This window comes from Callionymus lyra, chromosome 14, assembly GCF_982586985.1.
Source record: "Callionymus lyra chromosome 14, fCalLyr1.hap1.1, whole genome shotgun sequence".
Lineage (NCBI taxonomy): Eukaryota > Metazoa > Chordata > Actinopteri > Syngnathiformes > Callionymidae > Callionymus > Callionymus lyra.
In genome coordinates, this window is record NC_141831.1 from 19,985,486 (window position 1) to 20,057,574 (window position 72,089).

A 72,089-nucleotide genomic window follows, 5' to 3' on the forward strand; every position below is an offset into this window, starting at 1 on the left:
CACTCCCTGGTGTTTCCGTTCTCTATTCTCTCTCTGATGATTCCATTTTTTTTTGTTCTTAGTATTTTTGTTCTCTTTGGGCTTGAGCCTACTTTTGGTCGTTTTTTTCCTATTACAGTTCGCTTGTTTTTTCAGTATCATTAAGTTTTGTTCTCCACCCGACTTGTGGTGGCTTTGTGTTCTTTGGACTGTTATATGGACACTTGAACTTTTTGTTTTTATATAAACTACGGTGTTTAAGCCCTTTTTAATTATTTCCTTTTTGTCTGTTGTTTACATCCAGCTCTAGTCTAAACCCCACATAGAAGACATAACTAATTTGTTTTAGTAATGCCAAGACCAAAACCTGAATATGAAGTAAGAACGGGTCAGCTTCTCAAAAAAAAACATCCACATATGACTCAATATGTCGTATGAGAATCATATGAAATTTATTTTATTCTCGACATCGTCCACTGAGCCCAGTGCATGTTTTGTTTGCTGTAGTTTGACAAAATACATAACAATAGAAAATATCTACATGTGCTGTTTAGTCGTTTGTGGGTCCCAAAACAAATAATAATAAAAAAAAACAACTAACTAAATCAGCGTGGAATAAAAAAGGCCATGTGAGTACAGTCTGTGGCCGGAGGAAATGAAAATGATTCCTAATTGGTTGAAACGTCCCTGTTTGCAACACAAACATTACATCTCCATGCACACGACTGGCGCTCCGGCGCCTCTACAATCCTTGTTTACATTTACAACAGAGAAAGTTGTGAAACAAAGCGAAGGAAAAGAGTTAAAACACAAAGTTCAGTGGAACTGCTAACACACAAGACATGCCGGATCAATTGCGAACAAAACACACGGAGCATTGTTATGGTATTAAAAGAGCTGTCGATTAAAAAAAAACATGTTTCAGTTGAACAAACGCAGTGCAGTGATGTTAGAAGAAAATACAGAGAATACAGGAGAGAATGACTATCTAGGAGACCACATGGTCAAGTACAAGGTTTGTTTAGCTTAGCAAGTTGAACAGTTGGATGAAAAAAAGAAGGGGTACAGAAGCATTTGTTCAGGGTCCTCACTGTGGTCGTCTTACACTGCCTCCACCAACAGGACAAACCCTACACCTAACCTAGTGTCTCGAAAAACACATCGTAACGGCAACCGCTAAGTCGTACGCAGTTTTTTTTTGGGGGGGGGGGATGTCGGGAACTATTTAGCAGCCGTGTTTGGGGAAAATATACAGCTTCACGAAGCTTCATCACGAAGCTTCAACCGCCCCCACAATCTGGTGACGAAGCTTCATGAAGCAGTGTCTGAATTGCAAGAAATCAAAAGATGGCACTTTCATTTAAAAAAATTAAAAATTATCCACCAAAAGATCCTCCCACTTCCATAACCAAACGGTTAGTTATTGGCTCTTATTTATATGCAATTTCAAATACGCGGTCGCCTCTAAGGAAACTCAAAACTGATTTAAAGTGCACGAAAACTAGCTCACGTCCAGCGCATGTCATTTTTACTAAGTAAATGTCAGCTCGGTTGAACTAGAATTTTTGTGGAGAAGAAGCACATTTTATACTTCCGACCTAATCGTACAGACGAGTTTTGCTAATTATTTCCTTTAATCATATATATAAATATTTTTAATAATACTTCGGTTCTGAGCGTGACGACTTCTTTGATATTTTCGATACATTTGCTCGAAATTGTCGGTAGTTTGACCCCCCGGTTTAAACAACAACGAGCCTCGAATATCACTTCATAGATAAACTTTAAAAATACTTGATCTAATATCTTTAATCTAAACCTAAAGTTGTCTTATTTAGTCTGTCGTTTTTGGCACTTCCACACTTTTTAATATCAGCTACTCAACACTGGATGGATAAGGGGGAGAAGGGATAGAAGAAGCGATTCGTTTTTGTCTCGTCAGAAGTAACAAAAATTTGATCAATGTAAAAGTTAAATTAAAAAAAAGTTCTTCATCTCCTCCGGGAACTTCTTTATGCATTTTTAATAGATTTTTTTTTTTTAAAGACCCCCTGAACACATTAAGAAGCTGCACGACAGATATATTTTTGTTCTCTTTTTGTCACGAGTTGAACGTACAAAACAGTCGGACGGGTCTGTCGTGAAAACACGTCGATCACAACATAAAGACAACAGGATAAATAAGCTTCTCTGATTTTTTTTTAAGTTTTTTATACATTTAAAGCAACATAAAATACATTTCCCCCCATTAAAATAAATAAATAAATACCATCTATGAATAAATAAATAACCCTGAAGTAGTCTACAAGTCAGCATAATACAATAAAGTGTTTAATATAGTTTGTTTATATATGATGATGCAGAAGATAGAAAATATATTTATATATACCCTTTTACAAAACCCCAGGGGGTTTGACGATATTTGATCCTTTCGTGATTATTTTATGTACATAAAGTCAATTTACAGCGAGCGATGACTTCTGAAGCACTGTTTTTAGTTTGTTTTTTTATCATGTGCGGTTTATATATTACATAACATTTGTACAAGACATTTACAATTCATATGTGTAGTAACACTTTTAAGAGTGAGATGAGAGCGCCAGCAAGATACTTGATGTTGATGCGGAAACTGATGTGGGTTTATTTAGACTTGTCAACCGGTTGAACGTCCGAGAGAAAAACTATGTTTGGTGAATTAGCTACATTAGCAATTGAGCTAACCTGAAACTTGATACTTTTATTTTAATTATAGGCAAAAAAAGGAAGGTTTTAAGGACTTTAAAGCATCATTTATAAGTCAAGCGTCCCGATGTTAACAGTGTATTTGTTTTCTCTCAGCAATGAGATTGTTAAATGTTTACTAACCAAGGTCTTGACCAGGTTTAGTTAAAGTTAAACAACTTTTGTTAAATAAACAGCACAAAAATATAAAGTGCCGATTTAAAGGTAATACACTTTATATAAACTATTATTTTGATTAAGGTTAAAACCAAATTGACTACATTATTTATAGGTATACATTTAAATATTGAAGTTAATAGTATTACAATAGAAATATTTTTTTTTAGGATAATCAAAATTAATTTTTAATTAATATTATTTATAATTTAAATATTTATGTATGTGTTCTCTTAATACAACATTTGCTTGTAATAATTTAAAAGCGGGAGATTCCGGTTTGAGGTTAACATTACAAAATTTAATAGAAAACATTGTTGTGAGAAGGAACCATTTTTTTGCCACAGTGTACTGCATTGCGAAAGCCATGCTATGTATTTCATCAAGTCAATAGTAAATACTTGATTCCTCCTCATAGTCAATTTCTTCATATCAAGGGCTAAATATATACGTCATGTAGTTCGACTTTACGCCTGCAGAGACAGATCGCAACAGTATAACGTGTATTTTCGGACTGTTAGCGAACTGAAGCATAGTTCATGAATGTGGGATTTTGCCGTTAAATCTTTTTTTTTTTATCTGTTATATCGGATTATAGATTTATAAATGATGCTGAATGGAATTTTGAACAGTTTTAGCTTTTGACGTTCTAATAAAGGTTGAATAAATGGGGTTTAATCAGGTAACAGATGTTTAAACTGTATCTAATTTGGTTTAAAATAACAAAGAAGGAGAGATTGTTATATCTAAAATTGTTGATGGTTGTAAAGTTTGATCCCGAATAAAAAAACGATATAAAGCCATAAAACCTTTAGATTTGTGGCCTGGCGGGTGCATGCAGTAAATGTAACAGTTAAATATTTACAGTATAACAGCTCTCCTTCGACCACACATGAATCGACGAGACGTTCAATTGTGCTGGAACATGAGTCACGTCGGGTAAAGTGCTTCAGATCGTGTCTAAATTAAATAACTTGCTGTCATTTCCTTTTTTTTTTTTAGGTTTGCTTGCGAACGAAGCTTTCGAAGCGACAACGAAAAGTCTGTACGATGCTACGGTTAACACATAAGACGTCGGAGGGGAACGAGCAAAGTGGATGGCGGGGCGGAGTCTTTCCGTAGTGGAGAATGTACTGGTGGTCTAGAGATAGAGATAAGAGACCCAGTAGACCAGGTTGAAGAGGCCGAACGCGGTCGGGAAAAAGATGCGTGCGTACGAGTCTATCTTGGCGATGCGGATGTGCAACCTCCCGTGCCGCCACGCCCCGGAGCGGCAGTCCTCGAAGCAGCAGAAGAAGCTGGTGCAGTCCTTCCCGTCCAGGCACTCGTAGCCGTACTCCTCGTCGCGCTCCTGCATGTGCGTGGCGTTGTTCATCTGGATGGCCGTGGCGGAGCGAGGGCGGATGTCTACGGTGGGCGTCTGCTTTTGAAGAGAAGGACACAGTTAGAGGAACCCCCACTGATGCCCGGCTAACTGAGAAGCCAACTTGTGATTTATGGCTATTTTTTAGTCTTAACGATAAAAAACCCATCAAGTGAATCAACCTTTTTTTTTTAGAGCGAAGACGATTAAAAACGAAGAAGCAAATGAACACAATGTGAAATATATTCACAACCGATTATTTCATGATCCAAGTCATATAAAAAAATAAAAAAATCATTGGAATAAAATAACAAAATTTAAAATTGAAGAAAAAAAAATATCAATTGATGTTCATTAATTGACATTTATTTCCTCTGTAATACATTTTTGGGCTATTTTTAAAAAATATATATAAGCAAACTTTTTGTCAACGGTATCGTTCCCAAAAATCCCTGCAAAATTACTTAAAAAATACATTTAAATGGCAAAAAATAAATAAAAAATAGACCAAGCAAAGTTGAGATTATAGGAGAAGTTTGTCATCTGGATAAGTTGTAAATGAAAAAAAAGTACTTTTAACTTAAAAGCTAACATAAAACAATAAAGGTTTGCTTCGAAAATAATAGTTTGAATATCAAGTAGAAAGTTTAAAAAACGTATTAGATATTTTATATATTCCTAGAATTATTGATATAGAAGATTTATGAGAAAGAATAACAGAATAAGCTAAATATTACATTTAAAAAAGTAAATGCATATGTTTATTACCTCACTGGGGTAAATACAGTTTAAAATTTCAGTAAGGATAATTACTATTTAGGTTTTACCTGATACCGATAGCAAAGTATTACTTTTTTTAAATCTTAAATGATCATCCTAATATTTTAAATTATTTATAATTAAAATCTTTAAGTGGACAAAGTCTGGTTTAAGGCAGCGTGACATTATTGGCCCAGAAATTTCGTAAACAATTTCAAGTATCGGGCACGTTCTCACTCCCTAGGTAGAGGGACCATCGCGGATGCGAAGGTGGGTCGCAGGAGCCTGAAGCCTCAACGTAACCAGAGAGCGAGAGGAGTTGAGACGAAGGCGGACTAATGATGGACGACAGCGTCTCAACTGATCAAACATCTCAGCGTGTATTCAAATTGAGCGGCAAAGGTGGACGAGGAAAAAGTTTGCTGCGATAAATCACCTTTCGGTAAATCAAGCAAGTCAGCGCTATAGTAGGCGAGGATGTCGCCGCTACCGGAGAAGCTAGCTGACGGCGTCAGATCGGTTCAGTCGGTACCAACGTGATGAGATTTGATTTAATATTCCTCAAGGTTTAGTTTAGAAAAATGACAAACAACCTAGAAAAATGGTCACAAGTTACAAGAAAAAGTTGCATCTTTTTTTTCTTTCCGATTGAATGTTGATAAAACGAAGTTTTAAGAATTCTGTGAAATCGCTCTCGTCCAATCCTGAGAGAGAGTTATTGTTAGAAAGAACCTGTCGGTTTGGATTCTGTGATTCAAAAGGTCACAGCCACGACCTTCTTTTCAATCTCGCGCTCGTCACTGGAGGCCTTCCTTTTGACGAGTCTTCCTAGAATAGCATCAGCGTCGCCGTCACTCCGCAGATAGGCTCATTCAGAGGGACGATTTCTCAGCTTTTTATCTCCAAATGTCAATGTGGGAAAAATCGTCTTTTCAGATGTTTTTTCGGCAGCGTCGGAGAAGGAAGTGCGGATCCTCGACCTCGCCGATCATCGGAGAAAAGTCTATTTATCAGTTTTATGATGAGTAATGTTCCGGCTACTATTCAGCCGGTTTATAAATAACTTTCTTTTCTGTCGAGAGGATTCAAGAGTGGCTTTGTGAGAGTTGAATTGAAGATTTATTCTTTAAGTAACGACGGAAACCAAGAGTGAAGCAGCAACTTATCTCTCTATGGTTCTAGCTACGGCTAGCATGCTCCTTCATACTACAGGTGTTAGCATGCCACTTCAAACAATCCCTTTGAAAACCTCACATGACCGTCCACAAGTTCAACGTCTTGTCCTGCTTTTTTTTTTTTTGGCTTTTTTTTCGGACGGACAGCATGTCGAGTCCGGATGGGAGCTAGCAGGTTTATGACTCAGTTCTCAAAGGGGATCAGAGGGGGTCAGTTAGAGGCGGGAAAAACAAAAAGTATATATATATAAAAAAAAAAGCTGAAGCAGAAGGAGCGTGAACGGCTTCCTGCAGCGTGGCTCACTCAAGCCAAGGGTTTGTGTCGGTGTGAACAAAAAAAAAAAGAAATGAAAAAACAGACACAGTGACAACTTTAACTGGCTGAAAGTAGACAACCTCTCAGAGACGACACAGTCGGGACTTATGGTGGTTCATGTGTGCCTGCTGGAGGTGCTGGAGTCTTCACTGAACCGGTGCTGGGTGTTTTTTTTTTTAGACTTTTCAACATTTAGGCAACATTTATTTATGACCACATGGTTCCGCCAGATATTAAACTATGCTTATCTTAAATAATGGCATCTTTATAAGTCATCATATCAACATGACTTGAAAAACTATTTGGCGGGCCACATTACGTGACTTGGTCGGCCAGATTTGGCCCTCGGTCCTTGTGTTTGAAGAGTATAAGACGAGCGAGACATCTTTTGCCAAATTAGAATGATGTCGAGATTATAGTGAAATCTAATTGTGTTTCTTTAGACCCTGAAAAAACATTTAATGTGATAATAAATAATATTATTTTAATGGACCAAGCCTTTGCATTTTCCCACAGTGCTGATAACATAAATAACTATTTATTTAATTTTTATTTGAAATATATAAAAAATATATATTTATATGAACTAACAAAAGAAAAGTTATAGTTAGTATTGCAATTGATATGAATAAATAAACTTAATTCAAAATACATTGTGAATTATATACATATATTATATACACCTTGTATAAAAACACCAAAATAATATATTTACGTTAAATCAAGAACTTTATAATTTAGTAAATTAATATTTAATATATAAGTTGTCTGATGTAAAGAAATAATAAAAAAATGTATTTTATTTGTATATTATCACATTATAAGACATAATTGTTTGATTTTGACTATTTTGTGTGTAAAAAGTGAAAGATCTACACTTTTATGAACTGAGTAACAAATATAGTATAATTAGATGTGAATCTAAAAACAATACAACTTTTATGAGTATAATAACATTATAAACGCCTCTTAATTTAAGCGTCTTAGTTTTTTATTCAATAACTGCATATAAAACAAATAATAATAATTAAAGCCACAGTTTAATGGGAAAAAACAAAACCCTTTTTTGATCAATCAATGTGCAATTATTACTTTAAAAATCACTGGGAGCTCAATGACGCTCACATCAGTTTCCACGGTAACGACAACGCCATAACATTAGACCCTTCAATCATACCGCCCCAGCACCATCTCTCCCTAAATGTTGTCGCTGACGTTTTCTTAGTTAGAAGATGTTGTCCGGACCGTGTGTGTATATGTGTGTGTGTGTGTGTTAAATTTAGACCCTCGCCTGCAAGCCTCCCACCCTGGAAGCTTTTTCTGTCCGTTTAAAGATTATCGTGTGTTAATCTTCTGATTATCCAACTGGAATTAGACTTAGCTCAGCGCCAGGGTTGTCTGTTTCAGTCTGTTAAGGCTCTGCTGACGCCGGAGGAAGCGTCAGGTTGAGAAGCCCAACAAACACACAGGACTGGCAGGATAGAGAAAAAAAAACTGAAAAAAAAGAGAAAAAAAAAAAACGAGGGAGGTATAGCGACAGCGGCTACTGGTTTCACTGCGGTGACGACAAGAAGGCGGAACAGGACAGAGGGAGCCAGAGTGAGTCCACGCTGGGCTGGTTTGTTTTTGAGTTCCAACATTCCTCTGGACGTGTTGACGAGATGCTTATATGAATTTTCAAAGAAAAGTCATATAAGCATGACCGGCTGGCTGCCTCCGACTGTGCACAACAGAGCCCACTAGAATGTCCACTCTTGCTCAGAGGGGTGGGGGGGGGGTGATGAGTAGAGATATAGGGGGGGACTGAGAAGGCCCATAAAACAGACAGAGAAGCAGTGAGGTGCTGAGGACGAGGGGAGGGCTCACAGAGCCAAAATGCAGCAGACACATGCAGTCAGACACAGGCAATATACCTTTGAGGAAAAGAGCCGGAGGAGCTTTTGTCCAGACAGGAGACAAAGAATATAATTGAATGACGGAAAAAGAAGTGAACGAATAAAAAACGCACAGAGAACTTGTTTCCAAATGACCTGACTGAGAACGGAGAGAGAGGACAAACATGTTATGGAGGAACACGGAGGAGGGAACGCGGGACAGGAACTTACACCTCTTGGATAAATAAAGGATCAGATCATCATGAACGAGGAGCTCAGCAACATCACATCATCAACACATTTCAATGAGATTTGTCATCTGTCACGCCCACTTACCTGTTGCAGACCCTAAAAATGCACTTCCACGCAACAGAATAATACTTTGATCTTAAGGAACAGGAATGTAGATTTGAGTAGAATTAGAGGAGTATGAGTGAATGTGATGGTAATCCATATGAGAAAATATATGAAAGAAAGAATATTACATGTGGAAACAAAATGCACAATAAATGAACGAAAATGAGATAATAATAGGTGAAAATCAATATAACATTAATTTATACAATTATATGTTAATATATAAGAAGCAAATATGTATTATAGGCAGACAACTACAATTAAAATCAATTAAAAAGGATAAAAAAGATTATATTAACAGATATTGAAAGGGAAATAGATATTTAAATTGTGAAAATAAAAGCATGAATTAAATAAAAATAATAATTTAAAGGAACTCAAGCTAGAATGTGTGTAAGAATGATGTATGTATATATATATATATATAAATACACACAATAAAAACACACAATTCAAAAGAAACAAAAACTAAAAATCTACATAGATTTACAAAAAGTAATTCATATTGATTTATTTTCTGTACTTTTTTCTAATTTTAATTAATAAAAATTATACGTAGATATATTACAAATAATACTTGAAGACTAGTGAAAAGAGTGTGAAAAAATGGCAATTAAGAAATACTTTAACTTTGACAAAGTAAAAATTGATAATAATTGAAAGATAATAAGGCACGCGTGTTGGTGGTGATCGTGACAGAAAGAGAAAAAAATAAATCACAAAAAGAGATTATGAGAAAGACATTTACATAGAAAACAAATAAACACATTAAATGTGCATATATTTAAAAAACTAAATCAGAGAAAGACCATAAAAAAAAACATAACAATGTTTATAAAAACGGGAATAATGATTGATGTCAATCATGGAAACTACAGTGAAAAGCTTTCTGGTCGATTATATATTGTTTAATTTTGTTGGTTTTAAAAGAGTAAATGGTGCAGATTATTGGTTCTAACTAAAGAATTAACGCTTCCTTCAATCAACAGATATAGGAGTAAATGTTTGGCAAACTAGTGATGCTGAGGGAAAACAACGTCAACAACATCTCGTTGGGGATTGAAGGCTCAAGTGAGTTAAAGTCCCGGGTCATCTGACATGAGACTAAATTACAACTGGAGCAGATGTGGGCCGGATTAGGAGCCAGGCGGAGTGGAAAGGCGTGTTCATTGAGTAATTTCAGGCGTCTATCCTGGGAAGTTGCTCCCTTAGCGATGCTTAGCAGAGTTTAGCTTCTCTGTGAGCGCGAGTATTACACCAAGCGTGGGAGGAGGGGTCGAACCTTTAACCTACTAAACAATCCCTCTGTATGCTATTCCGATCAAACTGCGAGGGAGGAACGTCATCTGAGTTTTCTCGGATTCTCACCAGGTTTTTCTTCTTCTTGTCCTTTTTGGCACTGGGCTTCCTGTTGCTGACGAAGTAGTGCAGCGTGCCGTACTCTATCAACGCGGCGAAGACGAATATGAAGCAGACGGACACAAACAGGTCCATGGCCGTCACGTACGACACTTTGGGAAGCGATTTCCTGGCGATGGTACTCAGCGTGGTCATGGTCAGCACAGTGGTGATGCCTGGGAACACAAACCCCAGAGATTCATTCTGAACATCATGTCGAAAGAAGTCCTTGACCAACGAGACAAAATATGTCGTCCCTAACTGTTGTGTCGCCATTAGTGATGGTTTGTGCTAATGAAGCTTCATGAAGAAGTGTCATTTTATAGCTCAGTAGGGGGCGCCCTCTGTCAAAAGAATAGCTGTTCAAAGTAGTACATTTTAGTGCCAACTAGTGGGCTCCAAAAATAATTATTATTTTTCTATGAAGCTTCATTGAACCAGCACTGCTTGTAGTGGAAAAACTACTATATTTTCTTGTTAAAATTATGAAATTCAAATCTTATTTAAGTTTTTTTTGGGGAAGAATACAAAGTGATTTTCAAATGTTGCTCCTGAGTTCATTGTATTTGCTTCTGAAAATAAATTGAGACGCATAATTGCAATTTTATGCTATTTTTAGTTGCCATGGTTGATGTTTGAAATGAAAAAAACAGAAATTCACCAACAAAAATACATATTTAAATGTATTTAAAAAAACAATACAGTCAAAAAACATTGATCTTATTATTGGAAATTACATTTCAAGAAAAAAAAGATATGAATTATTATTAATACAATAATAATTTATGCGTTGTATCTATTTCTTTTGTTTATTTTGATGTTGTATAACTCCCTTTGTATGTGTTTAAAAGTACTTTTCCCCTCAATATTTGTAATATATACCCACATTTTTGGGGGGCTACATCCATATAAAATAGTTTAAAAAAGGGGGCAAAATCCCAAAACAAAAACCCTATAATATTATATAGAGAATAGTAATGAATAAATAAATAAAATGGCAAGTTTTTAAACAAACCAAAAATACAGTATAAGTAAAGTACACTTTACTAAGGTCTGGTCTATAACTATATTTTTTAGAAACAAAAAAAATATATATCTTAAAAAATAAATGAATTGCAAAACAGACAAAAAAATGTTGTTTTTTTCTTTTTCATTCTTAGATTCTAGACACAACCCTGATCCAAAAACAAATGTAAACAGTATTTTGATTTTAGCAGAAACACCGACTTTAAATTCAACATATTTATAATGATATCTTTTTAATTGTGAGCTTGAAACCGTCAGAAGGTCACGAGGGCGTGGAGCAGCTGCTTTAAGAGCACACGTGATCAACACAAGTTTGTGTTTCAGCCTCATACGACCACCAACACTGACGATTCCTACATCCACCATCTGCCATCGCCTCCTGCCCTTTCCTGTCGGTCGCTAATGACGAGCGGCGAGGATAACAGGACGAGCGTCAGATTAGTGGAGCCGTCGACACGTTCACGACAACCATGTGAACACGTTTTTATTTCTAAATTAATGTTGATCAAGAGAACATTTATTTTCCGACGTCTATTTCTGGACGTAACTGAAGGATTACATTAATCCAGCTGAACCACCTGGATTCTTCCACTCCCACACAACCAAGAGGAAATTAAGATTTATTCAGGGAAGTTTTAATTTTCAGCAGGAAATAAACTGCAAATCCGGACTGGAGGAAACACGTCACCATGACGACTGAAGGATTTGATGACAGGAGAAGTAAATGTTTGTTAATCCGACCAACCTCATAACTTACATATGAACTTGTATTATTATTAATACGGATGACGATGGTACAGTCGACATACAAGGGTCGACATACGACTTGAAGGAAGACTCACAAAGACAAAATGACAGATGGACAGAAAGGGAAAACCAACTGACAAAGAAAGAAAAAGATCAAAAGATAAGTGGACAAGGAAGAAAAGACCAACGAAAATACAGAAAGTAAGTGGAACAGACGGGGAGACAGACAAGAAGGAAGACCAACATATGAGGTAACTGGAAGGAAGACAGAGAAGAAGTGAGACAATAACAGATGTGAGGACAGACAGCTTAGAAGACAGACATAGAGGAAGAAAAAAAAGGAAGACCAAGGAAGTGAGTAAGTCAGGGAGACAGACAGAAAGGACGAACATAGACTGAGAAAGACCATCAGACAAAGAAACAGAGAAATAGTCAAACCGAACAGGAGAAAGACGGGCATTAATATTAACAGACAGGGAGACAACAAAATGTAAGATAAAGGGAAGAAAGATTGGATGAAGAGGAGACGAGAAGACAGGAAGGGAGACAGAAGAACAACAGACCAGGACACATAAGATAAGACAGACACATACTTCAAATGAACGGTCAGAGAGACAGGAACAGGCAATAAGGACAACAGACAGACAGACACAAAGATTTACAGATGGGGATACAGACAGGTAGAAGAAGAGACAGGAAGAAAGACAGACCAGAAGTCCAACGGAAAGACCAATGATAGGGAGACAGACATGTTGAAATATTTTTGGACAGGAAGACAGACAAGATCAAAACCAAAATAAGGTCACAGGAAGAAAGAGACAGAAAGTAAGATTAACAGAAGAGTTGAGAGAGAGACAGAAAGACAAACAGGCAGACAGGTGCATATATTATAAAATATTTTGTCTGTATTCTCGACAGACTCACGGAAAAATAAATATAATTATTTTAACTGAAACTTCCTCATTTGAAATTCTTGACAAAACTGTTTTTAAAGTTGAAAATTTCGATTCTTAATTCAATCCAACTCCATTTTGTCATGTTTCCTTCATCGTGGTTTCTAATCTAAGATGGAGGCGTCTAAGCAGGACTCCTGCTCCATCTCGACTCTGGATCTCCAGACGCACGTTTCCCCGCTTTAATGAGACATTAATTATGCAGTACGGCAGGAAGAAAAAAAAAAATGCCGCCTCAGCACGCTCAAGTTTTTTGTTTCGCACAAATTGGCGACTCGAAACTCGAAAGTTGTTTCAAAATAACCCGACGTCACAGAGACTTTGCTTAATTCCTAATTACGGCGGGTATTTTTAGCTGGTTGGTTAATGAGCCCAACAGTGATGAACAAACAACTCTTTCAGGCTGGAACCGTGAGTAAAGAACTTATTTTGGTTTTGCTGACCCAGTGATGTCCTGGCAGGTACTGCATCCTTGTTGATCCAGAAAGACACCCAAGAGAGGACGACGATCAGAGTGCAGGGGATGTAGGTCTGAATGGTGAAGTAGCCCATCCTCCTGCTCAGGTCGAAGAAGACGGTCAGCACAACGTAGTCCCCTGGAGAAGAAGATAATACAAACTCAACATATATCACGGTAAAGGGGATTGAAGACTGACAGCGTTTGGCAACAGACCATAGATTTCCTCTTTTTCCAAACACGTGTTTACATTCATTGGAAGTGATTTTAAAAAGCAGATTTTGTGTCCTTGTTTGTACTAACCCTGTTTTTTATTTAACAATGTCAAACATTTAAAGAAATCTTCTATTGCCAATAAAACTTTTCTATATTTATAGAACTGAGAAAAATCTCTAAACTTGGGAAAATGTTGTTACAACATGATCTGAGCTCATCCTCGTTTAGACTATTGTTACAGTTTATTTTGGTGTCTAAACAAGAAGTAGCTGTCTCGCCTGAAGTTAATACAAAACTCTGCAGAAAAATTCTGACCTGCTCTAGTAGAAGAACTCACATTTCTCCGATCCTTAAAACGCTTCACTGGCTGCCAGTTTCTTTCAGGAACAATTTTAAAATTCTGGTTCTTACTTTCAGATCACATTACATACATATCAAAGAGACTTGGATAATGCAATGGAAAAATGAGGGACATAGGGATCACTGATACTTTTATTTTTAGAGCTATTCATGGTCAGGCTCCTCCTTACATCAGTGATCTGATCCAGACTTACACCCCAGCTCGGGCTCTTAGGTCTGTGGATCAGAAACTTGAAACTCCTTCAAGAAACATCTTAAGATATTTTTATTTGTGCAGGCTTTTCCCTGATTTTCTGGGACTCCTGTGTTTGTCTTATATGTCTTGGCCTTTTTAAGTATATATTTTAACTGTGTATTGTTTTTGTTTGTTAAAGCGCTTTGTGACCCTGGTCTAGAAAGAAGATTTACAAATAACCTTTACTTACTTACTTAGAATACTTTTTGAAACAGCAGAAAACTATTGGGAAAACTGCATTTACTGTATATTTGGATAAATATGGCTCTCATGAGGTTAAAATAAAACTATGAAACTGATCAATTAGACATTTCGGAGCCCTGTACATGACATAGTAAAAGTAAATAAATATTTATCGGAAAGCTGAAATTGTGGAGCACACCTTGGTCTGATCCCAGATCCCCAGATATCATGTGTTGTGTTATAGTTGTATTTCTGGTTACTTATTATTAGTTTTAATCTTTTTTTGTATTTTTTTAAATTATTATTATTAGTTGTATAATTGTTATTGCTCAACAACAGAAGTCGAAGTATATAAGCTGTTCCCACATCTTAAAGTGATTCTAGGCGATTTGAAGTCAAGCGACACCAGTGGACTAAAGGTAGTGTTTAGCCCGATGGGAGATCACATTTCCCATGAGCACTCGCTAAACGTTGCAAAAGTTGCCATGTCCCGGTTTGCAGCAGTTGGACAAATTTTCTCTTTCCATACTTCAATTGGCTGAATGAAGGATGGATACCGATGAGATGGATCTGAATCAGTGTTAGTGATTAGATCAACATGTGTACTTGTGATTCTTACAACTTCCCGGTGGCATCACCACATCGGTTTGACAGCTTATCAATTTATTTAGCAGCCATCGCCCTCAGCTGATGTACCTTTCTCTCTGCTTCTCGGGGTTTAACGGCAGTTCAGCGTCGGCCTCCAGCTCAGTCACTTGTCTTCTAATTGATTGACATCAGACTGTAAACAGCGTTGGAAGCCTCACCTGGCCTCTCGGTACCATTTGCAACCCCGGAGGGCAAAAGCCTTTTTTTTTTCTTCCTGAGTCCAAACTCTGTCTGAGATGTATGCATCTGTTCGTATAATCACTGGCGGAACACGGATCACTCTCTCCGCAGCTGGGGAACAAACAGCTGGCTAATAATTTTGCTCACGAAACAGGGCGCACAACAGTTTATGACAAAACAGACAACATCTGTGTATTTGTGTGTTAATGAGTGGCGGAGCACGAGACAGGTCTGTCAGTGTTTATTAGCTCCGTCTAAAGGTTCCTTTCACTCGTGTCAGTCAGTCGAATCCATCTGCTAAACATTTTAGGCAGGCTTTATTTTTAGGTAACTTTGCTTCTGGGATATTTGACTTAAAATGTGTGAGCAGAAGTGAAAAAAAAACAACTTGTTATACTTGTATTATTCCTGGTTTATATTTTGATACAAGGTATTTAATTTATATTTATATTTATTTTGAGCGCCAACTCCCAGTTAATTTTTCGAGTAAAGCTTATGATGAAAAATCAAGATGTTAGGGGCATCATAGCTCTCATGGTAGAGAGGTTGTGGGTTCAATCCCAGCTCCGGACGAGTTTTTTGGCGTTGTGGCCCTGAGCAAGACACTTTACCGTTGCTCCTGATGGCAGAGCTGCATCGCAGCCTACTCCCATCAGTGTGTGATTGTGTGTGTGAACAGGGGGAAATGTGTGACTGTTAAAGCACTTTGTGACCCTGGTCTAGAAAGCGCTATACAAATAACCATTATTCTTCTTCTTCTTCTTCTTAGTTACTGTTTAGAAAAACTAATTTCCTCTTATCATTATCATGCCTGCGATGATTATTATGTCTTTGATTTGTTCAAGTGATTAAAAACACATTTTAGCAGTGGAAAGAAAAAGTAAAAACTAAGAAACAACTCCATCATTCATGATTAATATTATCAGATTAATGGAAGTGTAAAAGCAACATCGTGACTGGCTCATAATTACAAATAACTGTTAGCGGAAGTTTCCGGAGATTAATGACAGACCTAGCTTACTAAAATGGTGATAAATAAAAAAAAAAAGATTTTGCCTGACGGTAGAATTATTTTAGAAAATTCTACATTCTTATAAAGCTTATATAGAACCCATTTTACCGCTGTCTCCTTTACCAAAGTCTACTTAAAAAAAAAAGATTTTCTAATCACTCTTTTCCAGGAAGTGCGCGGAGGAGAATAAGCTCTTCACAGTGTGTTAATGTGAGAAACCTCCACAAGCTATTCCAGAGGAGCCTCCATTGAGCTGCTCCATCAAATAAACCGACTGCAATAACCAGTGGAACAAAATCATATAAACACACGTGTTTTCTGCTGATGCGGGGCCGGTGCTCTGTGTATTACCGTTTGTAGAACGGCATGGACATATAAAGGCAAAACTCTGGGGTCCAGCAACCCACTACTTCATTTTTATTAACATTACATTAGCAGGGGCCTAAACCCAAGACCCCTGACAGCAGACAAACTGCCGGTTAATACAGTTATTTCAGCTTTGTCAGCAGCATGAACCCTCCTTCACATTTCCTTCGTTTCTTAATGATAATGGCTTTTCCACCGCAGGGGTGAGGTCAGATGGTGCTAGACCTTCCTCTCCGTGCGCCTCTCTTCATCTGTTCGCCATTTTCATTACGCGACACAACACTTGCCAGGAAGACACTTTTCAAGGAGACACTTTAAGAAGACGTTATTGACTGATGCCCTCCGTTCTGCCAAAGCTGAGGTATCAATAACAGCTCCACAGCCATTAAAGCTTCGTTGGAAAGCATTAAGTTTGTTAACGACTTCCTGATCACGAGCAGGACAATATGGCTTCTATTTGTCCAGATCGCATTAAGTGATTGGTTGGAATTTAACAACAGTGTCTTTTTATTTCGAAGTTGCAGCATAGCAACCCATCAAAACTTTTTTTTATAAAAAGGAAATCATTTTCGGGGAAACATTTATAAAAAGGAATTGTTTTTTCTACACAGATGTTGGACTTGAGTCTTCTATTTATTATAGGCTTTGTTTCTAACAACAGCCAGGACTAGGAGTGGTTTGAGTTGTATGGCATTAAGATGTCATTTTAAACACGCTATACAATCCAGATCTCAACCTTTTTAAACCGGCTAGAGAAATTGTTCCTCTAATGAAGAATTTGCACAAGAAGAATAGATATACGTGGAGCAAACATCTTTGGACAGCTCAAATACAGAAGGGGAAAGGATTATTTTTTTTATCTCCTCCACTGGCTGGTCTCTGAAAACAACGCCTAGATTATGCATAATGTATGCATTATGCATAATTCCTATATGGATGTGTAAATACATCTAGATAGAACATGGATTTATGCGCTGGTATAGGTTTAAATGAGGTATAAGTAAAAGACCAGGCATTTGGGAGACGGTGTTATCTCATTCACACGCCCCTATACATACCTTGAAAGAGCGAGGAATGACAAAACATTAGCCTTAGCCCAAGGGTTAGTGTATAACTCAACCTTTACCTATATACATATGTCAAGTGCAGTTTGGAATCCAGTAGGATCTGGAATCCTACTAGTACAGACGGAATTCCAATCGGTCCTAGGACAAATGGGAATACTATCAGGATAATCTCCAATTCTAATAGGAGAAATTCGGATTACATCAAAATGTTATTTTCACAGTGGTAGCACTTACATGTCTACTGAGAGAAGCCAGTTGAGGTATGTCTAGTAATACTCTATAGTTGTCTTTTTTGGATAGCTGTTCCAGGCATCTATCTACAAATGGAAGTCTGTTGAGGTAACATCGAGAAATACCCTATAGTGGTCTTTATTGATCCTTGGTCCAGGCATCTATCTACTGAGGAAAGTCTGTTTAGGTAACATCTAGTAATACCCCATTGTTGTCTCTATGGATGGTTGGTCTATGCATCTATCTACTCAGGAAAGCCAGTTGAGGTACTTTAAGTAATACCATAGAGTTGTCTCCATGGATGGTTAGTCCATATATTGCAAACTAGGATGAGGCCTCAAAGCAATTTAGTACAAGCTTTAGAGATAATATTACTCCAGGTTTTCAATAAAAAATATATTGAGGAGGTGTCTGGAAAGAAGTTCTGCTCAGTGGTTCATCTTTTTGAATAAATACTAGTAAGAAAGGTGGATGATATTTGGTAATTCGGACAAAAACACACTCAATGATGGAGTGCAGGCATCCTCTTTTTAGTTTGATACCACAAATCGGCAACAAAAAAAAGATAAAAAAGGAACATGGTGTGCTACATGTGTATGTCTTTCCATTGGCAGTCAGGCTGTAATTGCTGTGGATATGGATGAGCAGGACAGACCTCAGGCACATGCTGGCCATCCAAGCAAAGGAGACAGGACGGACACATTGGAGAGCTGCTGACAGGCTGTCACGCTGAGCTCCTCTGCTGTCAAGGGTCATCTACATCAGAGGTGACAACGGACAGCGTTCAGAATATATATGCGAGAAAGACAGCGGGTTTGCTAATGACCCGGGTGATGCCACGGCAGGTTGCAGGGGTCAACTGCTCGCACAGACAGAGCTAAGTCACCACTGGGGGGGACGCAAGAGTGATTAGCTATTTGCATTCAGCCTCCACAGGGTTTTTTTTTTTTTTTTTGCTGCTATTTCGCTCTGCCGGTGGGTGGCAAGATGATGTCACACCAGAAAGAGGCACATCATTGTCATAGTGAGTAACTGCGGCAACACAGCGGCTTTGATTAAACACCAGACAGGAGTCCGTGGAGGTTGATTGCTTTGTTGTTAACATTGTGTTTACTGCGACTGGGACGGATGATTATCCTCGCTCTCAGACACGCTAATGGCCTTCGAATTATTGAAAGCATGAATGTTTGTGGGATTTATGAAAGCCATTAAGAAACAAGAAGACGAAACGAGAGGGTTTTTCATTTTGGTAATTGTAATCCATACCCAAGTTTGTTTTTGTGTCACAAAATATATTAGGAAAAGTTTATTTTGCGGTAGATTCGCGAGCGCTCGCTTCCATTTGCCATCCAGCCGTCGCTAAAAATAGCTGCATTATTTCGTATTCACTCACGGAAGAGCGATGTGATTCACACTGATTACATAAGCTGTGTGTTCCAAAAAATTCACTGCCATCTTTCCTCTGCAGCCATGTTTATATCATTTATACTTTCAGTTCCAATCAATTAGGCCGGGTGGCCCGATTATTCAAGCCTCGTCTCAATCTGGCACATCGACAAGAGCATGTTCTCATGCCCATGGATTTTATGCGAAATGAATGATGCTAAAAATTACTTCTAAAGGTTGGATCTTTGAGACTATTACCTGAGGCTGTCTTCTTTGAGATGTATATATCAAATTGATCTTGTCACATACTTTTGTTATTGATTTTCCGATTACTTATAGTCTGTATATCCTGCCTTTGGTGAGGTCATAGTAGGATGGAGCTCATTAGCAACACTTCTGGAAAGGGTAAGCTTGGTGCATTAAAAAACACAGAACATAAACCCTTTGCCTCACATCACAATAAAAAGAACAACTACAAGAAGACCCAGTGAAGACGGCTCGCCTTAACGCTTAAATTACCGAACTGTTGACGCCGACCGGATGTATATGCTAGTTAAAAATGGCTCTGATGCTCATTTGCGCTGAAGTAGTACCGACTAAACCATAAAACAGTATTAGTTTCAGTTTTATTTTAAATTACTTTTTTGAGCCACCTAGCTAAAACACCTGGGGCCTGATGTTCTAAGGGGTTTTACGCACAAAAAACGTGCTTAGCCACCTTTTATGTTAAAGTCAATATGTATCATATGTATATGCTGTGTCTAATTGGAAAAAAACTATTTCCCGAAGGAGACCTCCTGAGGGATCAATGAAGTTCTACCTAACCTAACCTATCAATACTGAAAAGAGCGGTAACAACTACATAATTCCCACAAGGTCTGTAGGTGGCGTACGCCCGGACCAGCTGCTCAGATGCATGTCAGCCTCATGAGTCACGTTGAGATGTTCACATCAGAGTTATATTAACGATCAATATTGATCATAGTTAACACAACTAGTTCTAGTTACACAAGTTAATATGTTCTTGTTCACCAAATTGATGATCTATATTTATTAAGACAACATCGATAATTTTATAATGAATATTTTAAAAACACACCTATATACTGTATATAAAAAAAATCACATGATTTGCTCATTTGTACACAAAACGTTTTTATTTTATAAAGGTATTAGGAACTTGTGTGTGTTGCGGTTGCGTCACACATGTATATGAAACCCAGACAATCATCTTCATCATCTTCATCATCAATACTCAGCACTAAATTACTGATTGACAGTTTTATTCTTGTTAAACTCATTTTGAGAAATTTAAAATAAGCTCTTGATCGTCTGTAAATAAAGTATTCGCGTTAATAACTGTGTATATAAAATATATTTCATTTACACAGGAGTTCGTCTGAACTATTTAAATGATCCAGAAATGTATAAATGAACGAATATAAAAGGTTAATCCAGTTTAAATTCATGTTTTAATTTGTTTGTTCTGATCACGGGGAGAAAAATCACAGACTCTGGTAAATTTAAAATGTATTTAAATATGTAAATGAGGGCGTAAATTGGGATGTACGAAGGCAAAAATGTCTAAATGTGTGTGAAGCACAGATTCATACCTCCGGATATTTTTGTTCTGCGCCAACTTCTGGATTTCAGTTTCCAGACATATTTAGTAGAAGAACTAGGAACTTCTTAGTACATGTGTCCCCCGGACATTGTACTTATGTAAATCGTTGCCAATCTTCTACTTCATAGTCTTTTCTACCACTTTAATTAATTTAGCATGAACAGATTGGCTCGATTGTGGTCCCACAATTAGCGTCGATGTTTTGTACCGCTTTCTGTAAAGTGAGATACAAAAACCTCTGCAAGAAGCGTCTCGTCAAATGTTTCTTAGCTTTGGTCTCTCAAGTTGCTGCTGTTTCCCCACAAACATGATCCTCTATTCCAGCCAGAAAGTGCTTACTCAAAAAGACTTAGATTAGCAAGATCAGCGTTTTTTTTTTCCCCCCACTTTTACCAATGAGATAAAGGGCGGAGAAAAAAAACACTGTGGTTCGGAGTGCCTACAGCATCTTAAGCTAAACATCAAAAGCTAAAAAAAACAGCACTGAGTTTTGCCTTTTCTTCCCTTAATCAAAGTGGAAATAAACAAGCCTTTTCTGCACAAACCTCGCAGACACAACACCACCATTCACACAAAATAAAATCAATTGAGTACCTGTACGCTATTGCCCTCTTGGGCTCCTCAACCAATCCTTAAAGTATTTCTTGAATTTATTTCAACCTCTTGTCCTCTCCTATCACTCTCGCTGACTGCTGCAGAAAATCGATAGAGCTATAGATATAAAAATAAAAACCGGAAAAACACTACAAACACACGTATTAATCACAGCCAGAGAGACAAAACTGAGACATTCAACTCTAGAAGCTTCTTCTGGAGTCTTTGGACGTTCAATTATTTAATTTTTTTTTTTAATGTCACTATATTGTGAGGTTATAGTAAATAATAGGGTTGATACTACTATTTTAATATTCCACTAGATGAGGTTGCCTTTTTGTATGTGGGAAATTATAATTAACAAAAGAAAAATGGCACATTAATCAAAAATGCACCTTGTCTCAACTTTCCCGCTGATGGATGCATCAGACAAAAATTGAAAGTCTGCCCTTTTTGAGGAGGTTTTATAATTAAAGAAAATAATTAGATTAAATAAATATTAGCGGCATGTCTGCTTCTTTTCCAGAAAGTGCTCAGACTCACCTTGAGATGGAAGTGAATATATAGTGTTCTCCTCAGAATACATGAGTCATCAGTTGTAGCAGTGAACTTTTAATCAAGTATTGCAGGCAGTACAATAACGGTGACGTTGTTAAGACTAATGAGAAAAGGTTTCTGTGATGAATTAATTAAAGAACTGGACATAAGATCTATGTCCTATTTACGTTACACAATTGGCATATAAATGATTTGTCAAACAGAAAACTACAAATAAAAAGGTAAAATAAACACTTGCTTTTCTCATATTAAAATAAGACACAAACTTAACTTAAGCTAACTTAAACTAGCATATAGACAGTGTCAGAAATGACTGGTGATATTCGTAAGCGTAACTGTCACATACACACAGTTATTACAACAACAGTTGATGTTAAGAACGACTGGAAAACCCGGATAAATAGTTAAAGGTAGTGATGGTCTGATGAAGCTTCATGAAGCAGTGTCATTATATACGGTCTCTGCACTATTTTCTATTGTTTTGAACAACTGTTGAAACAAAACATCATTTTTAAACTGATGGCGCCACCTACTGACCTCTAAACAACATGACACTGTTTCATGAAGCTTCATCAGCCCATCACTAGTTAAAGGTAAGCCGCGAACACTCTTACTATTTTGAATTCTCAACAGGATCCCTTTAAGTTAAACTATTGGTGTCAGGCATAACTGTAAGCTCTCTTACAAAGCCAAGATACAGTACACTTATAAAATGTATATAAGGACATTTGAGCCAGTACTTTAGTTTTGTTTTTGCTAGTCAACTTGTCAACATTCGCAACATTTTTCACTTCACACTTTGTTCTGCCATGATATAGAATGTCAGCTTAATCTCTTTATTTGACGTGGCCGAGGTGAAATGCTCCGCCATGCTCGCCAGAGACGCTATTAAGCGAGTTTCACCACGGACTGTAATGAAGTGAGATGATTCACTCCGTTGAAAATAAACTTCTGGCAACAATATTCCTGCCAGTATCCATGAATACAGCCAATAATTTTGGACCTGAAAATAATTTTCCAATAATAGTTTTTTCCTAAAAAAAAATACTGTACTGTTACATCATGGTGTTATGAACAACACAACATGTTTTTATCTCCATCTAATTCAATCCATGGGTGAAGCCAAAAGCTAGATTGCTTTCTTCCATCTCCTGCTTCAATAACAGATTGCAGTTTTATAACCTTCCTGATGAATGTTGGACCAAACTTTACGGGTCTTAAAATGACAAATTTCTTTGCCAAATCAGAGCACTTTACATAATAGGATATTTGGGAAGTGTTTTAATAAATGAGGTCTGCTAACGTCATCGTTCTGGAAACGCGTCTCTCACTAAGATTGATTCTCCGCTTTAATACCGACGACAGGAAGGTAAACTTTTGGGAAACTCTCTGCTTTTGTCAAATTAAACAGCAACATTTCCCTTAATACTTAATGTTTTACTACCTGGATACATTCAAATAAAACGTTTCATGTATCATTCACAGCTGCAGGTGCTGATGAAGCTTTTGTAGCAGATTCCCATTTTTTTTATAGCACAGTAGGAGGCAAGTTTAAGATGACATGAGCTTTCAATTGAATGGCTGTTACGGCTTTAGGAAGATTTATCAGCCCAACCTTGTTGTTCACGCCAAATCTTTTTCTTTTTTTTTAAACGTCGTTTCCAAAAAGGCTTCATAAAACCCCCATCAATTCAGAAGAAATCTCTGTCTAATATAAATCACAGAAAATGCTCCAGCACAGAGGCTTGTATGCGGCATTGCAAAAAATATAAATCAGAATACGTGTGAAACTGATATACACTATTTTAAAGTAGTTGTTCATTATATTTGCTATTTTTTTTATTTATTATAGATATTTAAATATTTAAATGTGATTCTTTTTTTCTTTAAAAATACAAACGTTTCTTTTTAAATTGGAAATCAAATTTTGTTTATCCTTGTGGTATCTACAATAGTATTGAATGTGGGTATTTCTATTTGACAATTTTGTTATAATTTAACATGGATAAAAGATGCTATTATGTGCGGAAAAAAATTCCACACACACACAAGAAGGAAAATAGAAGATATTGTCGAGCTTCATCAATACATGGGTTTTAAGCAAAAAAAATGTTATTCCTTAATTGTGTCCCTAAAGGTTTGGCCAGCTTTTTTTCGAATAAAAACTAAAAGAAATTTCAGATTTTAACAATCTCCATCTTGGCCCAGAGAAATAAGAAGTAAACAACCTCATTATAATTCAATGGTGGCGCCCTAGTTAAGCTAACTAATAAGCTAGGGTTGTTTTTTAAAACATTGTTGGGGACTATTATTTCTTTGCATTCACATGAACTTTTTGTCTAATGTGAATTAAAAAAAAAAAACTGTGTCAGAAGAGGGCGACGATGAGCCTTTATTTTTCAAATAAATTAAAAAAAGATAGTGTTTTGAGTTTACAATGGTAAATGGTCAATTGCTTTCAGGTTAAAGAAAACACTTTCAGAATACGTCAAATTGATACCCATATAAATCCATTGCAGAAAAACTAGAGGTGAAAAGTTACATAGACAGTTTTTATAATGTCCTACTAGGTTATTAATAAAAAAAACAACTTTTTTTAACATTTCCCCTGATGTATTTTTAAAATAATATTGTTAATTATAATTACGTTTAAATGTTTAACGGTCATTTTAACAAATCAAATTACAATTTAAGTAACACGTATTCAATAAAACTTGTAAGCTATTTCTAAAATGTCAATACATATTAACCTCTTTAGATCTTTCATTTGTCCTTAATAAATATTTTTTCCACCATCAAATGAAACATATTTTCTTCATTCCTCCCACAACAGTCACTTTATGTTATGTTGCCCTTAACAAACTGGAATTAGCCCCTGGCCTGGATTGTCAAGGTACATTCTATAACCTTTTGAGTGAAATTTATAAATAAAACCTTCTTTTTTTTAAATCTAAGAAAATTGCAAAGAACTGTGGACCACAGCGGACTCGCTATACCAAATGTATTATTGTTCTACTAGAGCCTCAGACATCTAGCACACTGGTACCTGCCTCCTGAGCGTGCCCTTCCCTGGTTAGCAATAGAAAGTTTGCTAAATGATAATCTTCACCTCCTGCACTTAATAACAACAGTCCCAAAGAGGCCACATCTCACTCTATAGTGTCCAACCTCCAGTGGATATGGAAAATGGTTTTAAAAAAAAGGTCAACATCTCTTCCCCATGCATTTGGATAAACCCTAAACTGAAAATTGATTAAAAAAAACAACCTTTTATCCTGTAAACAATGGGCAGAAAAGGGAATAAATAGGTTGGGTAACTGGTATTAAGGGGAATTACATTCTTGGTACAACAATTTAACATCCCAAAGCAGCAGTTTTGGAAATATCTTTAAATACGACATCTTCTCTGCCAGACCACATCAACAATACTGCCTCTGTGAAAACTTCTCTCCATGGTCCTGAAAGTGTTCGGCCCGAAATACGACTCCATTCTGCTGAAGAACTTAAGTTAGCCTGGGAGAATGACTTAATTAAAATATCTGAGGCAGTAAATAAATATATGATGATCTTAAACAATCAAGGGAACATTTCATTGGAGAATCACAAGGTTGGTTAGATTCCGATGATTATCTTTAGCTCATTTGTTTAAACTCGTGATGTGATAGTGATGGAAGAGTGACCAAGGAGGAGCTGGAAAAATAAGACGTGTTATTTTCGAGGACGGGCGTATTTGAAATGAAATTAGTTGGAGAACTCCACAGGGTGGGAACGTGCGAGAGTTGAGGTAAATTGGTTTACGACACACAAAAGGGGGATTCTTGCTGAGTCAGAGCTTTGACTCCCACTGCTGTCCATCAGAAGAATCACCCAGAAGCACGAGGGGTACCGTACAGAGTGAAGGGGAAATATGGAGGGAGAGATTAGAAGGAAAGAAGAGCTATTTAAAGAACGGCGTCGCACCGAAGCTAATGGATTGTTTCAGCAATTTTTAACCTTCCTCTAGCGAAGAGCGATCGTCTTCTGATAAAGAGCTCTGACGTCTGGTGACTGTGATTAAATCACCGTTAAGATGAGCATTGAAAGAAATAAATTGGGATTTTTTTTTCCAGAATAAAGAGACACGTTTTGGAATTAAAACCACGGCAACCACAGGATATTAATAACATATTCAAGATTTTTATTACATAGAGATTTCAGAGTCTCAGTAACAATAAGTGAAATTATTGGATTCGGGGTTTTATTGCTTTTTGTTTTTTCGCCGCCAACTTTTCATGATTAAAATCACTGAAGCACTGACACGTCGCCTTGCCGACATTGTCGTCTATGGAACAACGGAATATGATTTTAATCTCAGCTGCTGCTGAAAAATGTAAATATATTTGGCTTAAAAATCCAAAGTGATGCCAACAAAGAAGTGACACTTTTAAATGACTCGTCAGGATTAAAACTGATGAATTAAGGGTTGGATTTGCTTTCTTGTTCCTTCCTTATTTCTCTCCTTTATGTTAGTTGTTGCTTGTTTGTAAATAAATAGCGAAAAAAACAAAAACTTTGTTATAATACATTTAATATATTTTAGTGCATCATTATTTATATGGACACTTAGATATTTTAGGTGAGAAAAATGAAATACTAATAAAGAGACAAATACAAATATTTTAAATATACTGTTCATTACACTGACTATTATTAGAATTTTTAATTTTTAAATTACATTTAAATAAAACAATAAGTTTTGCTTTTTGAAAATGTAACTTTAACATGCAAAAAAAAAAAGCCATTGTCATTTGGACTACAAACATATTATTTCCAACATAGCTCAACTCTGTACTATGAAAAGGGAATTCCGTCACGTGTCAGAGATCATCCGTGTTTACGATATCATGCTTTAAGTCCACCCTGTAAATGCGTGTTGATGTGTTTGTCATGCTGACTGTTTCCCTTCACTGGCCACGTTTTCTTTTCAAACAAGCATGCCCCCAGATTTGCCCCATCACCGAGTCGGCTGCAAACCGTGGAGCTCTGTGACCGGGAGAGGGCCGCTGATGTGTCCCAAGGCTTTCTCCACTCAAACTGAATCACACAGGCGGTCGCACACGGACAACGGGGCCGCACGCCACGGCTTTTGGAAGGTCAGTCCAAGAATAGCTTCTTTTTTTTTTCATTAAAAAGAAGCACATAGAGGGGCTTGCAATAGGAACATGCAATAATTCATGGATACAGAAGCACTCTGCCCATCCCAAGTGGTGATCCTGCGCTGGGAGATACACAAGGCTCAGCTTAAAGGGCAGCGAGCCACCACCCGTCTGGCCTAATGCATCCATGATTTGTTGCTGAGCAGCAAAGCAGAGTGTTGATTCTGTTTCTACACGGAAAGATATTTTTATGGGTGATGCTTGTATTGATTTACTCAACTAGTGTTGCAGGCATTGTATCGATTTGGTATGTCTAAAACCAAGTCCAACATAAATCTTCTAAGTACAACCCGGATGGATCAGAACCTACAAAAATGTATTGTTGGAAAAAAATATGACTGTCCACTTCCTACAAGTGGATCTTTTGTGGAAGATTAGGTGACATATTTGGACACAAGAAAACCCACTGTTTTCAAATGAGACATTATTAAACTATTAAAATGGTAAATTATCACTGAAAGATATATATGAGGAAACATATAGCAAATAATATTCAAAACATAATCAGATTTTAATACGAAATTAATCATCCACACACATTTATTCCTTAGAAACTTGTTTATATCTATTCGGTAACTTATTTATGAACTGATTATTGTAAATACATATCTATTATTTTATATTTCAAATGTATTGTTTCGACATTTTAATAGTTGACTTCTTAAGGGCTAATAAACGGTTGTATGGAAAAAAGATTTAAATTGTTTTATCTTCTCACACAAAGGCTATTAAGTGACTTATATATAGTTTTAGCCTTTTTTATTGCACATCAGTTTTTCATAAAACTTTGGACCAAACAAAGGAAAGAACACGCATTATATTAGATCATAATTTAATGTGTTGAAATATATTTGATTACAACTGAGACAGACCGACCTATTTTTCTCTTCTATGTGTTCTGTACATCAAAGATTGTGACTGATCTTAGCCCGGTTTTCCAGATTTGATTGTTCTTAAGGATGTAGGAAAGTTATTAAGAAAGGAGAAAGAAAATGCGTTGCTAACTGACATTTAGGAGAACCTTAAGATCAAGACAAATAAGCTTTACAAAAAGCTCTTAGTGGGAGCTGTCCACTGCTGTGGTGCTGAAACTGAATCAATCATTTCCGGGCATATTGATCGAAAACCTCTTAATCAGTCATACTTAGTGAAAGATCTTCTTAAGCTAAGAGGAACTCTAGGAAACACGTCCTTCTTTCAAAGCGTTCTCAAGAGCACTCCTAAGAAGACTGAAAGAGCTTCTCAGCGAATCTGGGACACCCTTATAAGTGTCACAAGGACAGATTTGTTTGCCTACTTACTCGGGCAGACAGCAAACAAATATCTGCATGTCTGCGATTATAAATGCAGGTACAGGCTTCCAGGCAGAACATGTCGCTCTGATGTGAAGTGACATGTTGAGAGATCCAGCCTTCGGACACTGTCTGAGCATGACATGGAGCTAAAAATAAAAGCAGCAGATGGTGACTACATTCACAAACAAGTGTCATTATTTTGTTTTGACCACAACCTTGACAAAGATGCTCAATCAAACGCCAGACAAGTGAAGTCAGTTGAACATGTGTCCTTCATCTGTCATTGCCAAATGAATTTTTCTTCCTGTCTGGTAATTCAGTTGACACGACTTGATGGTGATTCAGCATCACGACTCAAATAAGTAAAAATATCAAACTGCCAACAGAAAAAACGCCTCTGGAGATGCCATAGACTCGGGCTATCATGCTCACTGCGTATGACGCACAACCGCACCAGCAGATGTCGAGACGATGACCTCGAGGTCACGCTGTTGAAGGACCATCTTCCAGCAACCTTAAGTATCCTTTAATAAAACATGACACATCGCTATGTAGCAAATTGTGGAACGAGATGATGAAAATAAACTTTATTTTTAGAGACGTGTAGGATCAAAAATGTCAGGGACTTTAAAAACTAGTACTTGGATAGACGTGGAATAATTTAGTTTGGTCTTCCAAAAAGTTTTTCAGCATTTCAGTGTAGTTGTATTTTTTTTTTATTGAAAGAAAACACAACTACGAAGGAAATAAATGTTCTGAATACACGAGTTTGGACAAAATTAGTTGCATAATTAAATTTAGATTGTTTGGAAAATTCAACTTTCTCCATTTTAGAATGAATTGCGCTTGAGAAAAGTGACATGAAATGAATAATCTATTATTGCTGAGCAAATTTTACATTTGCAAAATTGTACAATTTGCAATAAGTGTTAAGCCGGTCTTGGTTCAATCATTTCTGTAAAATTGGCGTGATAAAAAACTGATACCTGAAAACAGAAATTAGGAGATGTCAAGCTATGCATGGCATCACCAATTTGTAAAAAAAAATTAAACGAAATTAATGCTGCTGATGAATTCAGTGACACAAAGAGTGAGCAACGCTAGAAAACAAGGTCGCGATTTATTGAAGTGTTTATTTACTTTGAAATTGATTGTATTGCAGTAACAAGGGGAATGTTCAAGGAAGTATTTCCTTTTTGTTGTTATTTTATCTTTATAAAATGTTACAAAACAGTCAAAAATGCCTGTCAAATGTTGAATGCCTACCAGTTTTTGAGAAGGGAATTCATCTTGCTATTCACTCACAGAGCAATAACTATTTAACAGTTTTATAGAAGCAAAATACAAATGGATATGGAAATCAAATGTAATAGTCATAATTCTATATGGAAAGGTTTAGACAAAATATTCATCAAACAAACCATCATCATGTGAGAAAACGACAAATAAAAACGTGACTAAACATAGTTTACGAAAATAAAAACGTTTCCGTTTAAATGTCTTTCATTTACTAACAGGAGACAAGCTTTTTTTGTTTAAAACACAATGAATACATGAGTCTGATTGAGTGTTGGTGTTAATAAGGAACACCTATTGTTCATTTAATAGTGCGGGGGGCGAAACAGAATCCAAAGGAAAACAAATGCTTAATAAATAAAATTATCGACTACATAAACAAGTGAGAAAAAAAAGAGTGTGCTCTTTCCAGCTGCAACAGAATCACAGTTTTTTTTAATATCTATAAAATAACAATAGTAGAATGAAAAACAAATGCCTACATATGTATTTTCTTCTGTTAAAAATGTTGGATTCAAATAAACATGATTTAAGCGCTATATAAATAAATATTACTTACTTACTTACTTAATATCAAAATAACCTGATGACAATTTACCCACCTTCACCTTGTCCCCACTGTCCTGAAAAGGTTAGACTTATTTTCTTGAACAATGTATTACTTCAAGTCCCACACAAACCTTTGAAACCAGATTTTCTCAATATGGCCCATTTTTTCTTAACTAATCAACCAAAATACCAAGTTCATTACTCAGGAGTTACCCCAGCATCTGTCACCCCTGCATGAGAGCTGGATGACAAGGACCCTCACACACTCCTCATTGAGACAGATGTGTTTACCAAGACCCGAAACAGGCCACTAACGCAAAGTGAATTCACAATGAGACGAGAGGTCTCTCAACCGTAGTCAAGGTTCTCTGCACCGACGAGAAAGCAGATGGTGGAAATAACAGACCCGGTCAAAATACGAGAGACTTATGCATCTCATGCGCTGCATTTAAATGGAAGCAAAAAAAACTTCAATTTCAGATGATGAATCTTCGCTGGAGATATTGTGCAGAAATACCATGTACTGTTTCTCCCTGCTGCCTCTGTTTTTTTGTTTTTTTTTGACCGTCCATTTGTTTTGTTGCAGTTGTGATTAGTCACCATTAAAGGTCACCTAGCAGGCATAACAAACATCGCACTCATAGCAAACACTCCAAACACAGCCAAATTCAAAAGACAGCGTAATACAGCCGGACAGCTCAAACCCACTCACAGAAAGTAAGTGGCATTTGTTTCCAAACACAAACAAGACGACAGACTGCTGTCGACATTGTGTGGATGACAACGGGTACGACTTGATCTACTCTTCTTTAAAGGACACTTTTCTGTCATTTACTTTTTGTTTCTGGAGTCAATACTGCATTGAAAAAAATATTTAAAAGGCGCAAAAGGAGAAAAAAGCCATATTTAACTTTTATGTTTGAATTTTGTTATCTTTACGGCCTGGGCTGCTTTTTATGAACATGAATTAACTACAGTCAGCTTTTAATCCCGATCTAGAAACGAATTGAAGTACATTGTTTATTAGATTTATGGAAATATAATTCAATAGATGAATAGTCAGTGCAAGATCTAATCTTTCTTTCATTTTCTACTGCGTTACTGGATTTTATTTACAGTCTTCTGAACACAACTCAATAAAAGCTCAGTGTGTTCCCTGGCTGCTTTGGTGTCCAAAGCTACTGAGTGGAGGTGGTTCCTCCTCAAATGCCAATATCTGATGTGTAAGTAAGAATGGTATTGAACCATGCCAAGGAAATATTTGACTTTCCTAAAGAGCCCAGCAAGTAACAAGCCTGATTTCTCTCCATCTGAAGCAGCATCAAGCTAATAAAATGCAAATTATCCTGCCAGACTACTCCTGCGCATATTAAATGTCAATTTAATGTATCATGCCTACGAGCGTCGTGCACGCTCGGAACGCCAATCCATTTCCATGCTTGCATGTTGTCAAGATTACTTCCATTACGCACACCAAAGTACCAGGAGGTAGTAGTCTTTTGCTGTTTACAGGATAGATTAGAATATTCAATAATGCTGCATGACAGCATGGAAACATCAAACATGCCTCAACGTATTTACTGCGAAGAAGCCTGCTTTAATCTTGTGGAGTACGATAAAACGCTGACTCTTCATGTGAAGACATGGATTTAATTAAATTAGTCTATTTCAGGCAGAATTCAGGAAGTTTTAGGTTGATATTGTTATGCCGCTAAAAAGATCCGAAGGCCAAATACGTCAATACAGGATTAAAGAATAGTTTTAGGTCCCAAAAAAACATCCACAGTCAAGTTCATCAGTGAAGCTGCTTATTTGCATTGGTGATGGACAGAGTTGAGGTTAAAAATGAGGGTAAGTAGAAGCAGGAGGTTGGCAGGAAGAGTGGAGCTGGTGTTAACCCTTGTGTTATCTCTGGGTCAAGGTGACCTTGAGGCCCATAAACCAAATGTGTTTGTGGTATCCCTTTTGTTGTCTCTGGTTTTAAGGTGAACGACCTCCCTGGCTTCCATAAAGACATATGCAGCGATGAAGGTCGTTCATCTTGATCCAGAGACAACGCAAGGGTTAATGAAAGACCAATTGAAGTGAAGAAGAAAGTGCAGGCAGGGTGGGTGGAGGCTGATGAACATCAGTGCAAAAAGGGAACTCTATATCAGTGGTCCCCAAACTGACTGGAATAGTCCAAAATCATCCGGTTTTTCACCAGTTAACAGACTAGTGATTTCACCAAAACAGTGACAGGCCTAAAGGAAGAGTTTAGGAAGACAGATGTTCACGCAGAGGAGAAAGGAGAAAGATGTTGGACGAATAATGTTAGAAATGACATAAAAAAAACTGGGTAACTATTAATTTAGTAAAGATGGCATTAAGTAAATTCTTAAGACTCAGCAGGATTCTCAAAATAGGTGAAGACGGAGGACGCCCACTTAATGTGGCAAACCCCTGACATAACTGGTGTCTCTTACCTGAGACTGTCCTGACGACTTCAGAAGTGTTCCTCAGGCCCACGAAAGAAAACTGGTACAGCCTCCAAGAACGAATGTCGCCGACCTCCACTGAGCTCCTCTTCCACTTGTACACGATCTCCTCCCTGGGGTAGCCGTCTGACCGGGAATGAAAGAATGGGATTGATGACTCCAAAGAAAAATCGGATGTTTCAAGGAACTGCTTGTTTGCTAAATTATCCTGTCTGGACTGAAGAGGTTTGTTGACAATAATTCTAGGGAGGTGTAAAATCTATATAAAAGGACAAAGAAAGTAGTTTCCAGGTGCTTCGGAAAGAAATGAATCGAAACAACTTAAGAAAATGTCTCTTTTGTTGTTTTGTGCAGACATTGAGAAGCCTTTCATGTTGTGTTCCCACGCTGGAAAGCCTTTTCCTCAGATACAAAAACATCCATTACACAATCTATACGCTTCATGAAATTTAAATGAATTTTATGTTCCAGGTTCTATTTAGCTGGTGCCTGAAAGAAAATATTAATGGTCCATTTCTGCAGAGTTGGTTGGACTCATCTTACTTTTCTTTACCATTCTTCTTTCTAGCTTTTTTTAGTAGAAAGAAGAAAACAATATCAAATAGATGCATTAAATAACTTCACAAAACTTGCAATAGTAAGTTACGGCTGAAACTGTATTTGAAAGGGAAGCATATGATCTTGGGAAAGAGTCGGAGCTACATTTTTAAATCAAATGTCAAACCCTTATCTTCGGGCTCTCCCCCTTTTTTTCGAGGAGGGGGAGTTTGTCAAGGGGGCACATTTGATGAATAGTAATCAAGTGGGGGCCAAATGAGAACAGTGACATTAAATCAATAGTTTTTTAATCAAAAACAAAAACCTCCTGAATCATCAACTATTCCCAAAACAACATTGACAACTTTTTTACTTAAGGAATAAAAGTACGAATTAGCATCGGCACTGGGCAGTTTTATTTTGTGTTCTTTCCATTTGACTCATGGGAACTTTGACATTTTAAAGTTTTAAAATGCCTGGTTGAATCATACACTTTATTATGGACCTTCTGGGCCACATTAAAATCTGCTCAAGGGCTGCAAATTGCCTTTGGGCCTGACAAAGAGATGAGAGGGTCAAATTTTCTTGCTAGACATATCTCTATCCAACCGTCTTCTTATATTTTTTATCACTCATCTTATTTCATTTGTAGGTTTTAAAAAAACCTTTAAATATTACTAGATAAAAGTAAGTGTGTGCGTTGTTCCCATGACTTGCAAAATTATTCATGTAAATTTAAAACCACAAAAAGGTTTGCTCTTAAGAAAAGGTTGAAAACAACGGTCTTGAAAATACCTCAATGTTCTATTATAACGATAATGAGATCCTCCAATGACAAACATCTGTTTAAATATTAGTTTTTTGACAACTTGTATACCCTCTATTTGTGTTCATAAAAAAGTTCCGAAATGTTTATTTTGGAATAACCCAGCAGCTACTTACCATCTCAGTTCCACTGTGTAAACTTGGAAAAATGTAAAATGCATCGTCGTTTTTGCATATGGATTACTGGTGAAAATATTCATCCGGGGTATGGACACGGTATATGTGCACGTGTGCGTTCATGTGTGTGTGGATTCTGACAGGAGGGGAGCGAGCATATGGCCAAACTTACAGCTTGAAAACTCCAGGGGACATGAGTGCTCATCCATGGGGAAGTTGTTGAGTTTAAGCTGGCATTCCGCATCGATTGTCAACCTGCAGCGACAGAATATGGAGATTGAGTAAAGGGTAGGTTTTGAAAGTCCCACCAAGAGGCATTATTAATTAAAAACCCGCACAGAAAATGAATTAAAATGACACACCCATCTTCCCTCTTTCATACTTGATGGAGTTCCAAGGCAAAGTCATTAAACTTCAGCTTAATGAGCGGATGACCTCCAGTGACTTTACCCATCCGTGCGGACCGCTATTGTCATGTATCATTGTGCTCCGAAACGCAGCGGTCATCCTAATTAACAAGTAGTTAAATTCTGACTTGCTTAACAAAGTTATAAGCGGGACTTTGGGAAAGGGTGTGTACTACACAAGAGGCCATCCATCATGACACCATTCACTCCAAATAAGTAACATTATCCATTGTAAGCTTTGCACATGACACAAACTTTCATAAAGTCAAGTCGTTACCTCAGTGTGTAGAGTATCCTTCCGTCATTCCAGATACGTAGCATTCGATTGGGCGTGGTGATCCAGTGAGCATCCGCTTTCTTCGAGTTCCGGAAAAACGTGTCCGGGATCCAGATCTTGCCGACCATGTTGCTGTTGAGACGCAGCACCTTCATCGTGCTGTTGAACTTCAACCTTCTGTCGTACCAGGTCTGGGCGAAAAAGATGTCGATGGTGTACTCCTGTGGACGAAGCAAACTATTAGCGACCTGACTTTTGTCATTCTTCTCTCATTTCTTTTAGGATTTAAAGCATTCACGAGAGCCTTTTTTGTTAAGGGCCATCTTGGCGCCCTCAACCTGAAAATTAAATGTTCAACGGTGCAATTAATATATCTATTGTTGTAGCGCACGTATTATTGAACTTCTTTACAAGCTCCTCTGAGAAGTCAGTCAAACCTGCTCTGTCCTTCATACAATCCTTTTCAAAGAAAGGGTGGAACACACGTAAGTCGCATGAATAGAGAAGCGACAGCGTCACGGCTGAAGAGCCGCAGGCAAAGGTGATATGTGATCTAATGCGGAAGAAAAGAAGATGGATTCGGAGGAAGCTCTATTATTTAGTTTGTTATTAAGGATGGGTTTGGGCCTGGGGTTTAGAGTAAAGTGCAGGGGAGGAAAAAAAAATCTGAGGGATTTGTGTGCAAGAGGCCGTGATGGCATTAATTTTGTGACAAAGCTTAGCCCGGCAATGCGGTTTAAATCCATGCCAAAAAGGGTCCCAAACCAGATTTGACAAACATTTGCACATCCCCATCATTTCACAATCCCCCCCCTCTTGACAAAGGACAGAGAATTTTAATCGGACACAGAGAGAGTAATGAAACGCCATGGGATATTCATCCATGTGTCGCTGCGAGGGATAAAAAAAAATCTATTATTGTTTTTCTTTTTCTATAAATATATGTATAGCACAGCATTCTGAGCTTTCAGTTTCATCACTTCAAGCACCACATCTAAGAAGTTAGGAACTATGAAGTGGTAATTCATCATTCTTTTTCTTCTGTTCATCTCTAGAACGTGATGCACCTTCTCCGCCAGGCATCTTGCTTTAATGCTAGCTTCAGTTCAACACGCTCAAATATGTCGAGTAATTACTTGAGATGAGCAGCTTCTATGAAGAGAAAGAACTCTCTAAATTAATAAATCTATGATCCACACGCCTGCTTTCTTCACTTCAGCAATGGAATCATTATTTATTGTGCGTCAGCGGCATGTCAATGTCGATTTAATCGTCTCAAATTCCTTGAAGGGATTGGTTTTCAGCCTTCAGCTCCACCCAAACTCAACAGTTAGCAAGATTGGAGAATCAGAGACATGTCTATCATTAAATGAGTCTCTGTAAGATTACTTTGTTAATAAACTATAAAAATATATGTTGATTTAACACATCAACTGTTTAGAAATATCAAGATTCTTTATGTTCTTGATGTCCTAAGATGTGTTTTATTTTATGATTTCATTTCATTACATTAGTCATTTGTATTAATACTGTGTTAGCCGATCTCGCTTTGTGAAATAATTATTCTCCGTTCTGCTTCCAAAGAGTGTGAGCTGAACACCTCGCTGGGTCACTGTGACATGTATTTTTTTTTTCTAAAGGGATGAAAATTCATAGTCTTTCCGTCCATTATATTTTTTCTACACTAGAGTGCAACTCACCAGGATTAATATTGTGATGCCAAACCAATTTTTCTACGCCATAAATAAAGAAAGTACTTAATTCATACATCATGAGCATGTGTATGAATGAAGTACTGATCTATTGTCACTATTGAACTAAGGACCCATTCAACTTCTCAAACTTGTCTTTTTGGCAAAATCCTTCCACAAAATAATTGGCGCCCAATGTGTTTTTTTGGCTGGGAGTCATCAAATTAGAAGCTGCACAACACAGCCAAAACAGACCAGTTTTTTCTTAAAAATATCTGCGTGTGTTTGAGTTTAAGATAAAATTGAATCCTACAGGTGAGCATCTGTTTTATTATTCCATTAGATCAGTTTTACTTTAAGAACCATGGACATACATGCATCTCAGTAAAACATATCCCAACGTATGTACAGGCAGTAACGTATTAGTCTTTTTTTTTTAATTATGTGGCATCTAAGTCTAACACATCATACTGACATTGTGGTTCTTCAGACTGGTCTCGCTCTAAAAACTGGACACAGGACCACTTTTTTAAGAGCTCAGTCTCAACGACTCTGTCTAAGGCCTTAATAGTGGTCTTGAAGCATAATAGACTGGTTATGCTTCCCTCTTTTAATTCACTTTTTAATACAATTGACACCAACGTTGGCCCTCCTCCTTACTGCTCATAGATATGAGTTGACAGAATGTCATCATAATAAACTCCATTATCATGCTAATGTTTTCCCCTTTAGCAAGTGTATATTACGTGACAAAACTATGATGAATAAATTGTTGTCAATATTGTGAAGAAAACAAGACAAGAAAGAATGTAAATGGTGAATATACAATATAAAAACAACTAAAAAAAACAAACAAACAAAAAGAAATTCAGAGTTTAATGCAAAGCTTCATGTAAAATTAAAATAATTACCGATACTAGATTATTGTCTTGGAAGTTTCTTGGCAATTTCAAATAAGGCAATCTTGCCTACGAATCAATGATAATGAATCAAGTCATAGGTGCCATAGGAGCCCTAATATACTGTTTTGCCATTTCATGACAGAACGACACAAATATGACCACAAATGTATTTATTTTCCATGTCATTTGGGTGATATCAGAAACCACATTTCAAAGAGTGTAACAGCGTGTGGACAGTCCTGAAAAACAGTCACTCTCCTGCTCACCAGAGCGATCAAAGAAAACCTAAAAACACATTTGACACAATGTGAACAGCAGCCCTAGCGATTTCATATAGATACGAAGCAATCAGTCAAACCTTCATGTCAGCCGAATGTTCTCTCACTCACACATTTTCTGTCTGAAACACGTTACGCAGGCAGACTCCCCAGTGGGAGCGAAAAAACATTTTCCCACTGATCCAATCAATGCCTCTCCCTCGACTTGACTGTGACTACAGTTACTGAGAGTGTGTGTTTCAGCGAAGATTAACTGAAATGGAACGCCGCGGTTATGTAGAGCAGATGCCGCTGAGCGATTGCGAAAGAGGTGGGTTCTCAGCCGGGACACACCGACGAATACAATAGCACAATAAATAATGGGTTATGAAGAGCTTTTAGCTTCAAATCACATATTCTTACTTTATTTTTCTACCGTTTAGTCCCTACTTTTAGCTTTTTGTCTCATATCAGTTAATGTCAAAAAAAGTCAGATGCTTTTAACCATTAAGAGATCAAAATTAATGTATATTTTTTATGTTTAATTGGTGGAGCTATATGTTCTTTCTTGGAAAAAGACAAGTCAATTGAATGAATTGAGCCTAGACAGCTCTGAAGACAATAATATTTGATGTTGCCTTAGTGGTCTTTTGTTTCGGTAAGAAGAAGGTGGTAATAAACGCTGAAACGATGGGTAATGAAAGTCAGAAGCAAAACAGAGGGATGAGGAAGAGTGAAAGTAGGTATGGAGGGGGTGAACATCATCCAGAGTAATGGACGTATTAGAGTGCAGACAGGGTGGAACAGTAGGAGAAGATCAGAGTAGCAGCAAGAGTGAAAAACAATGTAAATCTGATGTCAATTGACATATATCTGAGAATTGCATACAATTGTGTATTTTATAAGACAGTTATGGTCACTCTTCTGCTCTATGAATGTGTCAAACTCAATGCCGCAAAGAGAAAAACTAAATATTCGGCTGAGCAAAATGCATTTTTATGGTACTGGCGCTACTTATAAAACTAAAATAAGAGTAGATACTAAATCCACATCAATATGAAAGGACAGTAACCTTTCATTCTTTAATTTCTTCATACCTTTAGGTTTTCTTTTTTTTTTTTACTTTCCAGGGTGTTTGTAACCATTTTTAACGTAAAAAAAAAAGGTTATATTGACCAAATGCTAACTTCTTACAGCAGTTAAAAACACATTTTAAATAATCTATATATATTTTAAGGTCTTGCGGGCCATTTAAAATGACTCGATTGGTTCGATATGACATGTGGTTCAGAGACTTTGAGTTTGTAGATAACGAGTTCGTTTTAGGGAATCACTGGAAAGGACAAGGCCAGAAATAAGTATTGGAAAAAGTAAGGGAGTACAAAAGAAAAAGCAAGTTAAAAGGAAAAAAGGAGGTAACTGGAAGTTATAATAAATATTAAAAGTATTCTTTGAATTTAATCAGCTTTCCTCATGTCCTTTTTTTTGTCACCTCTAGGGCGTCTTCACCTCAGTAGCTTTAAGTATCTTCTGAAATCAGGTGTTCGCTCTCAAAACCCATCAGATTCCAATATAAACTTTTAGATTAAAATCCATGATTATTGTGTTTGAAATCTTTTATTCTTTTCTTTTTTTTCCATTATGTCTTCATCTCACTTCATGACCTCATTACTGACGCCAATTTTAATTTAGCAGTCAATGAAAAACAAGCTCCTCATATTGAGAAAATTCCCTTCTTCCCCCGGTTTACTGCACAGCGAATGATTCATCTTCTCGACAAATGAGACTCACAGCAGCATTTCTTCAACATCATTATACACATCACATCATGCAGACAATGGGTGGGCTGTGAATTTTGTGTTTACATGTAAAATGGGCATTCAGGGAGAAGATGAGACCCGAGGAATATATTTCTGGCCCGTTTATGCCCAGATCACTGTACACTGAAGGCGGGCACGCTGCTTCGTGACAGAGCGATGACCAAAGATGAATTCAAGACTTTTTGAAGATGTGTTTTTTCCTCTCTTTTATCATTCCAGGAGAATTTTACAAAGAGGGCAAACATACATGTTAAGTATTGGTTGAGTTTTTTGAAGATGAAATAAGATACAAAATGAAGCAGAAGAAGAAGGAATGCGATGACATAAGACGTAATAAAAGTCAGACAAGATAAAACCAGATAAGTAGCAACGTGATGCAACATGAGCATAAATACTTGAATGATGTTATATAACGAGACCAATTCAAAAACAAAAGAAGGGAACAAGCAGATGAACAGATGCAAAACAAAATACGAGAAGACATGACATGAAAAGGGAATAAACACGTAAAGTAAAATAGTGAGGTGCGAGATGTGACAAAACATCTGAGATGAGACATGAAGCAACATAATAAGTGGAGAATGCACATTAAAAAATAACATAAAACAATATGGCAATTCAAAAAGCAAATAATGCATTGAGGTAAAGAGAGGAAAGAGAATCATGGTGCGACATATTGCGATGATAATAGATGAGATGATAATTGGTGCAAGATGAAACGAGATGTGATGAAACAAAACCTCGAAGGGTCAAAATTTCGGGGACATTTGACAAGATATGAAGCAACATGATGAATCTTCGCAATGGTTACATGACATGCAAGGAAATAAGACAGAATCCTGGGAAATAGACCCCAACATGATGAGACGTTAAGATAAAACCCAAACTGATGTTAATTGTACATGAAAATTACACCATGATACAACATCATAATACAACAAGTTCAAAAACATCATGATGTGATAAGATAAGTAAGGCAAGGATATGGGGCAAAAATATGATTTAGTTTGATATATTTCGACACTGTAAAATCAAGGTTATGTTTGTGTATCCTCTCGTCCACAGTCAGCGTTTTTTAAATTAGGTAGGACAACTAGCAGTCGGAAATTCAATTGCAACAAAAAAAAAGACAAAACCTTGATGTTCATTTTATTAAAAACAAACAAACATTGTGTTAATTTTATACAGACTTTGTAAAAATATAAACCATTAAAAGAATCAAAGAACCGAGATAAAAAATAATCTGATTTGAAAGCCAATATATATATATATATATATATATATATTAAAACAAAAAAATATTTATGTACTGTATATCTATTATGTTATAGTGTTATTGAACACCGATACAGTATTTCAAACACGAGCACCAAAATGATCGTTGGTTTTATTAATCAAATGATGACTCTGTATAGATCTTGACAGGTGTAGGAAGATATTAATTGGAATAAATCGTGAATGAAAAAAATATTTGAGTTTATCTTTTACCCTTAATAGAACAACATTACTTAAAATGTTAAAATAAACAGACAATAAGATACACAACAGCTTACAGTTTCCCCTTCCCCAAAAAAGGGGAGTCACAAGACGGTGCTGTGAGATAAGATCCATCAAAACATAATGTGACTTAATCATGACATAATATAATGAGGTTATTCATGACATGACAATAACATGATGGAACATGAGTGGACTAGATAAGAACCCACATGATAACATGAGACAAGAAACAGTGAGATAAGCATTAGAACAATGCCCCGAAATTATATATATTCAAGAAATTAAACAATGAATGTGGAACATTTTGGCCAATGAATGCATTCCAGTTATGAACTAAATATTCCAAAAACTATTCAAGAGTGAGGAGTTTCAAACACGAGCACCGAAATGATCGTTGGTTTTATTAATCAAATGGTAACTCTGTATAGATCTTGACAGGCGTAGGAAGATATTAATGGAAGAGCAGCGTCCTGAATCTGTCAGTCTGACATGAGTGGTCTAACGCGGCTCTTTTCACATCCTCATCGGCTCTTGTCTATCAAAACATGAACCAAATAAGTTGCGCCGACACTCGTGTCTGAGCTGATATTGAGAGAAAGTGAAAACACTGGTCGCCCCGCTCTAATAGGGAACGGCTCGGGACACATGCGGCACAGAAACGGCGACACTGGAAAGATCGTGTCGGATCAAATTGGTGCAGAGGCCGGAGCAGTTGTTAAGTCTCTGATTGACACCTGCACTGTGTTGGTACACTACAAGGGCAGTGGGGCAGCATAGTGATTAGTCGGACCGACCAATCCTCCGTGAAAGCAAGCATCTGCCGCTCTGCTGTACTTGAGCAACATTGAATCGCTGCCAGCTGCAGAGAGACCAGCCGAGCAGATCATTATACTCACCACTCCCCGTGGATGCTGCACCGTCTTACATAAATTTAGCAACAAGCATTCTCCTTAAGTTATCGCCGCCATAACAGTGAGATTGATGTTTTTGCTCACCATGTTGATGGCATTGACCGGACCGATGCTGTTGACGAACATGTCGGTGTGGATCACCGTGGGTTTGACTGCAAAGAAGAAAAGACAAGTCAATTTTGGGAGATTAATAACGTGTTCCCGGAGATAGCGTCAGAACAATTATTATGGTCATTATCGTGGTTCGGGAATCCAAGAAAAAGACGTCAAGGTCTTCCAATTTCCTGGTCAAACCACTCTGATTAAAATACCACTGGGTTGCAATGACCTGACCACATGAGTAGATGTTTATGCCAGGAGAGCTGGGTCATGATTACCTGGAGTCGGAGGGAAATGTTTTTGCCAGATAGAACATTCATACAATGGTCCGCATTGAGAGCGGAAACATCTGGACCGGTGACGTACATGGAGACATTGGGTGATTACCATTGGGTGATTTAAGTGTACATTAAGATGCAAATATTCACTATTGTTACGTACTCATCAGTTAAGGGAAGATCCAAGCGATGACTGAGGGCAAGAGGATACAGCCAAGATAAGCGGTTTTTAATACTGTATCAAGATTAAACAGAATTGTACGGATTTATTTCTTCCAATGTTTTGTTTTGTTGGGGGGGGGGGGGGTGGCTTTAAACCATACTTTATTTCTACAAGTTATTTTATGGTTTATTCTTCAATAAATTGTGTAAAATAAAAAAATATATATTTTTGTGATGTTCAAGTAAGATGCAAATAGGGTTTTGGTTAATTTTGTGTTGCCAAATCAACTTCAAGCAACATCCACCGGTCATTAAGTGCTCCGCAGCTTCAATGAAATCCTGGTGATGACTGAGGACGAGAGGATACAGTCGACTCCAGACCCTTTCAGAGCTGATGTTTGAACATATTGGTTCAAATATAAATAAAAGCCAGTTATGAGTTTATGGAAGAGTCATGCGGTCTGTAATTTATACAACGCCATAGTCAAGTAGTTGTACACTACTACAATTATATTGTTGTTACTAAAGTATCACAATATATTATATTATTTCCCCTATATTGTTTTACATATCGTATAAGCACACCCAAATAAATATATTTTTGAGTTCAACAAAGGTTTGTTGTTCGTTAATAATAGCTAGGAAGTATTGTTTAGGTAGGTTTTGATGCAACCAGTTTAAGTTAGTGGAGGGAGAAAGAGAGACAACATGAGGCACAGTGTTTGAAATACTGTTGCCCTGACGGAGAAACCGAGCTGATGGAATTGGATTGGCTGCCAGGCCAAGATTTATTGGTGGGAGGTCTGAGGAAGATTGAGTGGAGAGGTAAAGCTGAGTGTCATCAACGTAGCGGTGAACAATGAATCCTTTGTTTAAGAAAATACATGATGAAGTAGAGAGGCCACAGGACTGAGCCTTAGGGCACACCTAAAGCGAAAGAGAGGAAGATCATTTCAATGAAATGGGTGTTTTGGAGTTAGCATTTATACCGGTAGGATTTTACAAAACTTTTAAATGTTAAAGTATTTTTACTTGCTCTTCTACTCTCACTTTTATTTAATTTTAACTATTGATATCAACATTTGTTTAATTGATTTTTGTCCTTATCTTCTATTTTGTTACAGTAAAAAATAAATGATTTTGGTCACATAATGAGTTTAATTTGACTAAACTGAGGTCTTTTGGCAGAACATTTAAGGGCAAATAAAACAAACATGTTTAATTAAATCAATTTAAATTACCTTTTCTTGGACCAAAACACATTTTCTTTCTTTCTTCTTTTTCTTTTCATTTTTTGTTTAACAATTTCACAGCTATTTTGTAAGGGAAATTATGTCTAAAAAAAAGTTAACTATTTTTAATAAAAGTCTAAAAAGAATATAAAAGCAGAAGGCGATCCACACTACTCCAACCATTGCAGTGAATCAAATGAAGACATCCGTGGTTGTCAGCATGTTCAGTCAGCTCCTCTTTAACATCAGTGTTGCATGACTGGACCTGATGTCCGCTTATAGGATTTATGTCGCATTCAGGCTTCATGTTTGATCTATAATGGATGTGACCAATAGACAGTGAAAACATGTGAGTGTTTGTATCCATATTCCACGTCATACGTGTGCAGAACGCCTACAAGACACGAGTGTAGCGATGAATCAGCGTCATGCATTAGCCTTGAAGATCATAGTCACGTACGAGAACAGCCTCATGAGATTCATTTAGGTAGATGACAAACAAATTTATACCCATTCATGAGACATTTTGCAGTTTGTGTTATGATAAAAATGCAAAGATTTGATAAAAGACATGAACTCCTGCTTTTTAGTAAAGGTCGAATTATTGTTAATAAATTGTATAATTTCTCAGAAGATTTTTTTCTATTCAATAATGATGTGATCTGCATTGACAGATGAATGGATGGATGACTGAACATCTTATTGAGATATAGGAATTAAAAGAGTATTTTCATTTAGGTTTACATTTATTTATAAACAAAACAAAAATACTTTTTTTTTTTTGTGTTTTACTTCCAATGTTTGAGATGGTTTTGCGATTATTACATATTTCTTTGTTCCTTCTGCCATAAGGTGCCACAACAGAACTCTCCCTCATGATTAACTAGCACTTTTTACTCTTTTTTGGCCATTTTTGAATTATTTGTTTATGTATTTCAATATGTTTTGCATGTATCTATTGTATTTATGTATGTATTTGTTGTATTTATGTATTTATTTCATTGTATTCATGTATTTATTGTAATAATATTGTTTTTACATACATGTATTTATGGATGTGGATGTATCTATTCACCCATCCATTCATCCATCCATTCATCCATTCATTACATTTTTGTAGTAAAATCAGGTTATAAGCAGCTGGAGTCGACTGTATCCTCCCATCCTCAGTCAGCGCCGGCAAATATAAACCATAGTATAACTAGTATTAAATCAAATGAATGAGTCAATTGTTGTTGTGTATCAGTGTCAACTGACAAATTGTTTTTTTTGTTTTTTTTGTGTTTGTGTTCATGTTTTTGTGAGTTGGGGAACTTTGCCTTTATTTCATATTCCTTGTTTTTGCTAGAAATTGCTTCATTATTGTGTTGATTCTGTGATGGATGGAGGTTCTTAAATCCCTGTACTTTAACATAAAACTAAGATAATGATATCATGCATTATTATTATACTTTTTATTTATGCCGTGTCTATAGTTTATTTGTTACAGTCTTTTGACTTCTGGATTAGAGAGAAAATGTATGTTGCAGTTTGTCATTGTCACTTTTGTTTGTTGAACAATCAATAGGGATTACAGAGAGCAAGCATCATTGACCAAAGCTGCAAGTGTATTATGAAAAACGGATTCACGACCACGCTCCGCTCTCTCCTGCTCCCTCTATCCCCCCGTCCCATTTTTTGGCGCTTCCATCTGTACTCCAGACTCCAGGGGTATTAAAAATTAAATGAGCATCACAATGGACTTCAAAGCGGGACTGTGGCACAATCAGTGACGATCTAAATCCACAGCATTCCAGCGCGTTCGAACGGATGAGAAAGTTGCTGGTTAGCTGGTTGATTGGTCTGTTGCAGTACAATGTCGGGAGCTAATTATAACCTCGGTAGCTGCGTAACTCGACAGCAGCTGGCGCATCTCAGTCTGTTTGAAGAAAGAAGCTCTCGGAGTTGACGCAGCACCTCAAAGTAGAATCTGAGAATCAATTTATAGCTCAACCCTTACGTCTCACAACTAGGAGGAATGGCTTTATGTAACACTCTGCAGTGTCAATAACAACGACGCTGCTGCAGAGTGCGTAATGTTTGGATTGCTCAGCGGCTTTTCATCCGGTCGGTCAAGAGAGACCGATCCTTCTCAGGGATTCTGGTACATTTCAAAACCAACACACAGCTTCTTGTCGAAAGTAGCTGCCTTGAGAATTACACAATAGAGCTGCTGAACATATGACTTTAAAACTATGTATGATTATATTTTGGTTCATTTATTAGTTCCATAATAATCACTTTGATCATACTATTCCAAAATGGCTTTTATTTATCAGTTTTTGTTGGAAAGTCAGACTCTGAAGTGGACATTTGTTTGACTTACAAGAGGTGTTTAATGGCAAGAATCTGTGGCAATATATTGTGATACTGCTAAACCAACAAGGATATGTTTGTAGTATTGCACAAGTACCGAATGACTCTTGACCAAGTTTTAACTGCTTTCATTTGTTTTCAAACCAATCTTTGCCCAAACATGGGGTCAACTGTATCCTCTCGTCCTCAGTCATCTTGCAGGATTTCACTGTCGTATTAAGCCTCGAGGATGTTATGATTTAGTGGCCAGAAATATAATTGCAACACAAAAATGAACACTTTGAATACAATGTCAATTGTAAACCTATAAAATACATATATTATATTGTACACACACCTTATTTAAATATAAACCATAAAAGAACTGAAAAAAAGAAAATGGAAAAATGTAATTTGAATTTGATGAAAACATGTTTTAATGTACAAAACAAACTCTGGTGAATGTATTTTTAGAAAGTGCTGTTAAATATCGATAAATCCTTGAAAAAAAAAAAGAAATCTGATATATACGCGCATCTATATTTTCTCACACCTGAATAACTTACAGCACTATTTATAGACCTAATTTTTTACTTTTATTTTTGAATAATTTAGACAAAAGATTTCGGCAATATTAACTGTTGGAAACTAAAGGTTGCAGGCAACGCTCCATTTCTCAAAAGAATAAACCCCCCATGTCGATTGTTACGCTGAATTATTTACACTCATAATGTGGGCAAGGTCTCTCCTACAAAGTCAATAAATGTATGAGTGTGTTTAGTATGCTCCTGCAGACGCCTTGTATCATCCATATGCGCTTCGGTGGTGGAGCTGGCCTCTCGGCTGCCTGTCAATGTTGAGGTAAGTAAGCCACTTTCCATCCTGTACATAAATATGACGAGCCTTGTCAGACCTTGACAGTCGTCTGGTTCCGCCGTAAAGCTCGCAGACAGGACTACGGGAAGGAGGCGGGCAACATGAAACCTTGGAAAATCTCATTATGGTGCCATTCTTTGACCTTATGAATCAATGAACATCACATACTTTACTTAGAAATTATTTATGATTTAAGGAAAACGAACATTCATTTTTTTAAGGTTTCTGTCGAACCATTTCTCTTTCTTTAATAAAAAATGTAATCTAATCTTGTACCTCCTATGTCAGGTCTGAGCTTGTTGTCGTATCCATCTAGTAGGCTGTTGAGGATGTGCGTGACGTCGCTCTCGTACACTTTCGGGGTGAGCACCCATGTCTTGTTGGCCACTTCGTCGTCGTCCTCGACCTGGAAAGAGCTGCGGGAAGACAAATGTAGAAATAAGTAGTTGCCCTTCTTGAAGGACATATATCTTATATATTCAGAAACGAGCGTTTCTGTTAAAAGACGGGTAGATGCTCCTCAAAACGGTGTGTGCAAGCTTTAAACCCCTCTGTTCAATTGGATTTTGTGGAATATATTATAGTAAAGGTAAGACAAAAGCTGCAGGAGAATAGCAATGAGCAAGAAAAACCTTCTTTTAACAGACAGGCAGAAACCTCAAGCAGAACCAGACCCAGTGTGAATGGTCTTCGGCTCTGACCTTCTGGCGGGTGGGAGAAGAGAAAAGGTAGAGCAGATAGTTTCGCAAAATCAACTGTCAACCGAAATTCAGTTTGATTGACATATCGCTATCCAATCACTTTCAAACAAAGTAATGTTTCATTTTCAGGTCATAAAAATAATTGATATGTATTTCAGGGATATTAACTGACGCTCCAGTGTTATATAAATCATTGTCAGAGACACCAGATCACACAAATTAAGCACTTAATTGTAGAATTATGCAGCAATAGCACATACATCTCTGGCTCGTTACAATGAAGCGCCGCTGCCTGAAGAGACGCTCATTTAATGACACGCTTATTTATATTCATCGCAGCTCACGTTCAACACCGGGCTGGTGGCTCCGTCATCTTCCAGCAATTGTTGGAATCATTAGTCGTGCCCGGCAGGAACCCTCACCATTCTTTTTTTTTTTTTGGGGGGGGGGGTTTAGATTCAACTTAAAATAAAAAATAAAAAAAATCAAGATGGATTTCCTCCAGTGGGTTTTATTTGCCGGCATTTAAGTACCCAGGAAAATCCTGCAGGGCGTGATGAAGATTTAGTCGACATGGATATCGTTCAGCAGCAGCAGATCCCATTGATTTACCTTCTCGCCTCATTTCTTTCCAATTGCATGTGTAAACTATATTGTGGCTTCGCAAACACAAAGACATTCTCTTCTTTTATTTGTGGAATGGAAGCTTGTTTTTAGGCTTAATTTGAAACCTTGCAAACTGACTTCGCAATTTCCTCCGCTAAGGAAATCTAACTTTATTTTGAAAAAAAAAGAAACAATCAAATAAGCAACAATGTCATTAATCTAAAATTGTGTTGATTCATTGTGAAGAAATCCTACAGCTTTTTTCTACGCAAGTTTAAATTCAAATACTTCGGTACCTTCCTCTGTGACATCAAATCCGTATTGCTACTTATTTACCTTTATAAAAACGTAGCTCTCAGAGGGGGAATCAAACTCAAACTGCACAGTGTCTTAACCACCAAACTACCAGGGTGTTAGAGTTGGGTTTTTTAAAGTTCCAGCTACCAACTTTAATGCATTAGATCAATGTTTTCCATCTGCATGATGTGTTTAATAGTCAAGTTTTATTTTTCTTGCTAGTTCTGGATGGAGCCAACTGTGTAAGAAGCAGCAGGAAGTCGTGATGGATGGAGCAATTACTTGAAAAATGTGATTTTTCTAAAATGCAGACTAAAGAAATTACTTGTATTATAAATTGTTTCCATTTTGTGAGTTCTGTCAGTATTATTTGTCGGCGAAATTGTGTTAAATGGAATGGAGTTTGGCGTTTTTATTTGTTCAGGCTTTCTGGAACTGCTGTTTTGTTATCAGTTTTATCTTGACCTTTAAAGCGTACACTTAATTGAATATTGTTTTGATTGTTTAAGCGCTTTGTGACCCTGGTCTGGAAAAGCGCTATATAAATAAAAATTACTTACTTACTTACTTATTATTTTGTCAAACACAACACACACAGATATACATTCTGTCAGTATTATTTTGAGGCTTAATTTTGTCTAATGCAACATACAGATTTAAATTCTGTCAGTATTGTTTTGAGGCTAAATTTTGTCAAAGTCAACACACATGTTTACATTCTGTCAGTATTGTTTTGAGGCTATATTTTGTCAAATGCAAAACACAGATTTACGTTCTGTCAGTATTAACTTGGGGCCAAGTGTGTCAATTGATACACTCTCTGAGAATGATGTCAGTGTAATATTTTGAAGGTGCATCATGGGCTATGACAGGCAATCTATACTTAATTTTAAGATTCCTGTTTGTATTTTGGATTCAAATAAATTAAAAGGTAATAAAACAACAATAAACCAAAATATAGCACCGACATCTGTGTTGTATTTTGTTAATGTCAGAACCATTGCTATTATGGTACCTTGTCTTGGTACCTTTGTAGTTAGAACCAATACAATTGAAGGATGATATCAAACATCATAATCATAATCTAGATCATATTTATCTTAATCTTATCTGACCTCCGAGATGTTTGGATCAAATTCAAATCAAAATAATGTTCATGTTGACCTATGAAAATGTCAGAGTTTAAGAATGGAAAAGGAACTATCAATATCAACAATTACTCAGATACTTTAAGTAATAAAGTAGTTATAATAATAATGACTATCTGACAAATCTTCACAGTTTTTGGTGAGTATACATTTTGTTCAGCCTGTGATGGAACAACAGAACACAACCGAAATTGAAACATCAGTTTTTCATTCCATTTCAAAGCTTTCTTTCTGAGATAGATTAATGCTCACAGATTAACGGTCACAAACCCCTTCACAGCAGTAATATGTACACAACTCCATGGTCATTATAATTAAAATACCAGAGCGGCTGTACAAATTAGAAACGTTGCAATTCATTACTATCATTTGGCTCTTGAATTTCTTATTAAATATGAACATCTGTTAAAGACATCTGTTATCTGGATAACTGGGAAAGACAACTAAAGTTTTTTTTTTTCCTCTTTCTGCTTCTCCAGCTCTTCTCATCTAAATTACAGATACTAAGTCTCCAGCTTTTTCCTGAGTTTTGAGCAAACTACAAGAGACTTACTGCCACATGAATAAATGTCTTTTTGTGCTCTTGTCACACACGCGAAAACTAGATTAGATTATGAGAAAGATTATGGAAATGAACGCTAATGATAGACAACATTTTTTTTTTTTAAAGATGTAATCTAAAGCAAAAGAAGTTGAGAGCAAGTACAGGTGGTATTCAAGTGTTTCAATCTGCGATGGAAACTTGAGGTGTTTGAGATGTCTGTGTTGTGAAAAATAATATGTTGGTCACAATATACGATTGCATGTCAAGAGGAGGGTTTTTTTGTTTCAACAACGCAAAACAAAAATGAAGTCGGAGGGAAAACAAAAGCACTGTTGTCGTAGAGAAATTGTTTAATAGACAATTATTTTTCACCTAATGTGATCATCCGAAAACCAAATGACCCTAAACATTCCAAATGGAGGATAATGAGCTGTGAAGCATTAGCTTTTATTTTGTAACGTACTCATCAGCCCATTAGTGGAAATGTTTAATGTTTTATCACTGATATATTCATCGACCTCACACATGCCCAGCCAAATAGTGTTTAAGACATTTGTCAATTTTTACCAAACATATTTGTAATAATTATAAATAAAAAATATATAATTATAAAATAATAAAATAATAATAAATCCAAATATAGCTATTGTTAAAATATTTTTTTTTTTTAAATAGTGGAATGAAAAGAATTGAAGAATAAAACATGAAATGTAAATGGATGATATAAACTATGATTTATCAGAAAATATATAATGAAATAAACATAGGGAAATGGCTTTAATCTTGTTGTTGTCAACTGACCTTTTGAAACAAGTAATGACTGAAACATTTTATCATCATCGGGATGAATAACAAATTGTCAGTAATAGTATAAATCAAAGTATTTCCGATTACATTTCTTTCAAACTCTTTTCAGAAAAGCTTCAGATACACAGTAGCTTTCCAGTATTTTCTCCGACTTCTTAAAGTGCTATCAAGTGTCCTCCCCTTCCACCATGGCCCAGACATGAAATCTTAATAACACTCTGAGTGTTCTCTGTACTAAGAACGCTTCTGTATGATTAAATCAAGAGGTGAGGTGTATGGAGTGTGTAAGGAAAGGTCCAGTTTCTCTTGTTCTGATGAGGCCATGTGAGCTCACGCGGTAATGTATTCAGCCTCTCTTGACGTAGAGCCACTCAAGCGACAACGGCGGCGAGAAAAAAGCATCTGCGAAAGAATCAACAAAGAGTGCAGCCCCCCGGCGGGCGGAGACAGAGGCAAGAAAACACAACCTGAATTACACAAGTGTAATTACACAAGTGTAATTCAAAAAAATGCTTTGTGGTTTGAAATAAGCCCAGATAAACAATTTTAGACGAACCTGAGCAAAGTATGTGATCCTCATGAAGTCAAAGTTAAACAAATAATCAAGTAAAAATGTTTGACAGCGATTAGAAAGTCCTTTAAAATAATTGCGTTTGTAAAATAATTAGGGATAATATGGTTTTAATAAATACAAGAAGTCAAACAAGCACTTTTAGAAAAGTGTTTTTTTTTTGGCGATACCAAAACGATGGTAACGAAACAAATTAAAAGCTTAAATGACAGTAATTTTTCAAAAGTTAATACTTAAGTGTTTTTTATTGTTATTTACTTGTTTTTCTGATGTTCTGTCAATCTTCTTTTGGGGCTTAATTTTGTAGTTCTAACTGACTGAATAACATTTAATCAGTATAACACATGTTTACCTTTCACTAGGCTTCTTTTTTTTTTTAATTAACATTTATTCTTCTAGTTACATTTTTGTTTGTTTTAAATGCCATGACATGAAGAAAGTTATTACTCATGTATTATTATATTTTATGTATCAGGGCACTTATTATTATTGAATTATTATTATCAAAATGTTCTACTTCATCAGGCTCAAAAGACATAAAACAAGATGAATAGCAATTAAAAATGTTAAATACAACAGAATACACAAATATATAGGCGCTTTATTGAAAGCCATAAACAGCTTCTAAACTTGTACTTGCACCACAATGTTGTGTTCTGCTACAACATTGTATATTGTATACATCTGATGGGCTGTAAAGAAAAATATCCCAGTCTTAAACCTTTCATTGAAGTGAATACTGAAGACATTTCTACACCTTTACAGCAACATACTGAATAAATTGTAATGCCATCATTTTGATGAATCAACTGTTTCTCTAAGTGTATGTAACCGGGACACAGAAACCCCACTTATATCTTTTTACCTTTCGCTCTTAATCTGACAAAAAAAAAAACAGGGCCATATTCAAGCTCACTTCTAGCCATCCGTCTTCATTCTGAGCCAGCAGTGCTACTGTTCACGGTGCGTCTGTATCTTTTCTTTAATGTGCACGACTACCATTAATCACAATTACACTCACTTGTGTGCAATATGGGTCGACCCTCTTTACTGGCACACAGCGTGATTCATACTTTCTCCAAAAAGGAGCATTGGCACAAGAGTTGCGTTTGTCACAATGAATGGTTACACTATAATGAACTAATTATATTTTTACCATAACTAACTGTGATGCATTGATCTACTGTAGGTGCAGTAGGGTTGTCAACAATATCGACAATCACAATTATTGTACTCAAAACGATTATATTAACTATACATCGTTACATTGGAATATTTTGGCTTTTTTTTGTGTGTGTGGAAATTAAACGTCCAGTCGCTGGACGTCAGCAGTCAAAATGCAACAATATCCAAGCAAAGACTGAGGACGAGAGGATGCTGTCGACTCCGGCAGCTTTTAAAGCTTATGTTTCAGGCTTGTTTGGTTATAAAACAAATTAAAGCAGTTACGACGTCATTAAGAGTCATGCGGTCTGTAAAAACAGAAGTTAAGTACTTGGGCAATACTTCAAATGTATTGTTCCTACAATATCGCTTTTTATTGTATTGTTGCCCCTGTTTCGTTATACTTATCACCAGACTTTTGCAGAAACAGAATAATAAATACCATGGTATCAATACTAGGATGTACAAGTCCATAGACAGCAGTTACTGAAACTATTCTTCATTGTTTACTTTACTGTATTTCTCTGATTACTGTTATTATTGTTGGTTGGTTTGTAACTAGCTAGGGTTAGAGTGCTACGATATCATGCACTTGCTGCTTGATGAGTGATGGTTATTTTATTAGTAGCAATTAGCCCATGCTAACAGCCTGTGTCTTGCTGACTTGATTCAAAAGTGTTTTCCTTTAAGCCGAACTGCAACCAAGAAATTAAACCAAACTGTATCTCTGCCGTTTGAAATACTGCAAGAATATGATCACAAGTCTTCTGAAGCTTTTGAAGTTAGTCAGAGCCATGGTGTCTAAATATTACGTTTGCCTTCACAATACAATCAAATTGTTTTATAACTTTTATTTTGTTTATTTATTTTGTATACGTTGAATATCCAATATAAAGCTAAGGAATTGTATGATCATGTGGGTGAGTGAGAAAATATAGATACACTGAGTGATAAGTTTTTATTCTATCGATATGTAATAGCACTGTATGGATAAATAAGAGTTTTTAAAATGTTTTTCTGATTTCAAATCATTATGTATCTCAACCATAGTTATTATTTGGTTTAGATTTCACAAAGTTGTGTATGAAATGAAATAATTCCGTTTTTTTTATTTATAATTAACATGCAAATATAAAAAAAATGTCCAGCTGCGTTCATTACGTCCTCCGCTTCAAAATCCGCAAGATCCCAGCAACGACTTGGGACGAGAGGATACAGCCAACTCCAGCATATTTAAAATATAGGATCTTGTTTTTAAAGCTGATGTTTTGATATACATTTGTTTAAAAACAAATGAAAGCTTTGTCAAGGGTCATGTCTGTAAATTCTGCAACACAAGACAGGTACTTGACTAAAATACTACAAATATATCCTTGTTCCTACAGCATCACATTGAATCTTTGCCCCTGTATCGTGATACATATCGTATCGCCAGATATTTGCCAAGACCAAACCCAAGTGACGACACTAACGTGCGTTGACATTGGCATAGCTCAGGATTGGATGAGCAGAACCATCATAGTATAAACAAGAATAAAAGAGGGAAGTTGTTATTGGAGTACACAAAAAAACTGTTATCAAATGTGTCCAGCATATGGTTTGAATCATATACTAATTAGAGTGCGTTCGGCTCGGCCCAAAATAAAACTTTCAGTGTCTGCAGCGGCTTCGTTATTATTCAGGTCGGAGCAATGTGTGTATGGAAACACTCCAAAGATAAGCAGATCAAAGAAGCAAGCCATGTGTTCTTCACTGCAGGCAGATCTGAGCGTTTGCCTTCTAATTCAGTACCTGAAGGTCCGCAGAGAGTGTGTGTGTTTGTTTGTCATGCATATGCATGCGCACGTCTCTCCGCACTGATGATGAGTAAACTATGAGTTGCATTCAACGCCGCACTTATTGTGGACGGTATGTCGCGATACAGTACACTTTCAGTCGTGCGCTGTGTTTTTTTCGGCATCAATCTTGATGAGAGAACATGATGTCAGGCTTCGGTAAAGACTAGTGACTGCCTCCATTTTTTAATTAGCAGGAGGGAAGGCTAGGAGCAAAACCAACAATGGAAATTAGATCTACAATCACCTGGAGACCAGAGATCAGGGAGAAGATAATAAATGGGAACACATTATTTGCCAATTAGCCAAGAGTCTTTGCAGGATGTCAGGTAACACTCTTAGTTGATCAACATACCGGGGTACGATTTATATTAATATAAATATAAATATTAAGATTATGTAAACCTGCAAAATATTCCCACCTAAGGCATGGATCTAAAAATATTTTTCCTCCTTAAAGATGAATTATTCTGATTCAGGGTAACTCAATCTCCACTTAAAGGATCATAAGTGCCATTTTTAAGAGGATACTAGAAAATGTCTCCCAAAACATTCAATGCTTTCTGCTCATAAAATATCCTATAGATCAGTCATTCATTTTATTTGAATATTATCCAAGCTAGCAGGTATAACTTCCAGTTGAAACCATTAATAATAATATTAATTTACAATAAAACTATTTATTTTTTTAAAACAGCCAAATCATCCAAGTACTGTGGTACTTGCTGGATGGTTACTAATAAAGACATTTTACATACACACATATATATATATATATATATATGGGCAAAATTATCGCTGAACGCTGCGGTCTCTGCGATTGCTTTAAAGGTAAATGCAAGCAAAGTGACTGTGGTTTACACGCACTTTTGTGAAACTGCAGTAAAAGTATAAAGTAGTTGAAGTATATCTGGAATCTGTCAATAACAATGTTTTCTGAAACTTTAGTCTCTCACTGTATCATCACTTATCCACAACACAGCAAGCTGACCAACCGTCCCATACACTGAAATTGACAAATGATTCCGATTCAGAAAGACTAGTTAGACATGGAAAGTTCAACTGCTGTTTTCCCTCGTGGTGTGCCCGTCAAAATGCAACTTTTGGCCTTTACTGAACGTGAAATATGGATTTGCACCTCCTACTTCGAGGGCAGAGTTCTCAGCAGGTAACAAAGGAACAGACAATAGGGAACGTGGGCTGAGCGGAGAGTGGAAGCTGCAGGGGCATCGGTGAGCTCTCGTTGCAGCAGAAATACGACAGGAGAGTTCGATTTCCTGGCAGAGTTCCTTCACCTAAAGCTAAAATCCCAAACACAACCTCTTCAGAAAGACTTAGGTTTATGACCATTTTGACGCCATTATTTCACATTGAATAAATCCTATTTTAATGGCCAAGACAAGTGGAACTGGAGCAGATGTAGGGCTGTGTATCGAACTTCGGTTATTTTGTGGCAACGACAGATGCATGGTGTTTCGGACCCATGCATGATCAAAACTTCATAAAGTGTGGTATTTTCTGAAGAGAAACTGATTATTGATAAGTTACGAAGGAGGTGAACATCAGATTAGTTTGTGTCTTGTTAGCAAGTGTTCTTTTGCACTGGAAAGTATTTGTTTTGAGTGGAAATTGAGTAAAAAGTATGTATAATGTCATTTTTCTTTGGTAAGAATCCATCTTATGTAACTGATTTAGATAGAATTTTCATTCAGGAACAGGTTGTGCTATCGGTATCAGTAGCGAAAATTTTCATTGATACCAAGCCCTAAGCACAAGTGTCAGACTTGAGACTCAGGGACCAAATCAGGCCCTAAAAGTCATTTTATGAGATTGGTTATTCATTGAAACCCCCTTGATTTAGTTTGTTCGCTAAGAAGATTTGATAGATCACTAGAAGTGAAGTCAGAGTGTCTGAATTCCCAGGAAAAACTAACTGCATGTGATGATACACTCTTAGCTTGGGACAAGGCCTACTTGAATGTGGAACTCCAGTATGAAGGAGATCTGAGATATTTTCAAAAATGGTTGATGTCCATGAGAAGCTTGTCGAGACTCTTTGATCGTCGTCGTGAATATTTCAAAATAAATTGCCTGATTAATAAATTCATGTCGAGCAGAGACGCCGATAACACGAAGCTTCAACTGTCCAGAAGTGAAGACATGAAGGAGGCCTGCAATAAATCAACATGGAGACAAGATCAAGGTTGACGTCTGACATTAACGAGAAACATGACAGACAGGCAGTTTCACATCATTTGATCCTTCTTCTCCAGGAATCACAAGAGACAGAGGCACTATTGTGGCTTGATTGAAATGGGGAGCTACATATTTTTTTTTAGAAGATAAGACGGTTGTTCACGTTGAAAAGTCTCTTGCAAGTTTAAAATAAGAATTCTGAAGGCATTGTCTATGGTTTTGGGTAAAATGAACAAAGGACACCCTGTGTACCTGTTTTTAAAGGTTGCCTTTCATTTTTGAAGCCAACTTTTGTGCCCTTTAAGAAGTGTACTTTCCTGACATTGACTGATAACACAATATGTGTGCGATTTAAAAAAAAAACAATACTTGGTCACAGAAAAAAAAAAAAAAAATACACAACCATGTCGACCTTTTTAAGGGACAAAACAACCGGGATTTCAAACTTCAAAAAATGTCTCGGTTGAGATGAAAATATGTTAAGGTCAGGATTCCAGAAGTTTTCCAACTTAATTCATCAGCTACATTTCAAAATCTAACGCAAAGGGCATGTGTTTTTTTTTTAGCTTTTACACAATTGTTTCTTTTATAAAATAAATACCATCCTTTTAACTGTTTTAGAAATATATTTAGGTTAGACATATTGTGTTAGTCTCGCCATTCTTGAAGAGTTGTGTTTAGTTTATTTCATGCCTTGTGAAGCGTGTGAGAACACAACTCACCTATAATGATGACACAATGAATTGTTGCTACAACAAGTCACTAACAACTGGTTAACTAAAACATACATAATGTCTAAAGTTAAATTATGACTCATAAAGTTGCTAAAGGCCTGGCTTGTATCGTGTGTAAAAACTAATAAGAAAATGTATCTAGCCTCATCTAAATGTAACTTGTCTTATAATACATCAATGCTGGGATCTGATGAAATTGTTAACAACAATATGTTGAGATGAGTCACAACATAGCAGAGGCAACTGAAATCTTGCCAGAAGGGCGTTTAGTAAAGTCTTGTGTAGAGGGTTGAGTCATAAAAACTTGCTTACTTGCTAATACCGAATAGTTACTGTTTAAACGTTGCGATTTTGAAATAAAGTTTTCCCAAACTTTTCTTTAGGAATGATAGAAAATGTAAAAATGTTACTTCAAATCTTTGAAAAGAATAATAATAATAATTCGGGTTGCCTGAGATATAGTCCATCAGAATTATTTTCTGGTTTAAATTTAAATTTATGTTGCATGTTTGTATTTAAAAAAAAAAAACATTAGTCAGGGAAAATGACATCAAAACAGAAATGAGGCCCAAAATCTGACTCACTTTTTAGGCTCTTTATTTACTTTATTGGTAGAAACTGTGCCAGTATCGGTACCTATCCCTAATGGGAACCATTTTAAAGACGGAAATATCGCCAATCGTTCAAAATATTTTAGGATACATGTGACTTTAAATGGAGCATGCTGGGCCCCAATAAGATGTTGGACCTATATAAACAAAGTTGCCCCAAAAACATAACTAATGTAAAATGAATGTATCTGTTAGAACTTGTCAAGATTTTAACAAAAATGGAAATTAGATAAGCACCGAGTCTGAGCATAACTCCCCCAAGGAGCTCATATGACTTGACAAAACACTGCATACAGTCAAATCAATAAACAACTTCCACGGTTCAAGAATTCCATAACCAGGACTTGAACTTGGACCTTAACCACAACAAGTTGTTCAATAAATGTAGGTTTGAATCAATCAAAGTGATGTTTTTTCTGAAAGTGAAACAGCTTTTATGTTGACGTGCAAATCTAATGGTGATCCCTTGAATCAGTTGGTTGATCATCCATTGCATTAAATGTAGTTTAAGATGGAGAATACTGTTGCTAACTGTACTTGTTTTTATCTTGACAATCCGGGTTGGGCAGGGACCTGCACCTGAAGGCACCACAGTAAATGAGTATATATGTATTATTCATCCCGAAAACATCTCAGATACCTTCACTTAAAGAATCTCTCCATGTTGAAGGAAGTGTTCAAACACCTCCAGAAATAAGAGTGTTTTCTTGCCCTTATTGTGTCTTCACTTCTGTGTGATTGTCTGCCATTTTGAAATTATTTTCTGTTCCTCATACGTCGGCAGAAATAGCATCGAAATAGCTTTTCTTCTTTTAGGTCCACACCTGTGTTTACCCCTGAACGGCCGGTCTTGTGTGGAGGAAATAAAGATTTTAAGTCTGAGAATAGACTTGATCCTTGATCCTTCAGCTTAGCTTGGTAGCTTTAGCTTCCCTCACTGTAGCATGCTATTTGGAGCAGCAGGCAGATGGAGAGCAGGGTGTGGGGGGGGGGGGGGGAAAGATGGTGGAGAAATGTCTTTATGGAGGAATATGCTTGTAAATATGCTCCTGGAAATACAGTTTTTAAACAAATAAAATGGTGGTCAATGCATTTATAAGGACGATAAAATGAATCTAAGCAGGGATTGTTGTTTATTTAATACACAGATTCATCCTGAGCAGCTCGTATTTGATGAATATATAAGAATTTAACCATAAATATGAATTAAAAACAGGTTTATATGACGTTACCTTATAGGCAGACTGATGGCGATGAACGCCCAGAGCAGCAGCTTGACAGGCGGGGAAGCTCTCGCCATGGTAGCCGAGCATTCGGTTGCTAAATACGGAGACATTTTCGTCGTCGTCCCGTTTTTTTTTTTTTTCTCTTTTCTTCTCGCAGATGTCCGTGTTTATTCTTCTTTTACTCCTCTCCAAGATACATCACGGGCGTGGGCAGCAGCGGGTCCGCGGATGCTGAGACCCGAGGATGGAGGGAGAGAGGAGAGAAAAAAAAAGCGTAATCGTTCCCCCCCTAAAAAAAATAACACACGATCGATGGCGTCGTCGTCGATTCTGCTCCTTCTTCCAGTTTCTTGCCCAATCCGACAGCGTTCGCAAGGCCCCCGAAAAACCGCGAGCAGAGACGCCGAGAGCCGAGAGCCCCCCCGTAGTAACGAGCTACTGTAATATTCAGCAGCTGAAGGAGTGGATGGAGGGGGGGGCGAGATTAGCGGCGAGGTCAGGGAGGAACGCAGGCACGTTGCTGCAGCTCAACACATACGCGGAAGCAGATCTTCAGGGACTGCTGGGAAATTTGAATTGTTTGAAAAAAAAATTAAATTAAATTAAATTAATATTTTAGTATAGAATAATAACTCGATTCGCGTAACGAATTAATAAATGGTTTCATTTTAATAAACCAATTTGTTTTTTTCTAAATTCCAAAAATATAGGGAAATGTGCGGCCCGGGGGCCAAATGCCTCCACAATATTGTATTTAAGTACCCTCATGTGTAAAAATACTAAAATCATAATGTATTTTTTGATGGCTTACAATTTCTATTATTGAACTCATTTAAAATGTTGAAAATATTTTGTTCTTTTTATTTATTTATTTTTTGTCCGTTTTTACGGAATATTTTTTGAAAATCACGTGGTTTTTTTCAATATCATAGTTCGAAATGTTATGCATTTAAAATTCATTAATTAATTATACATTGCGACAAAGTGTAGTTATGCCGATCAGGATTTAAAAAGAAGCTAATTATACTAAAGTTGTCCAATTGTTTTGGATTGGTATATTTTAAATGCATAACATTTCGAACTATGATATTGGGAAAAAAGCATGTTATTTAAAAATTGTATATATTCTGCTAGAAACAGACAAAGGAAAGAAGAAAAGAAAAAGAACCAAGATTTTAAAAATTTTGATTTCATATTATGATATTTTCCTTACATTTTATCCATCCAAGACCCTTAAGTAAAAGAAACACGTTTTAAACATATACGTACATATATATATATATATATATATATATATATATATATATATATATATATATATATATACATATATATAACATATATATATATATGTATATATATATATATATATATATATATATATATATCATATAATCATATAATATGATATATATATATAATCATATAATCATATATATTTATATATAAGGATCTTTGGATAAAATTTAAGGAAAACATCATAATATAAAATCAAAATGTTAAAAATCTTTGGTTTTTTTTCTTTTCTTTCTTCTTTTGTCTGTTTCTAGCGGAATATATATATATATATAAAGCTTAATTTATAATGCTGAAATTCTGGCAAAATGTTATGCCTTGGGGCAAAATCCGGCAAGACAGTACATTTAGCTTTGTGGTTTAAATCAAGGGAGGGGAATTTAATTTCTTCAGGGGCCACATTATATACATTGAGAGGTATGAAGGGCAGGGAAAATGATGGAAAAACTTTGGAAAAAAAGCAAGGACAAAAAAGAAGAATTAGAAACATGAAATCAACCTTATTATGACAATAATATATTCATAAAACTTTTGATAAAAGTAGTCTGGTAAGCAAGAAGTTGAAATGCCTAATCTGAGATTATGCACTTTATTTCATACTAGAAGCGCTCAAAAGAAAAATAAGAAGTTAATTATTCAGTCTCGCTTACCTGGTTCATTAAGGACATTTTTCTTACAAATATTAAATAGTTACGTGAGTCATTTCAAAGCACTGGTGGAAATATTTGCATTTTTAAAAGAAGCAGCAGATGATCATGTTTTCAGAACCTTGGACAGCTCAATAGTGTCGTCGCACTCTAGTACAAAACAGAACCAAGGACAGCTCCCGCTAGTGAAACACCGCCTGAATAATGAATTAGTTCGTTTTTAGAAAAACATTGGAATGATTCATATTTAACTTTGCTAATTATTTTATGAAAAACTGCTACAAGAATGACTAATAGCCAAACACAAGTGATCTTATTTAAGGTAAGGGCTCGCTCATCTAAACTAAAACATATATGATTTACTGTTTTGACCGAGTGTATACATGTGTTTTAATAGTAGTAGTTGTATTGTTGTTTTTTTGCTTATATCTTTAGTGACTTAAAAACTCAAATTTAGTATTTAATTTGATTCCACTATACATAAACCATGTCATAGACAGATGTATTAATAATTACATTTTTCTAACAATATATATAGTTATAATATTTAAAGTGCAGAAATATTATCATACAAAACCAATTTTATTTATAAATAACTTGCAAAATCCCTTAAGGAAAACAAAGTGTACAACTTGGAAGGGATAAAGAAACAACAGTAAAAGTTAAATAACATTAAAACAACTTGTACCATGACATGAAAAGTAAAAGCAAAAGGACTATTGAGATGAGGTGGATGCTTGGTCAAAAGCCTAAAAGTGAACACTCTAAGATGACTTTTGAATAATGGACACTGACCCTGCTTGCTTTACATGTAGTGGGAAGACATTCCAAACACAAGAGCCACACACTGAAAAAGCTCTCTGTCTCCTCTTGACTGTTTTTGGGCACTGGAGAGGTATATATATAGCGGGTTAAAAGCTGGGCTATATAGGGAGGGGCGAGACCATCAGTGTAGTGCAATCTTTAATACATTTCTAAGCTACATGTTATTTTTCTTGACATGCAACAACAATGAACTCAAGTTGAGAAAACGTCGTCCACCTAAAGGGCAACAAATGTGTTGCTTTAAGTGAGTCTTAACTTGATCTTGGACCTCTATTGTACTCATCAGTATGTGTCAGTATGTGTCTGTCACTGAAAAATTGTTTTTTTGGAGATCGAATCTTGTTTACCATAACCCCACCCACTCTGCTGTGATGGGTCAAGCATAAAGGTTTGTCAACAGGTCAATCCCGGAAGTCTCCACCTCTAAGGAATTTGTTATATAAACAAAGCAGGACATTATTACAGTTGGCTGGAGGAAAAGTGAAGCCATTATTACATCACAATTGACTTCGTTCTCAAAACATTGTTCGCCAATATTTCAGACGGGGGAGAACTTACTTTACGCAAAAAAGTAATAACTTCAAAACATGGTCATGATGAGGGACTTACTGCATCTTGGAGGAAGACTTCAACATCGGAAACATGTGAGTAAGTCAGGATAGTTAGGTTCACATTGTTTATACGCATAATACTTGTCAAATAAACATCCTTACTCAACGAAATACATGCAGCCCCAGACATTGTTTTGCAGATGTGCTTTATCTGCACATTTTTTGGGGGAAAGTAATAAATAAATGAAACAAAAAAAATGTATATATATATTTTGTCTTCAGCAGCCTATGATATCCTATTACTAGTGATGGTGTAATGAAGCTTCATGAAGCAGTGTCATGTTGTTTAGAGGTCAGTAGGTGGCGCCGTCAGTTTAAAAATGATGCAATGTTTTATTACAACAGTTGTTCACTGCTTCATGAAGCTTCATCAGACCATCACTACCTATTATGTCAGGGGAGAGCAATTCAATTTCCTCAGGGGCCACATTATACACTGTTGTAAAGGGGCTGTCAAGCCAATAGAAAGAAGCATCACCTTAACAAAAAGAAAAGAAAAAAAAAAGATGCAATGACATTTTAAAACAAAGCTCAAAGCTGAATAGGCTACTTTTAAAAATGCATAAAATAAAATAAATTAATATTCCTCAGGGGACACATTATATACTTGTTTGAAGAAACATTTAAAACAAAATATGATGAAAGGTATTTTCTTCAATTACCTTGAAACATTGTTTTGAGGAAACATAAATACTCAGAAAAAGAAAAAAGAAGGAAAAAAGGAAAAGAGCAATAACTTTATCGTGGTACTTAAGAAATGTTTTACATTTCTTAACATCATTCTGTGGTTTTAGTTAGGAATGGGTATCATATCTGATACTTTTTCTAAAGTAGTACTTTTGAAACATTGCAGCTGTTTAAACAGCTTAAAAAATAAAAACAAAATGTGTCTATACACTAAAAATAATGTGTTTACATAGAATACTAAGTTGCTTTCAGTCAGTAATAATGTAGGGCTAAATTGTGTGTACGTCGGACAGTGTGCATGGGGGGCCTTGTCAGGCTAGTTCCAATGAGATTCGAAGATTATTATTATTACTATTTACTTCTGACAATTATTGCAAATCTGATGGAAACTGTGTGAGTTCCATTTTGTTAACTTTAAAAATGGTTAAAAAGTTTTTTAATCTTTACTTATTTTAACAAGTGTACCAGAAAGCCATGTGTCCACAAGCCAAACTACCAAACTACGGTTATATAATCTTACTCACGAAGCCAAAATCCTGAATAATTATTCCATCCGCTCAAATTCCTTCTTGGATTGTAGCGTCTAACAATTTCAGCGTTCTGGCGTGGATGCCAGATTGCGTCTCCTGTCCAATTGTGCTTACACTGGATCATTCTGCCTCCACAGCTTGATGCTAACTGAGTGGAGCTGCGACAGCATATGTGTGGGTTGTTAAACTGGAACGATAGTGGGACCGGGCATCTGTGCGTTCAATCAAGCCATTGTCGATGACTGCACTTCCCTTCGCTCTTGTCTAAAGAGGACACGACTAATTGTCACACACACCATGACAAATGTCTGAAGGAGGCTTCACGAAAGTTCTAACTAGTGGGAGTAAAACTATGTCTCAGGTGTGCCTGGTAAGATTTCCCTTGACTGTATATCAATAGAAAGGCAGTAAGTAAGTAAGTAAGTAAATAAAGGTTATTCGTAAAGCGCCTTTCTAGACCAGGGTCACAAGGCGCTTTAACAATCAAAAACAATACACAACTAAAATATATACTTTAAAGTTCAAGACACATAAAACAAACACAGGAGTCCAAGAAAATCAGGGAAAAGCCTGCACAGATAAAAATATCTTAAGATGTTTCTTGAAGGTGTCTCTCCTCTGGTCCAGAAGAGTGTTCAGGAACCACCAGTAGATTCTGGTCCACAGACCTCAGAGCCCGAGCTGGGGTGTAAGGCTGGATCAGATCACTGATGTAAGGAGAAGCCTGACCATGAATAGATCTGAAAATAAGAACCAGAATTAAAAATTGATCCTGAAAGAAACTGGAAGCCAGTGAAGAGTTTTCAGGATCGGGGAAATGTGAGTTCTTCTACTAGAGCAGGTCAAAATTCTCGCTGCGGTTTTGTATTAACTAAACAGCTCCTTCTTAGACACTTTAGACATGAAAATAAACTGTTACAATAGTATAAACGAGAAGACATAAACGCATGGATTACAAGCTCCAGATCGTGTTGTGATTTTCATTTTTCTCATCTAGTTTAGAGATTTTTCTCAGTAGATTTATGTGTTTATAAAACCTGTCTGACCTCTTGAAACTTTGTCAAAGTTAAACTTGGCTTGTGTCTCCCACACAGCCATACTTGCACACTAGACAATGCTTTTCATCATTTTTAAATTAAGCCCTTAAGCAAGATTGTGCAGCGATAGAGTAATATTTGATTCTAAGTGTTCTCTCTCTCTCTGGGCTTTTTGTCAAGTGTTCGGGAGTGTAAAACCCCCAAAAGAGAAAATTCTATAGGTCTTTACACATTCAGTAGGATATAGGTCAACATTGACCATTGAGTTCTAAATATGGAAAGACCAAAAAAATATGTTAATTCAAATTGAAACTGGTTACGTGGGATACAAACATTGATTTGGCGTCTATAAATAGACACAATCTATTTCTGTGACAAAAAAAAGGTTCCTAAGTTTCTCTCTTTTCTATTAAGATGAGTATTTTGTCGGAGAACTGCTTGTACAATTGCTTACGGTTTTTCCTTTAAATATTGTTGTGGAAAGATGGGCGCCAAAGATGGAAAAAAACACAAAATCCTCTTGAAGTCACAGGATTATTGGTTTATTGACCAATGCCCAGCATCCTCAACAATGCTTCAGACTCAAGTCACTTTAGAGATCTTCACGATGGGTTGACCCTGATAGGCGTTACTTCCCCGAAGTTACGTGATTTTCTCGATAATCGGCCGTTAACTCTAACTGCGTCACCAGTCCAGATGTTTTCCACTCCCAATGTCCCTAACATGTACCAGAAAAGGAAGTTCTTGCTCCTTCTCCATGACCATTATAGTACTGTTCTCTTTCGGTGTGCACACCTTCTGGAACATTCCTGGTCACCAGGCTCTTTTTGCTGACTTATTTGATCTCTGTATTTTAACCCTTTGTACATACTCTTGATGGGGCCTAAACCAGCTGAACCTCCTACAGTATCTTCTCTTTTCCATAATTATTCATACAGACCTACCTTAATTCAATATCTCTCTCATACTGGGCATCCACCCTTTGTGTCAGGATTAGGAGGCCTAAGACAACCAGAGCACATTAGGCCTCTAAACATGGGCCCGGCACTGGTCTGTTTGGCCTTTAATACCATTTTATAACAAAAGAAAAATTTTAAATTTGTGTTATATTGCCTTTTACGATATGTAAGGTGTTTTCTTTTTGAAAAAAGGAAAATATTACCTGTGACTCTTGACATCAAAACACTTGTGTTTGTACAGTTTAAATTAAAGATTAGTTTCTTAACTAGTGAAAACTCAATATGGGACCACATTTTTCAAAGAAACCATCATAGGGTTCAATGTTATTTTTATCTGTACTGGTGTTGGTCTTGTTCTGTTTTTTTTTTTTTGCTGTTTTATCATATGCTGTAAAAATATCACCTACAATAAACCGGTCAGTAGTTAAGGTTAGTGAACCATGGTCTTAAAGGACCACCCTTCTTCTTTCTCCTACAAGTCTGTTGGAAATGATGGCCTTAACTTAAATTGTAATGAACAGCACCCACTGTGTGTTTTGGTGAGAAGGATATCTGACCATAGTTTGACCCAGATGTAAGTGCAAGCACATTATTACCTACATAGCCACCATTGTCTTATTTTAAGCTGCATTTTTATGAATTCTGAGTGACTAAAGCGGCACATTTCAATAAAAAATTGTTGATGTATCTGGTGGAGTCTGTGTGTGCCGGTGGACTTAATGTTCAGGAGGGATTTGGGTCTAATACAAACTGACAGTGTGACTCTGCAAACACCTGCATGTCTCCGCTGCACCTGCTTCGCTCCTCGGCGGTGCTCGTCCCCCCTGTAGCTCCAGTGCTTGTTTACTCTCAAATTCAATCAGGAGTGTTGGTTTAAACACCGTAAGATCATTAAAAAGGTTCCAACAGTAAATGTGCATATTGAAACTTCTGAATCATTTATGTCGTCTATGTTTATTTGCACAGTCGAACGTTCTTATTTCATGAGCCGATGGCAAACACACATCTTGTGATAACACTTTGAATAACAGCTACATAACGTTATTCAATTTAAATATCCCCTTTACTCTTCATATCGTTCTACTGTAGGGGCATCAAGCTTAATTACATAAAATAAATACATCTGAAATAGAACGCTAGTTCGCAGCCTGGACCAAACTTCCTCAAACAGAAAGTATAGATAGAGATAGTAGAGTTTGGTAGCATTTTCTTTTGTTGTAATATTGACTCTTATTGGAATTCTCTGTCTAATATTTGACATTGTGAATCACTGTTCCTTAGCTTAACTTAAACAATAGCATCTTTATCCGTCACCAAATCAACATAAACAAGAATCTACTTCAACTGCGAGCCTTGAGTCTGATAATTTTAGCCTTTTTTTTACATGCAAGAATGAATAATGTGTTGTTATTACCTTTCAATACTTGATATTATAAATACATTAAAAAAGTGTTACATTGCGATGTTTTATTTACCATAGGATTCTTAAAAGTACAGCAGTGCAGTGAGATATATTATTGGATGACTTTCCTATGATTCTTCTATATCATTTGAGTAATTACCATTTAAAATACATACTGTATATTTATGATTCATAACAACCCTAAACAACAATACCATACTTCGTGAACGTGACTTCTTACTTCTTAGAGACATTTCGTTCATAAATCGTCTATATCTGCCTGCAGTTCAACAAAGTATGAAGAAAAATGTGCTTTAGAAATTAGACACACACACTTTTATTTTTCATTTGATTCATGATCTTATTTTTATTATTCTATGTATTAAGTTAGTCTTTTCAGAATGATTTCATTGCTGTGTATTTTAGATCTCTGGTTGAATAATACCGTTTAAAAAAAGGGGGAACTTTGATTTTTTAATAGAATAAAATCAAATACAACCTATCAAAAATAATAACTAATGTTAATAACATTATAACAATCAATGTTTATATTTTTAGCAAAACAAGCAATTATTACATTTTATCGTAACAGTAGATCGGATCACAGCATTAAAATTAAGTATTTAGGTTAAAAAGTGTTGAATTAAGTTTTTAAACACTGCAATCTCTCAGATTACATAGAATAATAAACAAGTTTAGTAAAAAAAACAAAAACATATTTATTTTCATTTTTCAATGATTGTATTTTAGTTAAATATTAATGAGACAAAATTTGATCAAAGTATAATACAATTTAAAATGATATAGTCTCATATTTTGGGGGAGAATAACTAAGTTCTTATATATTCTTTGTTCTTTCGAGGCGCCCCTATATCTCAGTCTTGTGGTGGTTCAAAAACAGAAGCAGCAGCTCAACAGTCCAAAGGGGCGAAAGGCTCTTCAGCAACCCTGTGGGACCGTCAGCTTGCCCGGAAGGTAGCAGCCTGGAAGAGCATCTCATGCACCTCTCATTCTGTAGTGGCTGTCGCAGCGAGGTACCAAGCAGAACCCCAGGTGTAAATATAGCACACAGCTCCCAGATGAGTCAACAAACATGCTCATCTAGCCTTATATATTTCATTGGCTGCACCATTGAGTGCAGTCACATCTCTGTACAACAGAATTGGAGATCCTATTACTGAACATTCAGCGAGGCGTAACCATCTCGCTGGAAGGCTTCGATATTTGAGTTTTAATTGTGGCATTGACGTCACACTGAAAGGTAGATTGTCAACCTTTACTCCGCGGTGAGTCTTAGCCGCCTGTTTGTCTGGTCTGCCGCCTGTGAAGCAAGAATCATCTCTTTCCCAGAGGCAGATAAGACAGAGCGTGGCTTTCAGCGTCATCATTATTTTGAAGGATTTTGTGTTTTCAAAGATTTTGAAACAATAAAACACAAAAGAGCCCAAAGGTTATTGATGCAGATGCATCGAGGTTCAGGTGATGCCGGCTCGAGTAGAATCTGGATTTGAAACGATTCGTTATGGAGATCGTTTGATCTTCCTCTCTAAAAATACACACGGTTATTTCGGGAATCTAAGTTCACTCTGTCAAGGTGTCCCTTGCCTCTCACCCCGAGTAGCTGAATAGTGTAGTTGAAAAGAAACTAATTTGAAAACTTCCCTGAATCACTCACATGTTTTTAAATGTTAAAGTCTTCCTTTTCCAGATGCAGTAAGTCACTCATCATTATCATGTTTTAAAGTTATCACTTTTTAAAGTTCTCCCCTGTCTAGAATCTTCGCGAACGAGAGGTTACGAGAGCTGAATCCACTATGACCTAATAATGGCTTCACTCCTCCTCCAGCCAGTGGTAATCGCTCCCCACTTAATTTATACAAAGAGTCCATTGGAGGTGGAGACTTTAGGGATTTATGACACCCATTGACAAACCTTGATGCTTGACCAATCACAGCAGAGTGGGTGTGGTTATTGTATACAAGCAAGACTCAGTGGGCGGGGCTTAAGCACATTTTCTAATGTAAACATTTAAATGAATAGAGAGTTTTGTACAAACAGACACTTACTGATTAGTACAATAAAGGTCCAAGATCAATTTAAGACACACTTAAATCAACACATTGGTTGCTATTTTTCAAATGAAATACCTAAACTAAACTAATATCACTTAGTTACAATAAAGCACTTCCTTTTGCTCTCGATTGCTCCCTGTATTGCTTTGGGTATAAACCTGAAATACATTCAAATAAATGTTTAAACTGTCAATCAGGATCTTTTTGCATCTTAATAATCTTTATTATTGCAGAGGAAGCTTTTCATTCACCATTACATCAAACCAAGGCTAAAACAAGTTGGTTATGTTTGAAAGAGACATTTCAGCTTCTTAAGCGAGCATGTTATGGTTTGCTTGGCCTTGCTGCGTTCACGGTCAGAGTTGAGGCACATCTGAAGCCACATTAAAAATGGACTCAGCCTCGCCTGAGGGATGTTAGAATAAAAAGTCTCTTATATGGCCTTTGTTCCGGGAATGATGACTCACTCTCAGTGGATTTTTACTCTGGATTGATAATCAATTGATATTCTTCTCACGTTTTATCAATAATTATAACTTTGTCTCTTTTTCCTAGTGAATACTCGCCGTTCATTCCAACAACATCTTTAGTATCGAACACTCGACGACGGTAACTTATGCCGAGAAAGACAATACATCAAGAACAATATCAAAACTGAGCTGGTAGCTTGTATGAAGAATCTGATGTATCCAGAGAAAATGTGGCCAAGTCACTTTTTTTACGTGCTTTTTTTTTTAATACTTTCACATTAGGTAAAGGTACGATCTCCAGATAATAATCAACAGGGACTTTTTATAAATATTCTTATTTTTTGTATATACTGCATACTTGTGTATTGAAAATCTTTATTACATTTCTGTTGTGTACTCTTGCATATTTTTTCATTTAATGCTGCTGTAAACTCAAATTTCCCCTTGTGGGACTAATGAAGGAAAATCCAATCTAATCTAGCAGTTTGACCTACTTTTTAGTTGAAACGTGACCACTTAGGTGTGAACAAGTGTTGCCAACCTTTGGCTGAACTTTGGAACAAAAGCTTTTTTTTTTCTCAACGGTGCATTGGTTAGTTAGTCACACGCTTTCTTTTCTTTTGTTACTAATTTCCTGCTTTTGTTTGTGTGTGCTGCTTGAATTCTATCACCAGACTCCACTGGTTCTTTCTGAATTCCCTCAAAAGCCCCGAAACAATCGCAGGCGGACAGTTGGAACTTAGTTCGCAATGGAAAGTGAAAAGAAGCTGTTTGTTCTTCTTCCTGGAATAGTGAGTCAACCTGTCCCAGACAACCCATCGAGTGTTCAGGCACTTGCAGCAACCGGACCAAATCTACTCAGACATTTTAGCCGGAATTCTAAATGCTCCATCCCAAAGTAATGTGATTTCTGAAACAAATGTGATGATGTTTTCGCCCTCTGATTGTCTGAAATGTACATGAAGCTTCAAGTTGCTTTGAGGTATCATTGATTTTCTTGACCTTCAGAGACTTTCGTCTGTAAACTCATCTGTTAAAAGGAATCGAGTGAAAATCAACCTTCTTTTCCTTCTTTGTTTGGAAACAATCGGAACCTTTGTGTGCTTGAGCCTGAAAGTTCTGTTTCAATTAAACAAATTATCTGAGCAGAAACAATCTGCAGTAATAATGAAACATCAATCAACTCTAAGTACCAACAGTCCTCAGTTGAATTTGTAAGTGTTTACACTTTATATTTTGATAAAGGTTTAATAGGTACTACTCTTTTAAACTAAACCTTCGCTACTAATGAAACATTTAGAAACTGTAGTCAAAGTGAAACATTTTTTACCTTGGATTCATTTTTTATTTATAATAAAATTGCATAAAGAAAGTAAATGTTTTTTTTATACCATGGCTCGACCATTTTAATTATTAATTTTGCATAATCTGTACAGAAAAAAATCAGTGATGGCGTCTTTACAATATGTTAATTGACAACAAAAAATTGTTGTCGAAACAGTTGATTGTTGCTTAAACAAAAGGATGCTTAATGATGCCTGAATAAAAAGTAGCTTCAGATGTAGCTGACTGTTCCCTTAACATGTTTTTTCAGATTATGTTTAAACAGAAGGTTACCAAGTGCGACCTAAAACAGTAAATAGCTAAGTGTTGCCTTAACAGGAAGTAGCTTACTTTTGCCAAAACAGGATGTTGACAATATATTTTTTTTAACAGGAAGCAACAAGGTGTCACTTGAAAGAGGACTTTACTGAGTGTCAACCAAGCAATTGGTAGCTTAATGTTTCCTAATCAGGAACTAGTTGAATAATGTCGAAAAGGAAGTCGCTAACTTTCGGCAAAACATGAGGTTGACGATAATCTCTTGAACAGGAAGCAACAAGGTGTTAGTTGAAAGGGGACTTAAGGGTCAACCAAACAAGAGGTCGCTAAATGTTTCCTAATCAGGAACTAGTTGAATGTTGTCGTACAGGAAGTAGCTTACTTTTGCCAAAACGGAATGTTGACGATATATATTTTTTTTAACAGGAAGCAACGAGGTGTCACTTTAAAGAGGACTTTAATGAGTGTGAACCAAACAAGAGGTAGCTAAATGTTTCCTAATCAGGAACTAG

General features: G+C 36.5%; 1 protein-coding gene across 3 annotated transcripts; it reads right to left on the minus strand.

The window, feature by feature from the left end:
* Positions 1 to 407: 407 nt before the first annotated feature.
* On the minus strand, positions 408 to 59,871 carry gabrg2 (gamma-aminobutyric acid type A receptor subunit gamma2). Of its 3 annotated transcripts, none has more exons than XM_087806633.1 (10): positions 59,446 to 59,871; positions 47,276 to 47,415; positions 42,103 to 42,170; positions 34,938 to 35,158; positions 34,426 to 34,508; positions 32,763 to 32,900; positions 13,289 to 13,441; positions 10,090 to 10,295; positions 8,404 to 8,427; positions 408 to 4,300 (listed from the first exon to the last, which is right to left on the minus strand). In XM_087806633.1, the coding sequence occupies exons 1-10, from the start codon at positions 59,547 to 59,549 to the stop codon at positions 4,019 to 4,021; spliced, it is 1,419 nt and encodes a 472-aa protein (XP_087662759.1). In that variant the 5' UTR covers positions 59,550 to 59,871; the 3' UTR covers positions 408 to 4,018. The 3 variants fall into 3 exon arrangements, with proteins under 3 accessions (XP_087662759.1, XP_087662760.1, XP_087662761.1); XM_087806634.1 differs by having other exon boundaries at positions 408 to 4,297; positions 59,446 to 59,867; XM_087806635.1 differs by lacking the exon at positions 8,404 to 8,427 and having other exon boundaries at positions 408 to 4,297; positions 59,446 to 59,870.
* Between the last annotated feature and the right edge of the window lie 12,218 nt (positions 59,872 to 72,089).

Coding starts and splice junctions, on each gene's coding strand:
- gabrg2 (XM_087806633.1), bottom strand. CDS start 59,549: ATGTCTCCGTATTTAGCAACCGAATGCTCGGCTACCATGGCGAGAGCT. Junction 32,901..34,425: donor TCCCCTGGAGTTTTCAAGCT/GTAAGTTTGGCC, acceptor ATTCCCGGTCAG/ACGGCTACCCCAGGGAGGAG. Junction 4,301..8,403: donor TCCGGCTCTTTTCCTCAAAG/GTATATTGCCTG, acceptor TCTCTTCAAAAG/CAGACGCCCACCGTAGACAT.